Here is a 72,089-nt window from a genome sequence, read left to right on the forward strand (position 1 = left end):
CTTCTCCTATGGGATATGGACTCTCATTTAAGCCTGATTGCAGGATTCATGGACAATGCTCTTCATTCTCCTGAGGTTGAACAGGCATAGAAGAGGTGAGTGGGAAACTGTCCTTATTCTTATGGGTTTCCCATGTACTTTGTTTTTAGTTTATTCTTTAGGATAAGTTTGTGGAATTTTTTTTATTGTGGTTGTTTTAATATAATGAGACAGTGTAACTTATTGTTTTACTTATTTTTCTCATATATTGGAAAAATAGAATTATGGGTTCTTTTTTCTCTTTTTTCCTTCTCTCTTTCTTTTTTATGTTTAGTTTTGTTCTTTATTCTGATACTGGGGCTTTAAACTCAGGGCCTCACACTCTTACTTGGTTGGCTTCTTTTGTTAAAGGCGGGCACTCTACCACTTGAGCCACACCTCGACTTTTAGTTTTTGCTGGTTAATTAGAGATAAGAATCCCTTGGCTTTATCTGCCTGGGCTGGCTTTAAACCACAGTACTCAGATCTCAGCCTCCTGAGTAATTAGGATTTCAGATGTGCGCCATCAGCTCCCAGCTTCTAAGTGTTTTTGTGTATTATTTGGGGTTCTGTTGGGTTTCCCTGACACTCTTTCACAACACTCAGGAAGGGTCAGAAGGACATATCTAGCAATTTCCCTATTCACTTCTAGCCTTCCACCAAATTCCATACTGGGAAGCCTCTTTATGGAATTGAAACGAATGCAAGCATCTTTAAAGTGGTTCTCAGGTTTGATTTCTTGAGAGAGGAAATGGAAAAGTTAACTAAAGACCTCGAGTAATTGAGATTTGTGGTAGTCATAGGAACAAATGCAGGAATGTTTCCCATCTCTTCTGACCAGACATATTCCTTGCCTGTCAGCTCTCCCAATGGCTTCAGTGGTGACATCAGTGTCTACAGAGATAAGCAGAGGACTTCACAGAATTCATGTTCATCCCTTCCCTTGCCTAGACAGATGCTATTGTGGGTACCTACAGTAAACATGAAAAAAAAATGGAGCAGCTCTACCTCAGGTGTTAAGTCATGGCATTCACTCACCTCTTGTTCATCTCAGGCAGCATGGCCCATATCCACACTGAGAAAGATCCTAAAAATTCAAAGTTCACATGTAAAATCGACATACATGCCATCCTGTAAAAGAAACATAGTCTGGAAAGAATCCTTGAAACTTCTGAATGCTTGACGTAATTCTAATAGTTACCAATGCTATATCCCCCCCCCCATTTTTTTCACAAAGAAATGTGTAAGCCATTTTACTTTGACTGAGTTTGAGCAAAGGCATGAGATCTAGAGAATCATTATCACTCACATTAGTTCTCATTTGAACATTATTTTGTCTGTAAGTCGTACTCAGCATAGAGAAGGGAGGGTAATCTATGCTCACCTGGCCCCAGCCCGCTTCAGTTCTTCTTATTAAGAAGAGAGCATTTCTAGGCTGATTAGTTAACACTTTCTTCATAGAGCATTAACAATTTTCCTAATGATATTTATCCATAACTTCCTACTGGAAAACATAATCTGTGTCTGTTTTATGAAAATATCTATTGGTTTAATAATTATTTCCCAACCTAATAACTCATCTTGCATTGGGTACAGACGCCCAGCTATGTATTTACTCCTGGCCAATTACTAGTGTGAAACTGCAGCTTTTCAACTTTAAAACCAGTAAGTGCCCCCCCCCCAAGTAAAATCATTGTATAGCTTACAAAAACTAAGATCAAGGCAGGCACTGGTGGCTCACGCCTGAAATCCTAGCTAGTCAGGAGGCTGAGATCTGAGGATCGTGGTTCAAAGCCAGCCCAGGCAGGAAAGTCCGTAAGGCTCTCACCTCCAATTAACCACCAGAAAACCAGAAGTGGAGCTGTAGCTCAAAGTGATAAGAGTGCTAGCCTTGAGCTGAAGAGCTCAGGGATAGCGCCCAGGAACAGAGTTCAAGCCCCATGACCAATTTAAAAACAAACAAACAAAAACTAAGAGTAACTAATCTCAGTTGAAGTGTCTATTATTTGTTCTGATAGCTCTCTTGAATATGAAGATATTAGACACAGTTTTAATGGAAATTTATGATCTTTACCTCAATAGAAATGAAAATTTTCTGACCCTGTTATGAAGATTATTTTTCTCACCTGTGTGAAATTTGTATGACTCCTAGTATATTTCTTGACTGTTGTATTACATGAAAATATATTTTTAAATAAGTTAAATTTGCATTTATTCACATATGCTCACAGAAATGTGTGTCCATAACTCTACTGATGATGATAACTTCAGTTCAAGTCACACCCATCTAAAAGTGCAGATGAACAGATCAGTGTTGTACGTAAGCTGATCACTTAAGCCTCACCATACAGGTAATTAACTATGAGTAGTACAAGAACTTTCGTGTTTCTTTCCTCATTTTGCCTCAGGTGTTAACCACCCAAAAAGTAACAGGCAGCCTTTAAACATTGCTGGCAAACAGCTGGGTAACATTTCACATGACATGACAAGAACGTTACTAACATGACTTCCAAAAAATTAAAAGCTAGTTTTGATTGCTATTATTGTTGGATGCTTGGGGCCATTTGGAGTAGAAAGAATGTTGCAGCTAATTGGAAATATAAAGGATTAGGAAACTGAGTTTGGCATTGTTTCCCCTCCAGTGCAAAGGTACAGCTAGGTGTAAAGAGGGACTGTGTGGCAGCTTACCAAAGAGTTTGGCTTTGACTATCTTTGTCTCAAAGAGCCTTCTAATTGCCACAGATATTAAACTCAACCCCCTTGAAACAAGATATTCTCCACTTCTCTTTAAAATAATATATGTGTAAAACATAATCCTAATCTCAATCATTAATATGGAAGAGTATTCTAATTAATACAGGAGGCTATGGAAATATTATTAATAATAATAGCTGATTAGCATTACTTAATGGCCCCAGAATAAAGTAACTTGTCATAGAAGTGTTTTCATATTAGTTTCCCTTTTGTGAGTACTCTTGGGATGACAGATGACCTGAAAGGACTGTGCTCTGCAAAAAATGATGGCAGCTATATAGTCAATTAGTTTATATTAGCCATATAAGAAGACACTACAGTCTGACTATTCCTCAAAATTCATTTGTTGAGTTGTACTAAGAAGTTGACCTGCCTGGCAGCTGGGAGCGTACACCTATAATCCTAGCTACTCAGAAGACTGAGATCTGAAGATTGTGGTACAAAGCCAGCCCTGAGAAGGAAAGTCTGTGGGAGGGGGAGGAGGAGGAGAAAGGGGAGGAGGGGGAGGAGAGGGAGGAGGGGGAGGAGGGGGAGGAGGGGGAGGAGGGAGCTGCTGCTTAGAAAGTAATAAAACGGTGAATGTTCTGGATTCATGAATGAATTAGTACTTATAGGACTAACTCAGGCTGTTTATGTTGCTCTTTTCTTTCCTCCAGTGAAGATGCAGCATTCGTTTTTCTCAGAGGGCTCAAAGGGTGACAAAGTGCCATCTTGGAAGAAAACAGGGACTTCACCAAACTCCAAACCTGCTAGAACATTGATTTGGGACTTCCTAGCCTCCAGAAGTATCAGAAATAAATTTCTGTTCTTTGTAAACTGTGCATGTATTGTATTATGGCAACATGAGCAAACAGCCAAGAGAACTAACAAGGAAGTAGTGACAAACTAGCACAGAGATATGACAGAACAAGTGGAAAGAGTAAGAAAGTTGTTTCCTAAAACTGCTTCATTATCTCATATTTAATGAGTTATTTGTATGTGTTAGACCCTGGTTAAACACTTTACCTGCATTATTTTATGTAGTCCTCAAAGTAATGTGAGATTTGTTTTATTATTGCCCTTATTTTTCATATGATAATATCAGGGCTTAGTGATATGAAGTGGCCAGAACCTCACCCCAGGTCTGTCTGTTTGCAATGCAAAGCCGGGACTGTGTTGGCTAGGAGTATGGCCAGGTGGAGCTTCCGGTTACAACCCTGATCATCATTCCCTTCTGGTCAAAAAAAAAAAAAAAATAGAACAGTGATTTCTAAAGAAAGCAAGCCTCCTGTTAATTGGTGTTGATCCTACCTATCTGAGATTTAAGCAGTATACTAGTAAGTGACAATGAAAAATTCTTCCTTAACAGAGCTCATATTTGCTTTCAGAATATTAAAATGGAGCAATGAAGATGAATATTTTGTGGCATTTGTCCAACATCCTGAAAAGTACTAATTATTTATTCCCTCTCTCAAGACTACCATTGCCTAATGAGTGTGATTATGAACACTCAATCATGAGAAGTAGCTTGTATATATTGAAAATAATCAGAATGAAGACAAGATCACCAGAAATTTACATGCCTCATTGCTTTCTGGTCCCTAGAAAACAAGACAATGAGGATTCCCAGAAAGAAGGACTCCTTCAAGAGCCAAGAAATAATATGCTTTTCATCACTCCTGATCTATCTCTTTGGGGTAATTTTGTTCCTTGAGCCTGTCTCAGCATGTAGGAAACTTGAGGTTGATCTCGAACCCTTCCCAGAAGTCTCTCGGGTTTATTTTCTATTTCCTGGAGAGTTACAGATCTACATGTATAAAGAAAAGCTCACTAAAGGAAAGGTATGTATTGGGAATATATGAAGTTTTTTTTTTTTTTTTGGTTCCCTGACCAGGAAACGAACCTGGGCCGCAGATGAAGAATTCTTTAAGACCCCAAGTACTAAGTATGTGTCTGTGTATGCGTTTGGAGGGATGTACACATCTAAATTTGCACACACATACACATACACATATGTATTCTGTGCTTTGTACATATGTACAAATGGAGAACTTCACAAAGCACCCCAGTTTATAGTTCAACTCCCCACTTAGGCTGTTGGGGCTCCAACTGGCATGACAAAGGGATCTTTCTACTTCTTTATATGACAAAAGGAGAATTTGCTTGTATTGGTATCTTTACTTTGAAGTGAAGTGAAACCCCACCGCTTTTATTTTGTTGGTAAAAATCTTTAAGAACCCTCCTATCTTTGACCCCATATGGAGTCCTATAATCTAGTCTCCCTTGGGGCACCAGAACCTTTTAGGCCATCACTGTTGAAATTGGTCCTGGAAAGGAAAATAATATCTCTCTGAAAAGTCAGAGAGAGTAACAGGAAATTGTGTGAGGAGCATATTAGAAAGGAAAAAGCAGACAAGGATTTCTGTGCTCTGTTTTTACTCACATTTTGAAAGTTAACTCTTTGCTGTTAACAATATTATTTGCCTTGCTTTCACTTATTTATTTTTGTGAATTTGCTTGAGTATGGAGGAAATAATGTTTTTAAAAAGATTTTTGGACTTTCTTTCATGTATATCACAGTACCTAAGAGGTTTCACATCACTGTCTATGAAATATAATGTGAGATATGTTGGAATATATGTGAAGAATAGTGCTAAGGATAATGGCAGTTATTAATACAAAATAAGGGAGAAACTGATTCATTTTTTCTTATATACATTTCTCTCATTTTTAGGTTAAATCTGTATCAATGTTTCTTAATTTACACAACCAAATATCAAAACCTACAGGAAAGAAGATGAAAATTATATTCTTTGGGAGATCTACAACTAACTCCTAGTTTGATATTGAACTTCTGATTACCGGAGCAAAAATATGAAAGAGAAATCTGTTCTATTGTCCTTATTATCAAGATTACCAAGATAGAGGCATTTTTCCTAACAATAAATGCAAATAGAAATTAAAGAAAGATCATTTCAATGACTCTTATATAACTTTAAATAAATCCAATTGAAATTATATTGCAAAACTACAGCATAATTGGTGCAGGGGAAAAAAGTCAACATATCTGTCTCATAAATTATCTTTTAATAAGTACTGGAGAACATGTACTCAGGTTTAATTTCCCAGTGGGGATTTGAAATGGCAAATTTGACATTTTTCTCTGTCAACTTTTGGATGAGTATTGTGACCAAAGAGAAAATGGCGGTTTTCAGGGTATCAGTATATAAGGTCAAAACCTTCATCTCTGTCTGGATTTAATGCAGGAAACAAAAAAGCACTCTAGGTATTTCTAGAAGAAAGGTATTTAACACAGGAAACTAGATGATCCCCAAATTAAAGCAAGTCAGAACCCTCTAGTTTAATTAATATTCTAAGGCTAACCTCGTTTAAACACAGCCCTTTTTTATTTAGACAAGATACAAATAAGTCAACTTATTGAATCAGTACTTTTGCAAATTTTCAAAATGACATTCTTTTATTTGTTTGAATTTTATTTTATTTTATTATAGTTAGGTAATGTATTTTGTGCAATTCATTTATTTTAAATTTATTGAGGTCATTTTATTTTGTGGTCATCTCAGAGAATGGTCCATTAGTACTTGATCTTATTTTCATTCTTTTGGTTTGGAGAAAAGTTTTCTTCAGCTGCCTATTAGATCAAGTCATTGAACAGTGTGGTTCAAGCTTTCTAGTACCTGTTTATCTTCCATGTTTTTATATCTGTTAGTGAAAATGAATATTAAAACTACAACTTAGGTCATTACATTATCAATTTCCCTTTTAGTCTAGCAGGTTTTTTGTTTTGTGTGCTTTGTAAATTTTTTTGGTGTCAGAGTTATAGATTTATAAGTTCTAACGTCCAGTGGATTAGACCTTTTATTATTTAGAAATGTGTCTTCTTCCTTGAATAATAATTCTGTCTTAAATACTGTGTCTGGGATTAATATTGCCTAACCAGCTACCTTGTTCCTGACATATAAATCTGTTCATTTTTACCCTACTTATTCATTTAAATCTAAAGGGTATCTTTGAAGCAAGAATATGGTTCTAGGATGATTTTCTGTTCACCCTGCTGATCTCTAGCCTTGATACATTTTATTGGAGAAATTCATTTTGATCTTTAATAGCTTTCTGTTTTTAAATTGTTGGATCATATATATTCTGGATACAAGTATATATCAAATATAGATATTGTAATTTTTTCTTTGAAATCCTGGTTTGCATTTACTTTTTACATTTTTACTGGTATCTTCCATGAGGAGAACTTTCTAACTGTGCTCATTAGATTTTGTTTACATTTATCCTCCTCAAGACATTTTTGTGGAGTGTATTTTCTTAATTCTGTATCTGACTACTCCATCTCATATGTTATGCTTAACTCAGTGTTTTATTCTCAGTAAAAAAAAATAGAGAGTTTGAAAACAAAATAAAAAGAAATAAACAAATAGAACCTCTCATGAGCAACCAGTTCTGCCCTGGGAACACAGTAGGGGAAAGCTTTGAAATGGAATTGAGGACATGCATATGCTTTGCTCATGGGTGAAAAGACTGGAGGGACATGCCAAGTAGAGAGAACAGTAAGCTGAAAGACACAGAAGGCAGAAAAGTTCTTACAATTGCATGTGTGGCAAAGTCCTAGCTCAGAGAATTTGGAAATGATGACAGAAAGTACACTTGGCCTGAAGAGTAAATTAAGTTACCTACATAATTCAGGCTATATATGCCTGAATTTCACAGACAGATAGATCCTTACATTTTATGATTTGTTGGTATCTTAGACTAGCTCTTTGTTCAGCTTTAGTATTAAAGGCACATTCTAAAATGGAACCTTTTTTTTCTTGCCAAGAACTGATTTCACTTTTGCCTCTCTTCCCTTTTGATTGTTTCCATTTATGTTTTATTCAGACACTTAGACACACCCTTTAAGCCAAGGTTTCAATGAAAAGAACTAGCCAATCCAGTTACACTATCATCACTGGTGATATTAATATGGAGACAGTTTCCTTCCTATTGCTCAATAGGGTGAGCCTTTTTCAAAGGCTCGGGCATGTGCATGGAGCCAATGTGTCTGGCTTCACCCACCTCCTTCTCTCACATTGCCCAAGAAGAAGAAGAAAAGAAACCATCTCTTTATTGTTCTCTTGCATAAATGGGCCTGCTGCCATGGTGGGAGGGTGGCATCTAGGCAATTTATATAACTTGGTAGGAAAAAGTAGAGTCTTAAAATTCCCATTCTTGAAAAGTAGGGAAATGCAGCTTTGGCAACTAGAAAGAATGAACCAACCTGGAAGCCTGCTGGCTGCTGTTGGTAGGAAAGAATGCTGGAGCCCCTCATGGCTAACTTCCTCATCATGCTGTCCAGCATCAAAAGGACACCTTAATTTTTCTTTTATCCAGATAGATGCATCCAGTTGAGCTCATTTGAACGTGACATCATAGACATTGAGGTATATTTTTGCAGAGCAGTTTATGATGACATTTATGAGCTATGCCTCACAGAAATCTAAAACTAAAGTACCAGGAGCTCTATAGCAGGCCCCAGCAAGTTAAAGCTCAAGAAATGAAGTGACAAACCAACAACTTATTCAGCCAGTGCATTTAACTCCTGAATGGGGTTGTGTGTTTTTGAGTGGGAGAAGAACAAACTATCAGTAGTTAAGTTAGATGAGTTTTGAGGGTAATTAATGTCAGAGGCAAATCTGAGTCAAACCTAGCTTTCACGTGCAGCCACTTCAAGGCATGAATAAATGCATTCTAGGAATATCCCAGATGGGCACTACCCCATGCTGCTAAGGAGATTGCTTCTAGCAAAACTGAGTGGCAAAAATGTTAAGGATATGCACACAGACCAAATTAAATTTCAGCCTAATTTGCAACATAAGTCAAGGCCAGCCTCCATGATGAAATAGTTCTATGTGTACCTGGGAGCTATAAGGGGTGACTGATGTTTCCAAGGCAGGTTTCAATGACCTAGCATCATGACAACTTCTGAATACTCTTTGCACCAAAAACTCAGATATTCAAAATATGCTCTCTCTTTTTATCTCATCATACTTTCCTGTTCTAGAAAATTCTGGAAAAAAGTTTGTTTCCATCATAATTTTTAAATGATTCTTAAACTTCCCCAGAAAGATGCCTATTTGCAAGTAAGTTACTTTTGGTGGCAGTAAAAGCAAAACTATATGAAACAAAGAGTAAGGTGGATGGTTTTCTCTCACTCAGAAAAGAACTTTAAAAGCAATAAATAAATAACAAATAACTTTAGCTGGGCACTTTTGGCTCACATCTGTAATCCCAGCTACTCAGAAGGCTAAGTTCTGAGGAGCATGGTTTGAAGGGAACTCAAGCACAAAATCCCATGAGGCTCTGATTTCAATTAGCCACCAAAAGTCAGAAGTGGAGCTGTGATACAGTTGAAGAACACTACCTTACCAAAAAAGGTAAGGTACTGCACCAAGACCTTGAATTTAAGGCCCGATGTTGGTACAAAAGCAAAACAAACAACAACAAAAGAAACAGCTTTAATATCAAAAAGAATGTCAAAAATTCTAAAATAGAATACCAGAAAATGGAAACATTTTTGGGAGGGGGGAGAGGCATAAAGGAATGAAGGGAGGAAGGGTGAGCAAATGAAGTTACTGTATTCAATGTGCCCTATGTAAAAAATGAACTATGTAACTTATGGGTAGGGATGGGAGTGATAAATAGGGGAGAACAAAGAAAGGGGGGGTGACACTGGTCAAGAAGATTGTGCTCATAACCTGACTTATGGAATTGTAACCCCTTTGCACAACTACTTAGGTATAACAATTGAAGACTAAAATAGATTCAAGCTCATGGCTATACAGGAGTTGTATTTCACTTTATTAATGAAAACATTCTTCACAGTGACTTTTCCTCTTTAAATATCCTGATTCAATCATGTTTGCCAGTGAAGTACAAAAAGTTTGTAAAGAAAATACAGTCTAAGAAGAAATACCATCTACCTTGTTGAAAAGGAGGTCATATCTCACCATGACGATTGTAGTCAATAATAAATTTCAAGTGCTGGATCCTTCTTTTCAGATTTTAGGTCATGTTGTTTCTTTTGTAGCCTATTCAAAGCCATCTTCTTCTTGAGCCAAGTTAAGTTTTCCATTTGTGGAGTAAGTACCTAGTAGCATAATGTCAGAGGTTGAACAGAATTTGGATCCCAGCTCCCAATCACAGATTTTTCCTGTCTTATTTATTTAAAATTGCATCCAATTTATGAAAAGAAAAACCATGAAAAGAAAAGCAAAGAATATGATCCATCCAGCTCCTCTTCCCTGCAAAACATCTTGACCTTCCTCTCTCTTCTGCCCTAAATAATGGATCACCAAGTCCCACTACTCCTTCTCTGCTCCATAGCCACTGCTTTATTTCAAGCCACAAGGCTCCCATCTCCACCACACAGTAACAGATATATAGCCAATCAATGAGAAGTACTTCAATTTACATTCTTTATCAGATCAAGTCCAGAATCAAAAGATTCCTGAAATAGTAACTGTTCTACAAGAAATCTTGTGAAGTTTTATCTTCCTCTGTATATCCCAGGATATAAGTTATTACTTTTTTTCTTCTCTCTCTCCAAGAGAGAGGAGAGAGAGAGAAAGAGAACATCTCTTACAAGTATCTCTAGAATCTCACTGAAATCCCTTTAGCTTCACTTGCCCTTCCATGGAAGCTCCAGACATATGGCTCAGTGTTATTTGGGGAGCTTGTTAAAATACAGATGTTTGTGTCCTACCCACCTACTACATCTGAAACAGAGTTTAATAATTGTCATTTCCAAAAGCAATCCACAACATTATACAGCTGATATTCTGAGTTTGCTGCCCACAGATAAAACTTGTGGTATTAAAGAATGAAAGGAAATACTATTCAGTCTGTGACTTGAGCTGCTGCTGCTAAGGGAGAAAAACAAGGAAGAGATACATGCATTTTTATTTATGCTTATGTATTCCTTGCATTATTCCAAAACAATTCAGGGTACCCTAGGACAACTCTATTAACATATTAACAAATATGAAATTATAGAACTTTACCAACTTCATATCCATCAGATGGTCAGTCTTTACTAATTTAAAGAATGTATCCCCTGTGACTTTGAAGGAAATCCTTTCCTGAAATTGTTCAAGGTTTTGTGGGATTTAACTCAGGATGCTCCCATGGTAACACAATAGACTTTTTATTGTCATTTGCATTTCTGAGGCAATAATTACACTGATATGATACTAGTCTTATGAAAGAACAGAAATGGTGCCAGAATGGATAAGTATTCGCAGGACTTTTGTAAATATGAGCTAAATTTGGTCCATAGTTCACTTTTTTGAAATTATAGCAACACAAAATAAAATAGTATTTCAGTGTTTCAGAAATAACAAAACAAGCCAGGTACCAGTGGCTCACACCTGTAATTCTAGCTACTAGGAAAGTTGAGAATGGGAGAGGATCACATTGCCAGGCCAGCCCTGCTGAAGAATCCCCAAGATTTCATCTCCACAAGGAAGCTGGATGCATATGCTTGTGATGCCAGCAATGGAACTGTGGCATGTGTACCCTCTAGGACAGGAAAAGTGACCCTAGCCTTACATAACCAGTGATAGCATAAGATTAAAGGCATGCATAAGCAGTATCATGGCAGCCTACCAAGATGGAAGCCCAGAGTTCAAACCTCATGGCCACCAAAAATACATAAATGATTAAATGCTAGTTAGAAATCAACTCTAATTTACAGATTGTTTCTATTTCTACTTGTACTTCACTTTCAGCATTCTTTCTCAAAGGAATTCAACAATGTGTGTTTTAATTCAGTTGTCTGACTTTGAGAAACCTTCCTCATCACCTACTCAATCCACCACGCCCCCCCCAAAATGACTGCTGTCTGAATTCTTTAAGAACTTTTCTCCAGAGGGAAGTAAAATGGCAAGGTCCTACAAAGAAGGTAGTTTTCTGTGGAAAAGAAGATGAAAAATCCAGAGAAATTGGTCTTTTTACCTCTTTTCTATTCCTTTGGCACTGTCTTATTTGCAAATGTGGGCTCTACCACAGCACCTGGAACCCAGAGCAAATGCAACTTACCAGGCAATCTGATAGGCCTCCTATGATAATAGGCGCTTTCCTCTCCCTTCCAACAAACTCCCAAGTGCATTTTGGATTGTTCTTCTTCCTAAGTGCCCAGGGATACGAGCCATCCCTGCAGGGAAGGAGCTCATTTTCTCCACTGCTGCATATCAAACAGAGGAGCAGGGGCTATGGGAAGCAGTCCCTAGAAAGGCCTCCTTGTCTTGAGAATCCTTGGGTCCAGGACTCTTATTTTCTTCCCATGCTGACAGTGACTACCAGCCATAAGCATGACCTAATGTAAGTTTCCACATAGCACACCAGTCTTGATATAGTGAAGAAAAAACCCTAGCAATAGAAATAATATACCAGTTCTTAGAACTTCCCCACCCTAGTTCTATGGCTGGAGAGTGGTTCCTTCTAAATCCTTGCACTTTTAGCAATGCCTTCTGACCTAGCAGTGTGGCACCAGGAAGAATCCTTGCTCAACTGCATAAATCACCTGCAGTCCTTTCTGAGATCTAGCTACCAGGGATATTCTTGGAGTAACTGCTCTGTTATTTTCCTATGAGGCCATTTTTTCCTTAACATGCCTGTAGTTCCCAACTGATGTGGGTGTGTAGGGAAATATCCTCCCCCAACAGATCACACCCTGCTATTAGGCCACAAAACAGAGCTGCCTTGTGACTTAGCTTTTTATTAGCACCACTATTTTTCCAGCCCCATTTCCCAGGACTCTGGCTCTGATTCGAAGAGCAGGTCGAGGACAGAGTGTCAGAGGTGATGAGGGTGCCAGTTTCTTTTGGTGCACTTGTTTTAAAAGCTTCTCCCCACGATGAGGTCCTTCCTAATTTAAAACACTCTATCAGGGCTTGAGGATGATCCTGTGATTCCAGCAAGTTAGGGGGCCAGAGGCCGGGGATGTCTGTCTAGCCATTTTTCCTTTTCATGAGGTGTCTCTATTTCCCCTTGTGGGAATAAACATTGATTTTGTTGTAGGTAAGGAGTTTAGGTCCTCATCTTAAGGTTTTCTTCATGCCATGCCCTGCCTTACCATGTTATGACAAAAATAAGCTTATGTATTCATTCAATAAGTACTAGGTGCTATATATGTGCCAAGTGCTATATTACATGTTTGGATTATGTCAGAGAGAAAATATATTTAAATTAAATTAATTTTTTAAATTTTAAATTAAAAATTTTTGCCTTTGCCTAGGTCTGGTAGCTCACCCCTATAAGCCTAGATACTCAGTAGGCTAAGAACATAGTTTGAAGCTGTATCTGCTTAGGCAGGTAAATCTTCAAGACTCTTATCTCCTATTAATCAGTAAAAAGTCTAGAATTAGAACATGACTTAACTGGAGACAGGTACCAGCTATGGGCAAAAAAAAGGCAAGTGGGAATGTGATACTCTAAGGTGAAGCCCCCACACCAGCACACACATGAAAAATCATTGCCTAATCCTAGTGAGACAAGCAATGAGCAAAGTACAAGTAAATTATACAGTGGTCCTGAATAGCTATAGAATGCACTGCACTAGGTAAAGGGAAATAGGAGTACAAGAGTAGGAGGCAGAATCTGGGTGCAAATTTAAATATGGTGATCAAAGTAGAACTCATTGACCAGGAAATCTGTTCTGTTTGGCATCTCAGAGAATGGGCAAAATATTCTCTCAGGTACAAAATACTTAAGGAGTTATGCCCTAAATGGCAGTGGAACCAATATGAGTGGAGGAAAGGCCGGGAGACAGGACAGTGAGAGAGTGAGAGTGAGACTACATGGGGCTTTGTAGGTCATTCCCAGGTGTAGGACATCTGTTGTTTCCAAATTACATTCTCATCATTTAATAGGCTCAACCTTAAAAAAATTGGTTCTTCAGTAGAAATAATAGACTCATAGATAATCCAAACTCCATTTTTAGCCAAGAATCTCAGTCTCTGCTTCAAGAAAAGTTCTGTCATGGGGGCTGGGAATGTGGCTTAGTGGTAGAGTGCTTGCCTAGTGTGCATGAAGCCCTGAGTTTGATTCCCCAGCACCACATAAACAGAAAAGGCCGGAAGTGGTGCTGTGGCTCATGTGGTAGGGTGCAAGCCTTGAGCAAAAGGAAGCCAGGTCAGGCCCCAGGTTCAAGCCCCAGGACTGGCAAAAAAAAAAGTTATGTCACAATAGAGATAAATAAGCAATGTGGTTTGGGGGGGGGGGGCATAGGGTATTGGGAGTGTTTTGTTGTTGTGTATTGTTTTGTTTTAAGATTATTGAAGCTCCATCTCCATTTCCTTTCCATTCCTTATTTGGAGGCCCTGGAAAATCCACTAGTGGAATATCTACCCCACAGAGCTAGTGTTTTAATACAATTCTGGAGAATTGGCTTCATTTTGACACCATGCTGAGATGAAATTTCATGTGAAAAATCTGATCATTTATAAAATAAAGTTTTTACATCTTTCACCTCTCAATTCATGATGGAAGAATAATGCTTCCAAGAAAACTGAAAACTCAAGCTAGAGGAAACTCTTAGCAACCATTGTCAACTGGCAAGTCAAAGTGCTATAAAATCTGTGCCTACAGCCAATCCATCATAAGATCTGTCAGTACTGTCCTTAAATATATCCCCAAGCAAACCACTTTGACCCATGCCAACATTACCACTGAAGCCTTTAATTCTCTCCTTGATTACTATAGCAGCCCCAAATGGCACCTTTACTATGTTCACCTTACTTCTTCCTGGAGGGAATAACCCACCTGAGCATGGTGGTCAAAAACATAAGCAGGTAACAGGCAAGGATGGCCCTTGAAAACCACATAAGAAATTTGACCTTTTTTTATAAGTTAGATAGGAAATTACCATAGAGTTGTGATCTAGGGAAGAACATGACTTAAGTGTTGACCAAGAGTTTAAGGCTCTTTTGCCCTTGAATCATAGTTTCCCAGATCATCAATTATCTCACTCCCCCATTGAATACAGACTTCTTTTAAATGTTTTATCTATAGAGGCGTTCCATGATCACACAGAGACCACCTCTAGCTCTTTGACTTAATATATTCCCCATCTAACCTCTTTGCCCATGTCAATACTTCAGATCTCCTAGGTTTTCTTCCAGTCATTTATTATTACATGATACTTCACAATATATATTTTTATTGCTTAGTTTCATTGCTTCCATAAAAGTATATACTTTGTGGTAGGAAAGACCTCATCTTGCTTCATTGCTGCTGTGCAACTAGGACATGTATCTGTGACTTAAACAAAGTAAACATTAGGGTAACTCAGTACATATGGAAGGATGGAAGGATGAATACATTTATCTGTTTACAGCATGGTCTGAAACAAATGGAGCCCACTTTGATTATTTTTTTCTTCTTTTTTGCAAGCAGGGTAACAATGGATAGAAACTATCAGTACCTCTAATGCATACTGATGACTTATTTTGTTGGAGATTCACTATATTCTAGATAGTTTTATGAATTTTACCAAGTGTATATGACTTAGTCTTTCAGCAACCCTACGAAATAGATATTTTACCCTGACTTTACAAACAAGAAAATTGAAACTTAGATTCTTACTCATTGTGGACTCTTAAAAACAGTTGTAAGTTCTTTGCCTTCCAACTCCGAGAAGCCCTTGAAAAGATGGGTTTAGCCTTGAAACAGAAAACGTTGCTGCAGATAGACTTGTTTAAAAGCCAAGAAGCGGTTATAGTTTTAAGGCCTAAATTGGACCCCATGTCAGCTGATCTGGTGACCTTCTCTTTTTTATCCCAGGTAATCCGGTAATCTTCCAGTGATGAACAAAGCATGTGCACACTATTAAATAGTGGGTGCAGTTGAAGTGCTCAGCATGAAGCCATAATGGACAGTACAGAGTTGAGTGGGGCAGCCTGGTCACAGCCCTGGTCACCTTTCCCACCCCCCTCTTCATGGAGCTGGAGGCATTGACTTACTGCTCAGCTCTTCTCTGACCAGAAGCTGATGCTCTGGTCTGGAGATTCCAGATCTCAGTCTGTTCTGTTCCTAACCCAGTGACTGTTGCCCCGGAGTCAAAAACACTTCACTGAATCCCACCTGAAATGTCAGACATAATGCCCAGCTTCTGTTAATACCCACAAAGATGTGAATCTCTTGACTTACACACATGAGTTCAAAGTAATGTGAATTTCAAACACAGAATTCTAAAAGACAGTGGTAAAAGTAAATATTTGCAGAGAACCTAACAATATGACACACTTAATTTTCATTTATACATGTTTTATGTTTCTAAGCATAGAAATAGGAAAGATCACCTTCCTAAAAATATTGACTAGGTATAATTTAGTTGTATTTTCAGATTGTTCACAGTTGGAATTTGGTGTTTATATTTAATCCTTTTGAATATTAATGAGAGTGTTTATATTTGTATCTAGTATCATGAGAACATTAGCATGACCTTCTTTGGATGAGTCAGAGGCATCAGGGTATTCACTTCTCATCTTCAAATTTTATTTTCTAAAGATCTCATCATGAAAGTGTTACTTTTCATAGGTATTTGCCATGCCTTTTTTATCTTGCTCTTTTTCATTAGGAAAAAGCAAGGCAGCAGAGGATTCCTTTCTTAGATACACAATGACTTTAGGAACAGTGATCTTTCTTACAATTGGTACAAGAGCAAATACATACACATGTACATACATGTACATATATATATATAGAGAGAGAGAGATTTTCAGGATAAACTATGCAGATTTATTGGTGTATTCTTGCAGCCTGGTGGGTATAAGGCTCTCTTTTTACTTCAAAGCCTGAAGCTGTTTACAAATAAATACAGACCAAAATGACATTCTGCCCAATAGGGCACTGTGAAGTGGAATTTTTGTCTTTTGGTTAATGACCTATATGAAATAATATACTACCCTACTTTTGGAGGCAGAATTTCCACTGATGAAATACCAAGTTGGGTGGGCCAGTACTGAGTACCATGATGAAAGAAAGCTCTTCACAATGATTTCTCAAAGAATGGGAGTCAGAAAGAGTAAAACAAAGTCATACTTTCACAGAGCAGCAAGAAAAAGGACTTCCAGTGATGTGCCTCCATGGGGGAAAAAAAAAAATCTGTCCAGGCCCCCTAGCCCCAAGCCGGGAACCATTAGAGAAGGGCTCTGGCAGATCTCAACTGACACATGAGTGAATGGCAGGAGGCAAGGGAAGGAAGTCGGGGCCCACCCCAAGTCAGACTTCAGAGACCCAAGACTGATTCATGCACACACAAGCATGAGAACACACATGTCAACTGTCTTTAGGAAGGCACATGGTACTGACAAGCAAACATTATAATATTAATTTACCTCCTTTTCACATAGAGATACATTTTTTAAAAGAAAGAACAAAGACCAGAACTGGATTCTCAAATCCAAAAGAATTGTGAATAATCAGGTGATAGTCACACAAAAGCTTGGAGCTTTCACCATATTCGTGGTGCTTCAAGAAGCTCTGAACATGTTACCCCATCTCTGCAGTGAAGGTGGGTCCGTATCTTAAAATCATCATCCCTTCACATACCTCCATCACTCCCACCCTTCTACTAGCAGCAGAAATTCTCAGTTATCTCTCCTACCTCTAAGTCAAGCTCAGTCAACTTTGGTTGTGTCACTTTTGCCCTCTTAAGTGGTTCCCTATCCATCAGTGGACCTCCTCAACTGTCCTTATGGGTGGACCTTTCCTATCTTGCATAAAGACTGTCACTGGCCACAGTATGGCCAGAACAGGGGCTTGAATTCAGGGCCTAGCACTCTCTCTTGACTTTTTGAGTCATGGCTGGTGTTCTACCAGTTGAGCCAGTTGAGCTTCTACTTCTGACTTTTTGCTGTTCAAATGGAGATAAAGGTCTCTTGGATTTGTCTGCCTGGCCAAGCTCCCAACTGTGGTTTTCAGAATCCTATTCTCCTTCAGACTCATGCCTAATACACATAAGTCACTAGAGCTCAGCTTCACACTTTCTTAACTTTCACCTGCGCGTGTGTGTGTGTGTGTGTGTGTGTGTGTGTGTGTGTGTGTGTGTGTGTCTGAAGTTCTACCTTCTTCATTTCAGGCCACAGTGATTATTGCCTTTTCTGGTTTGATAAAGCATGAGGGATAAGTTCTAGAGTAACACTGTGTAGCACTTCACTGTATGGTCTTGATGCTCCTCAAGCCAGGCTATTATACCTCACTTATATATATGACTGGGATTAAAGATCTAATTTTCCACTAACTCCACCATAGATCTGGACCCTCTGGTCTAATGTTATTCTAACAGAATTGTTAGCTTTCAGGAAAGCAGTCAGTTTCCTCCAAGGTGGTACTTTATTGTATAAGCTGTCCACAGAGCAGCAGGCCTATTGCCCAGATGCTCTGCTTCAAACATAACATGATCCCTCAGGTTTTAGGAAGCCAGGAGCAGGCTGTCACCTCCAGGAGCTTGTAGACTTGCTTGTGGAAATCTTGAACTTCATATAAACATCACTCATTTCAGGCATACTGTGAAAAATCTAAACAGTTCTAAATTAAGAGCTGATTGTAAGTTATTGCAGACTTCCTCTTGTTACTGCCGGATTATTTGTTCAAAGGGATCTGGTAAATACCAGATCTTTATGATGATGACTAATGTCCTGCCTAAAGAAGAAGGTGGTAAAAAAAACAAAAAACTTTTCAAAACTATTCTACAGAGAGATGCAGGTGGCTCTGTCCAGCAGTACAGCTTTTTCCCTGCCCCCATTCCTCAGGCAGCCTGTCATATACATAAATATATATATATGTCTTTATATATATATTTTATTATCAAACTGAATTACAGAGAGGTTACAGTTTCATACATTAGGCATTGGGTACATTTCTTGTACTGTTTGTTACCTCGTCCCTCATTCCCCCCCCCCCCCATGAGTTGTTCAGTTCATTTACTGTCATTTCTAAGCCTTGGAAGGAGCTCTTTTAAAATAGAAAGTTACTTTGGCTAAGAAGCCAAAGCGTCACATCTTAGTAACATTTGCTCTGTGTTGTCTGTCTTTGGTGGTCAGCAAAATGACCCTCAAACGCCAGAATCAAATGAATAATTCAAGCATTGAACTTTAGAATAGACACTTGATTCTTCTAGATAGGGACTTCTACCACCTGTCAGATGCTTGGAATGTGAAGAGGCAGAAAGTAGATGGCAATGTTCAAAATGAAAAAAACAAAAAAAATATCTATTTAGCTGAGCACTAACTTCAGATTTCCAATTTAGCTAAAATGGGCGTTCACTCACAGTCCTGAGTCAGTTTTAATTTGAGGGAAAATGGTTACAAGTAGTTTTTTAATGTATAAAAGCCAAAGCCTTAATCTTGCAAAAAGGCCTCAAAATGCCCATTCTAGAAAGCAACTATTTACCAGGTTTATACTACTTCTGTTGGTAGAGTAGTTTTTGGAAAAAAACATCTACCACCTTCACAAATGCATACCACAACTACCATCATATGTCTTTAGAGAACAAGTTAGTATCTCTATTTAAAAAATAACTTCATACAGGGCTAGGATTGTGGCTTAGTGGTAGAGTACTTGCCTAGCATATGAAACCCTGGGTTTGATTCCTCAGTACCACATAAACAGAAAAAGTTGGAAGTGGTGCTATGGCTCAAGTGGTAGAGTGATAGGCATGAGCAAAAGAAGCACAGGGGAGCTGGGAATATGGCCTAGTGGTAAGAGTGCTTGCCTTGTATACATGAAGCCCTGGGTTTGATTCCCCAGCACCATATACATAGAAAATGGCCAGAAATGGTGCTGTGGCTCAAGTGGAAGAGTGCTAGCCTTGAGTAAAAAGAAGCCAGGGACAGTGCTCAGGCCCTGAGTCTAAGGCCCAGGACTGGCAAAAATAAATAAATAAATAATTTATTTTTTTTTTTTAAAAAAGAAGCACAGGGACAAATAACTTCATTCAGCTGGGTGCCAGTGGCTCATGCCTGTAATCGTAATTACTTTGGAGGCTAACATCTGAGGACTGAATTTTGAAGTGATCCCGGGGAAGGAAATCTTGTGAGACTCTAATTTCTAATAAACTACTCAAAAAAGCCAGAAGTGGTGCTGTGGCTCAAGTGGTAGAGCACTAATCTTGAGTACAAAGAGGCTCAGGGACAGTGCCCAAGCCCTGAGTTCAAGTCCTAGGACTGATAAAAATAAATAAATAAATAAATAACTTCATTCAATACCTAAGCTACTTTTGCTCTGAATATTCCCTCAAAGAGTCTAAAATTGATCTTACCTTTGAAAAAGCTGTGTACTGGTTGAGTGCACAGGTAATATAACTGTAATAATTAAAAAACACTGCTGTTTGGGGGCACTTTTAAATACTGAATTGTCTTCTTATAAAACTTACATATTGGAGCCCCAAATCCCAATGTGACTCTATTTTGAGAAAGAAACTCTGAGGAGATAATGAAGATTGAGTGAATCATAAAGGTAAAGACTTAACCCAGTAGGAATGGTGTCATAACAAAAAGAGAGGTGTAAGAGTACACTCTCTATCTCTGTCTCTATCTCTCTCACACACTGGTATGCACACATGCCAGAGGAAGGGAAAGCACATTAATACAAGCACTATTGCTTGGTGATCATCATTAAGCATGAGTGGCTAGTTCTATTATTACTTCATTTTAAGTATGAGTAAACTGTGGCTTAGAAAGTATATGCAACTAGCCTAATGTCGACAGTGCCAGATCTCTCTGACTTAGAGTAAGTGTTAGAGTAACTAAAGGAAAATAAGCTAAAAATATCTTTAAGGCAAATCAAGGCTTATATAGCAACTATGTGATATTTACTTTTCCATTTAAGTTTTCTGACTTTGTGTTGGTGCTACCAAATTAAACTTAACCAGCTTGCAGGCCAATCAAAATTAACCAATGTAATGACATCAATGTGTTCATATTAAATAGACACACAGTAGGGAACAGTTACATTATCATTTTTCTCATACTATTTGCCTCTAAAAATGGTGTCATCTATTCTTGAGTATAAATTTGTAGGTGGATTTAAATTGTTTTTTGTTTTTTTTAAAGCAATTCTATCAAATTCTATAGTTGAAGATGCAACTCTCAGCTTGTCTGAGGAGAAATTTGCTCCCAGCACATAGAATTTAATGGGAGGGACAAATGACCAAGAAAAAAAAGTAGGGCTGGGGATATGGCCTAGTGGCAAGAGTGCCTGCCTCGGATACATGAGGCCCTGGGTTCGATTCCCCAGCACCACATATACAGAAAATGGCCAGAAGCGGTGCTGTGGCTCAAGTGGCAGAGTACTAGCCTTGAGCAAAAAGAAGCCAGGAACAGTGCTCAGGCCCTGAGTTCAAGGCCCAGGACTGGCCAAAAAAAAAAAAAAAAGAAAAAAGAAAAAAAAAGTATCTTGAAATGTCTATTTCTATTTATTGCAATATTGAAACTTGCCAAGAATATTAATGGCATATGTAGATTTTTATATATGGAGGAAATATGGACTTTAGGAGCTTTGGGAAAGTAATCCATTGGCCAGACTATTAAATGGTGGCTAGCACATACCTAGAGGCACATATGTATTATTGGCTCGATTCATGACACTGCTGCATCCAACTGGTACAGCCTAGAGGAGTTACTGACCATCTCGGGTTCATCATGCAGAAGCTGGAATCGTGTATCAAGTGGAATTGTGGTGTCAACTTGATTTGGCCCAAACTCATGTCATTCTCACAAACAAAAAGTCTTATTTGCATGAATTTGGTCTTTAACCTGACCACCCTAGCCCAATGTTAAATGTCTCCTTCTGTTTTCTTTTACATTATTTCTTCTCAGGCCAAAATACTGTAGTGGGAATATAGAAGCAATGAGATATAAATGGTAGTCATTTGGAGAAACTTCTGGGTGAAAAGAAAACATTCTCTACAAGATAGGGCCTTCTTAGGACCACACCTCTATCCACATGGAAATTGTCCTATTATTATGAGCAAGAAAAGAATGTCATCCTACCACTTGGGAGTAATTGTTAGCAGGCAAGTGATCATGTAATACATAGCAATTGTGGGTTTTAAGGGCAAGAATCCAGACCATGATATAAGCCTAGTTGTCTGCCCAAGGTTAATAGGGTAATATCCTTTGCTTACTCCAGCTTAGAGTTAAATTAACTTCATAAACTATGAGTGTGAGTTCTATCTTTTACTCATAGACATCAAGCTTAATGTTCTGAAGGGGACCAAAACACTTAATATTTCATGGAGTATTCAGCCCTCTTTTTACTAGACTGAAAGACATCCCCCTTCCAACATGCCCTTATGATAAAAGACTCTGAGTCGCAAGGTTCTTTGCTGACAATCTTTCTCAAATTATTTAGAGAACATTTTGCTAAGAGACTACTTCACCCAAGACTGCTGCAATGTGGGACTTAAATGTTCAGATTACATGAGGCCAGGGAGTGTTCCACAGAACTTTTTGTGAAGCCTCTCAACAAACTGTCAGAATGACTGTCAATTATTTTGGATACACATACAGTTTGGTCTTGTGGGGTGAAGAAGGAAGAATCCAATGTGTGGCCAAAGTGAACTAGGGAATTACATTGTTCTTTTCAACAATTGCTTTGGCAGCCTGAAGGAGAGGGTTACATGATCATCTCCATGCTACTCACAGAGAACCATAACCATTGTAGCACTGTATTCAACATCTGGCTGCTTGGAAGTGTAATAACCATTGTCTGGGAGGAGTAGTTCAGCTACCTCTTTTCTGTGCTATTTGCATAACATTTATTTCTCTGTGATGATACTAAAACAACAGCAGAGCTCTAGGGTAAGATTTTGAGCAGAGAATCAGCAGAGTACCTCTATCCTGGGTCTCAGAAATGTCCCACTCCCATATTTTCAGGTCACTGTCTTCTTGTTTCTCTGGTTAAAAAAAAAGCACCTGCCACTTAATAATGCTAAGATGGACTGGAGTTGTGACACAATGGGAGAGTACCAACTATGATCCTCAGTGAAAGCATAAGGCTTTTAGATCAAGCCCCAGCACCAGCATAAAAATGCTAAGTCAGCAATGTAAGTTATGGAAAGTCTTTACTTATTAACAAAAGTGATTCTAGCATGGAATATGTTATTAGTGAAGAAATGTAAATTAACAAGAACCAAACAATGGTAAGTCTACCATCCACTGAAGTGGCATTTTCAGCCTTTGACACTACAAGAAAATGTGCTAGTATTTGCTTATGCCAGCTCCCTGCTAATCATGGAGAATAGGTAAATATACATAAATTATTTCATCATTCTATGTTAGTAATAGCAAACTTGTGCTGTTACTTCTATTTTAGCTGAATATCTTAAGGTTCTGCCTAAACAATCTAAAACTCAAGGTCAGTTTTAATTCACTTCATGTCCAATTCAAATTGTCATGAAAAACAAAATCATGCCTTTAATGGGGGCCCTTAAATGCTGCAACTTTACACCCAAAATGATTTGCCAAAGTCTCATTGTTTTCTGTACAATTTACAATGTTTAAATTGACATAGTCATTTGCTTGCTTACATTTTCAATTCAGCACAATTCCTTCCTTCCTTCCTTCCTTCCCTTCCTTCCTTCCTTCCTTCCTTCCTTCCTTCTTCTTTCTTTCTTTCTTTCTTTCTTTCTTTCTTTCTTTCTTTCTTTCTTTCTTTCTTTCTTTCTGGTAAAGGTGATGTTCAAAGGGGTTACAGTTACATGAGTCAGGCAATGAGTACATTTCTTTTTTCAGTGTCCCTTCTTCCCTCATTTTCTCCCAGTGTTTCTCTCTCAACTCTCCCAAGAAGTTGTATAGTTCATTTTCAACATAATGCCTAGTGAGTATCACTGCTGCATTTGTTCATCCTTTGTCCCACAACCTCTGGGCTCCTCCTTATCTTCCCCAAAATAGATAAACTTACAAGGCAAAAGGTATAGACATCAAAAAACAGTGACAAAGGAGAGGGAGAAAAAAAGCAAAAAACCTCTGGTTTCCATTTCTTGGAGTTTATTTTGATAAACATCAAAATGCATCAGCTTTTGAGCCTTTGGGATCCTTTTCTAAGAGTATCCTCGTTTGCTCTCACTGTGCACAATACCTTTTAAATAAAAGCATATTTTAGATGTATAAATAAATATGAATATTTCTCAATCTGTTATTGGAAAGGAATAATTTTATAAATGATCACAGAAAGAATGTTGCAATCATCCCCTTCAGAATAACAGTCTAATTGATTATAAAATTATATACATAAATATTTTCTGATAAGACAATAGCATTAATTTTGAAAAAGAACTAAAATCTCCACATGCAACATGGATATTTCCTTGGGGCTAGATGCCTTACATGGTGAAGTAGTCTTTATCATAACTATTAGGCTTCTCATGGAAAAAAAAAATCCATCTTCTTTTAATGTCACATGCTTGAAACAGTGACCATAAAGCTACAAACAGTGTAAGATTTTTTTTCTTTTTTTTTCAGTTCCTTTCATACCTTTATTCTTTTTTTTAACCAAAAAAGTTTTCTTATAAAATAAATTTTGGGCAAACATCATGCAGCACAGTGGAGGATCTTATAGAAAACATTTATTCAAGCTCTGTGATCCTTGCCAGTTTATCTCAAACATGTTCAATCCCAAAAGTAACTTCCCACAGAAAGTTGCTGCTTGTCTTTTGGTCAAGGAAGTACATCATTTGTCAAATATTGTTTGATTTATAATGTGAAGAACCCACACAATTTCTAGGCAATTCAAAGAGAGCAAATTGCAAAAATGTAGAAACCTCAATTTGCATGTAATTATCCTTTATATTATAATAAAATTTTGAGAAAAATGTTTTCAGAGGCTTGGGATCGTACATTTGTTCCTACTATTTGCTATTACTCATGCATACAGAATTAATTTTATACACAATAATCCTATAGTTATTTTTAAGAGAGGAAGGCTAAGCCACTAATTTTCATAATTTCCAATTATTATTTGAGCATCATAATAATCCTTTAAGCCAGTTAACATGACTATGCCATGTCAATAGATTGAGAAACTATTATTGAGGTTAAAGACCTTGGCTATTTTTATTAGGCTAATAAGTATCAGAAGCAGGATTCGAACCTAGGACATATTCTAGCCAGAGTTACTTGCAAATAGAATAAGAATAGCTAAAAAAAAAAACAAAACAAAACAAGAAAACAGACATGAAAGACTCTAACCTGGAGGAGAGCTTTCAAAATCTCAAAATCAGATCAATGCCAAGTTTGTATTGACTACAATGAACAATTTACCCTTCAGCCTACATGTCAAAGTTATGTCAGAACATATTGGCAGAGGAACAAAGCTGTCCTCAGGAACTGATGTGAACAAGAACTCTCCAGAGAGAAGTGCATTTCTACCCAGAATGAGGATCCAATCCCAGAGAGAACCTAACTCTGGCTAACACTACTTGTGACCTGTCATTATAGAAACTTATGAGATGTCCACACCTTTCAACTATTTCAGCTGATTAACTTTAATAAAATATATCATGTTCTCAGACTATCAGTTGCCTGGCTAATAAACCCCAGTGCAATGGTGTCTCACACTGTTTAAAAGGGGCAAAGACCAACGTGAGAAGTACATTTTCATTGGTAACTCTCAACATTTTCTAGAAGCCTTTTCTACCCGCTAAGCAGAAGAAAACAAGTGACAAATTTGAAATTATAAGATGCTCCTTTTTTACTAAGTGTTACAAAAACATTTATTCTTGTGAGTTAACCAGATATAAACATGATTGTATCTAGCCTTGGTTGACTGGAATTATCTTTACATTCATTGTTGTTTATAATTCTCCATATATCTTGTTGTTTCAATTTACATGACTGAATTATTGTTTCTATTTTTTATTGTTTTTATTGTCAAAGTGAATTACAGAGCGGCTACAGTTATATACTTTAGGTAGTGAGTATATTTCTTGTCCAATTTATTACCCCCTCCCACATTTTTCTCCTATCTTCCCTCCTCCCCAACTCCTACCCTCCCCCAAGTTGTACAGTTAGTTTACAACATTTTGTTTGTAAGTAGTGCTGTTGCATTGGTTTGCCTTTTACTATTTGGCATTTTGGGCAGAGTCTCAGCAGTTGCTTGGGTTATAGCCTCACTCAGGGCACCAACCATTATGTGATTTTGATAGATGTCTTCTTTGCTGAAATGACCATGGTAGCCCACTGCACTTTGATTGTCTCATCTAGATTATTTATTGACTGGCTCATTGTGGAGTAACTGGCTTACCATGTTACCCATGAAGCATGTCAGGTAAAGATGAAACACAGGTTAGCACATGTGAGGACCCATTAAGCTTCAAAAGGCTGCAGTCAGTAGCTCTCCTTGCCTTGGCCTGGTCCTCTAAAGCTTTGCATTTCTCCATGTTGAAACATGGCCAGTCTTGTCAGACTAGTGACAATGAAGAAAAAAATGAAACTCTGTTAATAGGATTATATGATTTGGGGAGTAGAATGTTGTTACAGATGATTTATTTTGAAAGCTGATTTCATTTTAGTGAAAACAAGCTTGACCCATTACACCAGAGACTGTGATGCCAAACACAATCATTTCTAGTTTGAAAGATTTGACTGCTTTTTAATGTGTGAATTTCACAAGGCTACAAAGAGGGGAAAAAATTAAACTCCTTTCATATAACAAAGTCACTTTGGGATATGGGTTGAAATGCCCTGACAGTGTCCAGATGCCCTGACCACATTGCAAGGCAGACAGGTAGATCAGTTTGATTTACACCACTTCTCAATTGTGTTTGTCTTGGCCCTTTGAAATAGCCTAATAGTTATTTTGTTGTTGTTGTTTTGGCTTTTGCCAACATAAGTAGAGCAAGATATTCTAAATACTGGAAACATGCAAGGCCAAGCAAAGACAGGCAAAACAAATTCAGGTAAAGAAATTTACACTGAAGGCTTTTCCTTACTCTGTGGGGTGTGTGTGTGTGTGTGTGTGTGTGTGTGTGTGTGTGTGTGTGTGTGTGTTGAATTGCCCTTCATCAAAACAATGTTCTTTGCTTTCTCCAGTTTGACCAGACCCATGATATTTTTTAACATGATATTTATTCTGTTTCACTTTAATGATCTGACTTACTTTTTCCAAGTTCTAAACCACATTCCTCCTCACCTGCCATAGCTATGAAAGCTTTTAAATAAAGTAAATACTCCATAATAAAACTGTTAAAAACACAATCACAGTATATATCTGAAATTCTCAAAATGATGATGGTTAAATTTTTATTCTGCCACATATTTTGGGGTCATACAACTTTTTGCTAATCTAATGTGAAATTTTTCTAGAATGGTTATTGGAATAAGTAAAAGGTGATACCTTAAAAAATTATTCAAATTGAAAAAGGTCAAAAATGTAAACCACATTGAAGAGAATTGAATGTTGTACATATGGTATGCATTTCTCCATTCTTGAAGTATCAGGAGCTGAGAGCGCAGTGCTGAAGGGGTGAGGCAATCCACATATAACAGCATTTTTTCAGAACCTTGGATAGAAATAACCCATAAAGCATGAAACCTTTCTGTTCTTCCCATAATTGCTTGTTATTTTTTTTTGCCTGTTCATTTTGAATACATACCATCTTGCTCTTTCATGATTGAAAGAAGAAAGCAGTTGAAGAGACTCTATGATTGTAGGGCTTCTTGCAGATGCTTAGCTAATAAAATTATTGCATCAGATGGACTCACCACAAAAAGACATGAGCCCATGTAATACTAAAGGCACGAAGAAGCTGGAAAGGAAATACGTGTTCCTTTTACTGAGGTGAAATTTTGGAGGAATGTGTTGGGAGTCAGAAAAATAAGCCAAGATTTCAGTATGAGCAAACTCTGCTTTACTCCTGGTATTCATGCTTGGACCAGGCACTCAGTGGGCCACCTAGAGTCCTAGAACAGCTCATTCCATATGGTAGGTCTAAGTGTACTTCTTTTGCTCTTTTTTGATTCTTCCTTTTTTGCTCATTATTATTTCATTCTCATATTGAATAGCAATGGCATTGGTTACTTTTCTTATCTCTGTGACAGAAACTTCTCGTTAAAAAAAGTTTTAAAGAAAGAACGATTCATTCTGTTTCTAAGGACTTTGTCTATTATAGTGAGGAGAGTAATAGAAACAGAGCAATTCATGTTGCGGCAGCCAAGAAACAGAGAAAGGAAAATAGGAGCCAAGAGGAGATAACCCAAGGACACTCCCTTAGTGACCCACTTCTTCCAACTAGGGCTTCTATTTTTCACCACCTCCAATAATGTCATTATATTCTAAGTCCATCAGAGATGAAATCATTGATTAGGTCAGAATCCTGCCTGAGGATCCAATCACTTCTCAAAATCCTATCAGCTAGCCACTAAACCTTCAAAAGTGAGGTAATAAGAGACATTTTATAATCAACACATAATTACAAAATAGATTATCTTACTTTTTAAAATTAGTCCATAAAATAAGAAAACTTGAACACTATAAAAAAAATTAGGGTCATTATAGATTGATGTCACTGGTACTTAAATGGCCTGCATTTATTGTCTATTACATTTTAGCGATTTCACATACTTTAAATTTTTTAACAGACACTTAAGATAGGTATTCGGATTTTACTTGCAGGAGAGAGTAGGAAATTGAAATTCAAACATTTCAAGAGCCCATAGGGCTATCTATTCCAAAGACCCCCCCACCATCCCACTAGACCCTGCTATTTCCCAACTTCACTTGAGGTAGTTTTAACCAATTGATGCTCCCTGTTGAGCTCAGGAGTTAGGCAATGATATCAGTTACTTCTCAGTTTAGTACATCAGTGTAGGACAGAGTTTTGGAGAGGGGATTTGAGATTTTCAGATGGAAAACAAATAAAACATTATTTTTATAGCCAATTAGGTGGAGAGATAGATTGAAGGATAACTCCAAATTACTGTTTGTCCACCAAATAAAGCCATGTGACCAATGATTAAATTTATGTATTTATGTGTACAATGTTTTGTGTTTTTTTGTATTTTCACTTTTAAACCTCCAAACACTATGAGCAAGATAGTGTCAGCCTTCTTTGACCAAAGAAGAAACTATGTATTAGAGAGGTTAAGAGCTCTGTCTAAAATGAGCTTTATGAGTGTGTGTGCATGTGTGTGTGTGTGTGTGCGCGCGCATGTGTGTGTGTGCATGTGCCAGTACTGGGGCTTGAACTTGGGGCTTTGAAAAACTCTCACTGTGAGTGCAAATTTTTCACTCATAGTTGGAATTCTACCGCCTTCTTCAAGTCTTCAATGCCAGCTTATTGCTGGTTAATTGGACATAGCAGTCTCACGGCTTTATCTGCTTGAGCAAGCTTTAATCTCTGATATTTAGATCTCACCTTCTTGAGTGACTAGGATTATAGGTATGAGTCACTAGCAGCTATCAAACTTCATGTTGAATCTTAGACAAGTTCTTACTCCTTCCTGCACTTCCATGTTTAGCACTGATTGTGTCGCCCCTGAACATTCACCAATTATGCTACTTATCACAATGTCCTTAAATTACTGGGTCACTCATTTTCATACACCTCAAATTCAATCTCCTTGAAATAAAGGACTGTAAATTTTTTTCTTTCTCATTGAAAAATAAAAACACATCTTCTTTGAGTTTCTAAACTGTACAGAGTACAATCTTTTAAGTCTCACTGCTCAGAAATGATAATAGTCAACACTTTGATGTATTTTTTTCTGTCTTTCCTCCATTTTCTATCTTTCATTCTTGGTATTTAAGGTAACACTTGGTACATACTGAGTATCCAATGACTGTGTGTTTAATGTAATTAGTTACCCAGTCTAGGTAATATTTTTACTTCTTTGCTCCTTAAGCTTTCATATCTGAGCTATTTGTAAATACTTATTCATATTTTTTCATTTTATGGTATTCATACAAAGGCTTTGGAAAAATGACATCTCTTACTATATGTTATATGAAAGGTGAATGATATATGCCTCCATAACACACCACAATGAATGATTCTTGCCAGATACTGATTGGTGGGTTCTTCAGTTTAAAACAAAATGCTTTCTTCTTGAATTTCAGTGGCTTGCTAAGATTGTACAGTCTATCTAAGAACAGAAAGCTACACAAAGTCAGACTCCAAGCTCAGAGGACAAAATGCACATTGCACGAGAGATCATGGAAATCAAATCCAAATGCACTCAATTCCTTGGTAATGTGTAGTCAAGTGAAATTCTAAAGGAATATGCAAAGAGCCTGAAGTGAAAACCATAAATGTCTGCTTCCTTCATTCTCTGTAAAGGAAGGGGGCAGCAAAGCATCTTAACGTTATGTTAGTTCTTCAACCTGTAATGATAGCATCACCCAACACTTTGAAGGAATTATACAAAAAGTCCAAAGTTTAGCTTTGGAACCCAAGGGAAGCAAACTGACTCTGTGGTTTATTGTGAGATCCTGGGAGGAGCTTTGAGTGCTACAAAAAAGTTTTTCCTCTCCAACCCTTCCAGCCTCCTACCTCATGGGTCTCATTCTTTTTTTTCATGGAAGCTAAGCAGACAGGGTAAAGAAAAATCTAATTGGAGAAAAAGACCCTTCAGCTCTGGTCTCCTTTGGCATAACCTGAGACTATGGCCCCAAGAGCAGATTGTGGGACTAGAAGCTTTCTTTCATTGAATCTGTCTTACTAAGAGGAAAAACTGCTTTGTGTGATGACTTTATGGCAAACGCTGGCAAAAGTTTTGCCCTGCATACTGAAAGAGAGACATTTCTGACCGCAGCTCATGAACCACACTTATTTACTCTGGCACATGCCCACTATTTGTTCATAGGCTTTCCGTCTCTACTAAATGTGTTCCAATTTTGGAGACTAAATCATTGCCAGTAGTTTCCAGGACATTCTGCTAGGCTAAGCAAAATTGCTCTAAGCAGTAGTCAGAAACCACTGGAGTAGTATAGTAAATACAGACTATTTGCAGAAAATGAACAATACCAACCATCTTATCTTTTTTTGTTGCAGAAATCAATGTGTCATAACTTGCAGAAAGCCAAGCAAGTCACTACCAAGAAACAAGGTGTGTATAAGAGCTCCCAACCTCGTTAGAGCTTAAATTGTGATCGAAACCACTGTAAAGGTTGGCCATAACTGTAACTTCAAAATATGGCCATATTCGATGAAGGTGTACTAGAGATTAGCTGCAGATGAACCAGTAGTCACCTTTTTCTTGGTATGGATTTTTTTAAATGAATGTAGGTTCTGAAAAGAGCAAATGATGATGATACAAAGAAAATGTTGGTTCTTGTGGGTTTCTCTGTAACCATTTATGGATTGAGTACTAGTCATCTCAGCCCATTGTGAGTCATTAGGTTAGACCTAATGTTAGTTCCATGGGTTATGTAGAACCATGCTGACTTAAAGTCTGGAGTCACTGTAGAGTCCCCCACTTATAACAGTACTCCTAGTACTCTTGGGATGTCATATTTAATATCTTGGCCCAGGGAGAGAATAAGAAAAGAATATGTCCTGTGATACTGGTTCTCTATGCATGGTTCTTTTGAATAGTTCCTATTATATTTGTTTCTCACCAGAGCAGAGGTTTTAAATACACATGTGCATAAATAATGAATTAAGTATGTTCATAATAAAACTAGAAACTTTAATATTAGCTCACCAATATGGCTATGTTTACATTTAGAGAAAGGTTTATAGCCAAAAGCAAATAATTTTTGCTGGACCCAGTAGCTCTTGACTATAAACCTAGCTACTTGGGAAGCCAAGATTGCAGTTCAGAGCCAGCTCAGGTAGAAAAGTCCATGACGATTCTTATTTCCAATCAATAGCCCCATATAGCTGTGACTCGAGTGGTAGAGGGCTAACCTTGAGCAAAACAGTTCAAGGACAGTACCCAGGCCCTAAGTTCAAGCCCCAGCACTGGTACAAAAGACAAAAAAAAGTAATAACTTTATTGTGAGGTAACTAAGCAGATTCTTCCAAGTAGTTACATGTTTTACAATATTTCTTGAGACTCACCGAAACAAGTTTCTTTCATTCTAAGGTTGAAGCAAAATTAAGTTGAAATAAGTCACAATTAAAACTCCATATGCTGGGTTTGTGGGGGAGAGGAAGGGTATTCATATCTCCATTCATGTTTATTCTGTTAACATTTCAGACATTTTAACTTTGGAGAGTGAACAGCATAAAAGGGGACTAGGTAAGAACAAGGCCACCACATCAAACTGATAGTGGGGTAGAGGAAACATTTGACACCTCCCGCTTTCTCTGCCTTCTGTCTGTTTTTAATTTTGCTAAATCATTCCCATATGGAGATTGTATATTTTAAATTGTCTCTCCAAGCAGCACAGAGGTAGAGTGTCAGGGAGCTAGATCTCAAAGCAAAAGAGATGCAAAAATTGTAAAGGCCTCAAGCCACAAGAGAGACAGAAAAGGAGCAGGGTGGGGCTGAAGATAAAATGGCTCTAGCCATTATAGCATCTGAGAAGATAGCCCTGAGACATAACCTTTCTCTCATTTAAGACTTTCCATGAGTTTTTGTCTTAAAATGTCTCTCAAAAGTTCTACAGGTAACTTTCCTAAGAACTATAAAATTCCATGAAATGTTATTGGAAACGAGATTCCAAAGGACTTCAAAGTGAGCAGGTTTGTTTTTTGTAATATGATGGTAATAGAAAATGAAGGTGAAAAAAGGTTGACAAAAAGTTTGACGTGTTACACACGTAAGTGCATACAAAAATTATGATGCTATACAGTGCATCAGTAGTCAGCTTTAAGCCAAATAAATTGTCCTACTTCTATATCCTAACACAGATCCCAAAAAGTCACTGAGGGTCTGTTTGGAAGGAGTGGGCAGTGGTCAGATACATATTTTTTCAAATATATGTATATGTATATGTATAAATAAACATGATAGTTGTTTCTGCCTATAAAGTAATTGTGAGGATCAAATGAAAATAAAGCAAGTAAAGGAAGGATAAAAGTAACTCTGATTAAGATGGGTTCTATCCATAAATGGGCATGTTGAAAGGAAGCACTTTGTACAACTAATTTATACTAAAATATACATAAAAAAGTCTATGAATTTAGCATCACTGTATTGAACATTGCACCACCATCATACTCTCCTGACAGTGCTGATGTCATGCTTTTTCTGCAAGGGAACAGCAATGTTGGTGTGAACTCACACACATGGAGATCTCCATTGAATGGGAAGGACAAATGGCATTTCTGAGTGGCAACTCTTAATGGATTCAGTCAGTATCACCATGTTAGTCAAGATCACCATTTTTAAGAATAATAAAAATGACTTGTTTACTCTTGTACTAATAAAGCTACTAATGCCTATTGGGTGATGATACCATTTTCTCAGAAAAAAAATCTCTGCTTTATTACATGTATCTAGACTCAATGCCATTCTTTCCTAAAGCTGAACAATTATGACTGCAATTTGGTTAACCATTTTTTGTATTTACTATCATTTGATCATTAGAAGAGCAGTGAAAAACTTGCTTCAGATGGAGAAGAAATCAGTAAAGGAAGAATAGACATTTATTAGTATGTGACTGTGTTCCCACTCAAGCCAGCATTGGAAATTCCTCTGCCTTGTGTGCATTTACTTGTATGAAAGACATATTTACACACAGAAATCACATAATTACTAAGAACTAACAATGGTGTCCTTGATTCTCACTGGAAATCACTATAAGTCAAATGGGCAAATTTTCTAAGAGTTTAAAGCTAAACTAGGTCTCTGTCTAGTCAATAACTCAATATTTTTTGGCTGGGCTATGAGGATATTCAGAAAATCTTGGATCAGCCGAGCAAAATGAAACATAAACAGTGTCAAATCAAAACTGCTGTAGGCATTTTTTTTGTCTTCTGACTTTATATCGTTATATAATCAGAAACAAAAAGTGCTGTTTTCGGAGACAGTGGAAAAGAAAGCGAAGGTATGATATACAGCATGTAAGCATTTAAAGGAAATTGGCGATGGACTGTGAGATTACATAGTCTAAGCAGGAATCAGGTTCCTCTGAGTTATTTGTCTTTCTGATCTTTTAAGAATCATCCTGTAGGCAAACCCTGTGGTGAGGCCAGGGCTCCTGGGCGTGTCTGTATGTGCATGTGGGAGGGGTGCTGAGTATCCTTGCTTGGTGCCAACCTCTGAGAGAAGAAATGTATGTTCAGTTCTAGGTCTTCCTGTTGACAGAGCAGTCAGTCACGTTCTCCTGCAGACTGCTCTGTGCCAGCACCTCCTCCCTCCACAGAGATGAGATCAGGCTACACAAAACAGATACTCTTGACTCTCCCAGCCTCCAGGGCTGGTCCTTCCTTACCCTGAGAATGTAATTGTCTGTGTGCTTGATTTTTGAAGAGATTAAAATATGTATCCCCCTTGTCCCAAAAATATTAAATATATTAAATATTATATTCACAGATTTGAAACATAGCTTCTGAAATCTCACTCTGAAAATCTCTCATCTTTCAATCCAAGTGTTGCTCTTGAATCAGTCTTAAAGTATAAGACAACTGCCCCCACCCCAGCAGCTACCCCCTCCTACTGATGCACAATATATTAAACCATCTTTATCCTTTCTACTCGTGTTGGAATTAGATTACCAGGTAACCTCTTATTTCCTTGGAAAGCAGAAGTAAACATTCAGTGAGATTAGGGCATGTTGCAGGTAGGACATTGTAGGAAAATCTGCCTACACAAGATAGTGACAAAGTCCAGAAGAAGTAAAGGCTACAGGGAGACCTTGGATAATTACATTAAATTATACTTGAGGGAAAGGGAAAGGAGGAAAAGCCATTACAAAGCAGGTGAATGTTGACAACGAACCATTCCCAGACTTTCCCAACTTGAGCATTGATAGAGGATAGACCTTCTAGCAGAATAGCCTGTGGGAAAGTCATCCTTCCCCAGCAAACACATACCCCATCCACAATCTGTCCTCTTGTCTATTTCTCTCTTAAAACACTTAGAGTTGCTATGAATGCTTGTAAGCTTTTTTGTGAACCACTCATGAAACAAAAAATATTCAAGAAACCTAAAGTTAATCAAATTATCATGTCCCTGATTTCCCAATTGTAACACCCAAATCCTTTGGCACATTAATAGAACCTTGTCATATTGTTGGCTGGAAGACAGTAAGCAAGTACCTTGAAAACTGCAGTAAACCTACAAAGAGAAAATACAACATATTCCCAACAGTTCTTATCCTCTGTTTAAAAGTAAGTTATAGGTCTGGGGATATAGCCTAGTGGCAAGAGTGCCTGCCTCGGATACACGAGGCCCTAGGTTCGATTCCCCAGCACCACACATACAGAAAATGGCCAGAAGCGGTGCTGTGGCTCAAGTGGCAGAGTGCTAGCCTTGAGCGGGAAGAAGCCAGGGAGAAGCTCAGGCCCTGAGTCCAAGGCCCAGGACTGGCCAAAAAAAAAAAAAAAAAAAAAAAGAAGAAGAAACGTAAAAGTAAGTTATAATTTTTAAAGCAGTAAAAAAGTATATTTCACTATGTTATTAAATCTGTACCTTCTTTGTACAGGTCTTTATTTGTCCAGAGAACTGCAGATGCTTTTAGTCTATCATATATATGACCTGCTTACAATGCTCCCAAAGAAACTAGCTTCCCTGAAGATGACATTCCACCCACTTCAGCCACCTGATGTCACTACTTTCAAGTCTTGGAACTTCCCTATCCACTGAGGTACCCCAGAGCTCTTGGGACAATTGCCCAAGCCCCATTTCATAAACAAGCCCTCCATCAAAAAGTCAAGTTGCTGTCCTCATACATATGCAAAGGGTCTCTCCAGGATTTGTTATGGGTTTTCTCAGATGGGCAAGCCAGATAGGATAAAAGGGATAGCCTTGATGTCTGAAATAGGAAAGGGGCAAAGTTTTCTTTAGCTACTCAGTAAGAGGGTAAACAGGGGTTTAGGTGGCAGAGTGTGATGGCTCCCAGTTACTTGTAAAGAGGAAGTAGACGGGTCATGATCCAAAGGTTGGAGGGGGGAGTGTGAGATCCTATCTAACAGCAAAAGAAAAAAACTAGGTGCAGAGTTTGACTGGTAGAGCACGTGTCTAACAAGCATACGACCCTGAGTTCAAGTGCTAGTACTCCAACCTCATAAAAGGAGGGATTTAGAAATCCAGTTTTGCTCGTCCTTACCTAATTTTGACAAAAGCATTGTTTCAGGATCCATCCTTGTCTTATGATAAAGCTAACTCTGTTGTAAGTAATGTTATTAAATGTGCTTTCATTTTAACTAGAAAAGGAACAAAAAGGACAGATAAAAACACACTTTGCCTTGTTCAATTTAATTTTTTCAAGCAAGCTACATATGATAATGATAAAGTCATTTCACATCTATTATCTCAAAAGCACATGATGTTTCTCTAAGTATGTTATTTGGTTTCAAGGCAACTGTTCCAGGAAGGCAAGAAAACTTGAATTTTTCGTAGTTTACAAATAGGTTAGCAAATAGCAAAACAATTAGATGAAAACTTTTTAAAATCTTCTTATAAATTAGTTTGTTTCCATGACTCTACATTATAGAAAACTTTTTTTACATTGAATTGATTTCTTTTTCCTTCAGTATTATAAGAACACAACCGTAGGTGAAGAAAAATCGCAATCAATATTTCAGAAGTAAGTAGTGGAATCAATGAATTAACAGTGCCACTCCTACTATCAGTCAAGAAACAGGGATGTAATTCAAATAGTGTCATTGTACTCAGCAACTCAACATCTTTCTTATGGATCAAAGAGATTAAATAGCTTTAACAGAAATTACTTCTGATGAGGTTGCCCCAAATCACCTTTCTGCTATTGATTTCCTAGTAGCAATTACATTTCTAAGTCCAGAAATACGTATGTCTCATTGAAACTGAATATACTGTATTGTGTTTTCTATTCTCTGGGCTAAAATCTGCAATCCATCACAGAATTTTTCTACAAGGTCATGTTTCCAAAGAGAAATGTCTCTTCTAGATTCTTGTGGATTAGTCAGAGGAAATTTCCCTGTTCAGAAGCTAAGACTTCTGCACAATTTTGATCCTGATCCAGCAAAAGCAATCTCTACTTTGGTCTTTGGAATGTGAGGAAGAAAACTAAATCAAGTGGTCATTATTGAAAAGAGTTTCAATAATTTAATAGAAGAGAGTGATTTGATGTGGAGGTCTTTGTGACAACTCAGGAAGAAACAATGAAAAGGGAAAGTGTTTTCACTGGTTTTGACAAGGTAATACCAATAAATAGGAATGGTGCCTTGATTATTTATCATCCAAACCAGGATTGTTTTTCTTATTGTCAAACTGATATACAGAGCAGCTACAGTTTCATATGTTAGGCATTATATACATTTCTTGTACTGTTTGTTACCTCCTCCCTCATTCCCCCCTCCCCCCTCCCCCTTTCCCTTTCCTCCCATGAGTTGTTCAGTAGATTTACACTAAACAGTTTTGCAAGTATTGTTTTTGTAATCGTTTGTCTTTTTTACCCTGTGTCTCTCGATTTTGGTATTCCCTTTCAGTTTCCTAGTTCTAATACCTGTATACACGGTTTCCAATGTACTCAGATAAGATACAGAGATAGTGAAGGTACGACCACAGAAAGGGGGTACAAGAGGACCATCAACAATAGAAGCTACATGGGCTGGGGATATAGCCTAGTGGCAAGAGTGCCTGCCTTGGTATACCCGAGGCCCTAGGTTCGATTCCCCAGCACCACATATACAGAAAACGGCCAGAAGCGGCGCTGTGGCTCAAGAGGCAGAGTGCTAGCCTTGAGCGGGAAGAAGCCAGGGACAGTGCTCAGGCCCTGAGTCCAAGGCCCAGGACTGGCCAAAAAAAAAAAAAACAATAGAAGCTACAGTTACACATCGCATGTTGAAAGTAATTACAACAGTCATATAACAGTCGTTTCCATAACATGGAGTTCATTTCACTTAGCATCATCTTATGCGTTCATAGGGGCATAGCTATTAGGCTCTTGTGATCCTCTGCTGTGACTAGCCTAAACCTGTGCTAATTATTCCCTAAGAGGGAGACCATAGAGTCCATGTTTCTTTGGGTCTGCCTTGCTTCACTTAGTATAATTTTTTTCCAAGTCCTTCCATTTCCTTACAAATGGGACAATGTCATTATTTCTGATAGAGGCATAAAATTCCATTGTGTATATGTACCACATTTTCCTGATCCATTCGTCTACTGAGGCTCATCTGGGTTGGTTCCATATTTTATCTATGACAAATTGTGCTGCGATGAACACTGTTGTGCTGGTGGCTTTAGTGTGTTCTTATTTGTGGTCTTTTGGGTAGATGCCCAAAAGTGGGGCTGCTAGGTCATAGGGGAGCTCTATGCTTAGCCTTCTGAGGAATCTCCATACCGCTTTCCAGAGTGGCTGAACCAGTTTACATTCCCAACAACAATGAACTAGGGTTCCCTTTTGGCCACATCCCCTCCAACATTTGTCATTGTTAGTTTTCTTGATATAGGACATTCTTACTGGGGTGAGATGGAATCTCAATGTTGTTTTGATTTGCATTTTTTTTATGACCAGTGATGTAGAGCACTTTTTCATATGTCTCTTGGCAATTCTCATTTCCTCATCAGAGAAGTCTCTTTTTAAGTCTTTAGCCCACTTGTTGAGGGGGCTATTGGTTCTTTGAGGTTTTTTTTTTGGAAGAATGTAATTTTTTTAGTTCTGCGTATATTTTAGATATGAGGCCTTTGTCCGTTTTATGGCTGGTAAAGATCTTTTCCCAATCTGTGGGCTTTCTGTTTATCTTGCGAGCTATGTCCTTTGCCCTGCAGAAGCTCTGCAGTTTGATGCAGTCCCATTTGTCCATCCTTTCTTTGATTTGTCGCATTTCTGGGTCTTTGTTAAGGAAGTTCCATCCTGTGCCAAGGAGCCCAAGTGTCTCTACTACTCCTCCCTTTAGTGTTTTCAGGGTATCTGTTTTAATTTCGAGGTCTTTGATCCATTTGGAATTGATTTTGGTGCAGGGTGATATATAAGGATCTAGTTTTAGTTTTTTGCATGTTTTGAACCAGTTTTGCCAGCACCATTTGTTAAAGAGGCTGTCTTTCTTCCATCCTATTTTTTTTTAGCTCCTTTATCAAACATTAAGTAGGCATAGTTCTGTGGGTTCATTTCTGGGTCTTCAATTCTGTTCCATTGGTCTTCAGGCCTGTTCTGGTGCCAATACCAAGCTGTTTTTATTACTATAGCTTTATAATACAGCTTGAAGTTGGGTATTGTAATTCCTCCAGCACTATTCTTTCTGCTTTGGATTGTTTTTGCTATTCTGGGTCTTTTATTGTTCCATATAAATTTCTGGATTGCTTCCTCTATTTCATTAAAATATTAAAAAATTAAAAAAAATTGTGTTGGGATATTAATGGGTATTTCATTGAATTTGTATATAGCCTTTGGTAATATTGCCATTTTGTTTATATTGATCCTCCCAATTCAGGAGCATGGGAGGTTTATCCATTTCCTTAGTTTATCCCCAGTTAACTTGGAAGATGAGATACTATTTGTTCACATGGAAGCCACACAAAATATTTATTGAGTACATGAGTGGTAGGAACTCAGCATAATAACTAAGCAACCAAAAAGATATATGAAGGATGGTGTGTGGCTCAAGTAACAAAGCACCTACCAAGCAAAACACAAGGTCCTGAGTTCAAACCCCATCGCCACTAAATAAATAAATAAATGTAAAATAAAACTGAATGGTAAAATAAACTGTCTTAAGACTAATTTCATATAACGTAAGTCTTTCTAAAAACTATGATGACCCTCTCAGTAATTCTTATTAAACATTCAGAGAATATTTTCAGCTGTTCCTCTGTAACATTTCTTTTTATCTTTCTTTCTTACTTTCTTTTTCTTTTCATTCTTTCTTCTTCCCTTTCTCTCTCTTCTTTCTCTATTTCTTTCTTTTTGATGCTAGTACTAAGGCTTGAACACAGAAACTCAAGCTGTCTCATTTGGTTTCTTTTGCTCAAAGTTGTCACTCTACCACTGGTGCTGCACCTCCACTTCCAGGCTTTTTGATGGTTAACTGAAGATAAGCATATCATGGACATTTCTCTGGCTGGCTTCAAACCTCAATCCTCACACCTCAGCATCCTAAGTAGCTAGGGTTACAGGCATGAGCCTGTATTATGGATATTATGGTTACATCACTATAATTATGTCACATATTATTTACACTATCTTGCAACTTGCTCTTTGTACATAATGGCTTTTGAATATTTCCATCCCAGTAAAAATAGCTCCACTTCCTTCTTTATAAAAATATATTTCTCCAATTGCCAGGTCTCCCCAGAGACCACCACTATTATCAGTTCTTTAAATGTCTTTACATGCTCAATGTATGTAAACATTGTGTGTGTGTGTGTGTGTGTGTGTGTGTGTGTGTGACTGTGTATATATATTCAAACAACAGGCTTCCTTGCTTTTTAAATTTTATATATCTTTGGACTTATTATATATTGCTATGGTGCATATTTCTATTTTCTACAATTGTCTGAATACAAGCACACTGAATAATTATTTACAATTTGTTCAGCAAAAGAAAGATAAAAAACAATAGAAAGATTTTCTAAAACTGTGAAATTGAAAACACGTTAGGATTAAGTCTAGAATCTTCTGTATAAGATGCTAAAATAATCTTTGAAAGGTGATTTGAGGTTCTAAGTGTTAACATTCTTGTTTTCAAAAAGCAACATAGTTTTTATTACTTTCAAAGGGAGAATCTCCTCTGAACTTTGTATTCCCAAATCTTTTATTGATCGTGATGAAACATTTTTCTGTGACCAATCAATGAATGTATGACACTCATCTTTTGTTCATACCAAGAAACCACACTTCTCCATTTGGCATTTGCAATGGCCGTTGCACTGGTATTTGTCAGAGGGGCAGGTTTTACAGATGTGATAGAGAAATCAGCATCACTGAAATAAGGTATTTGCCAGGAAAACAAAAATCCTCAGGAAACAAATCAAAAGGGACACTTTCTTTCTACATAAAATGCTTTGCTAACTGAATTGGCTAGACCCCAGCATCGTGTGATGGCTGAAGTCTGAAGGTGTTGAGGGATGTCACTCCTGTGGCCACTGGCTAAGTTAGTAAAGTCCTATCATTCAATCCTCTGCTTCAATTCCCCGTTTGGTAGACAAGAGGAATAATTGTGTTCAAAGCCTCTCCTTCAGTACTCTGGAAGAAAAACAGACATGTGAACCTGCACGTGCAGAAAGTTTTTTAACAAGGTATTTTTTTATGTAATCCTGTCATTATGACTCTAGCAACATAATGGCTCAAAGGGAGTAGGTAAGAATCAAAGCAGAGATGAGCAGGAGATTTTTCAACCTTGTTTCACTCTGTCCTTACATCCTACCTGACAACCATTATGACTGAAGACAGCCGTAGAGACTGGTGTCATGGTTTCGAATATAAGCACTAGGTTTGGAACAGTGAGAGATCTACAAAGCACTGATGACAGTCAAGCATTTCTGTTTTAGAGGCATCTGAGTTTTAATGTTGTCTCCATGTTGTACTAAAAACATAATTTGAATTATTTATTTAATCTTTTTTGTGTATGCTACTACTGAGTCTTGAACTCAGGGTCTGGGCACTGTCCCTGAGCTTTGTTTTTTTATTCACTCAAGGCCAGTGCACTCTCACTTGAGCTATGGCTCCACTTCTGGCTTTTGAGTGGCTAATTGGAGATGAGTCTCAGGTATTGTCCTGCTTGAACAGGCTTTGAACCATGCTTCTCAGATCTCAGCCTTCTAAGAAACTAGAATTACAAGTGTGAGCCACCAGTACCCATCTTATTTAATCTTTTGAAAGCATTTCTTCATCTGTGAGGGATGACGTGTGGCTGCCACATAGCTATTTCTCCAAAAATAGCTGTGCGATATTGGTTGACAACTCTGACCTTAACTGTCCACTCTGAGCCAAATGTTTAAGGCAATATTTGTTATGACACAAATTTGCTAGTTCTCTAATGAAGGCTTAATAGTTACAGGATCCATTCAAATCCATATGCACAAATACAGAATTTTAAATCTGGACATGACTTTATACCATAAAGATTGTCCTCAACAGGCCCTCGTCTAGTGAATGGACAATCAGGCCAGAAAGATTAAGGGTTTTGCTCAGGGCTACAGAGCTGGTATAAAGGCTGCACCTACAGCTATGTCTTCTGTTTTCTAGTTCTACACTTCCTACTTGTTAGCTCTCTCCCATCATACACTTAATAAAAATGCGCTAAAGATGCCATATAAAGCTAACAAAAAGCATGTTCTTTTTCTTTAGATTGCTAGGGTCAGTGGCATTATCACATAAGGCATATATACCTAGTGAAATCGACTTTTTCCAGCTAATAAAATTAATAATACAAGGAAGTATGGGAAAATATCCTCTTGACATTGTTTAAATGCTATTGAAAGAATTGATAGGATGTGAGCAGTAGCCTAGACTCCGGGACCCACACAGAGCCCCACATTGTGAAAAGAAATATAGATCACAAAGACATAAGTTTTATATTCTTTACCAGGCCCCTAACCAGCTTTTGCACTTCCAGCTTCTTGAAGAGTCAAAAAATTTCCAAAATTTCTATGTGTTTTCCCATTACTGCTTGCTTATTCTTCTGATTCTCCACTTCTGCTCACCTGACAAGAATGCTTTAGTGTATTTGCAGTAAGTGGATACTGTGTTTCTCCAGTCCTGGGAAAGCAGGAAACCAGAGTGGAGGCAGTGACTAATATTGGAAAAATAAATAAATAAAAATGTTTTCTTTAAATGTTAAGTCAGCTGGTTCTGGGGTTTCTCATATCTGCAACCCTAGCTAATTAGGAAGCTAAGATCTCAGGGTGATGGTTCAAAGCCAGTCCAAGCAGGAAAATTCATGGGACTCTTCTCCAATTAACCAGCAAAAAGCTAGAAGTGGAGATGTGGTCAAGTGGTACAACACCAGTCTTGAGTAAAAGAGCTAAGGAAGCACACCATGACCCTGGCTTCAAGCTCCAGTATTGGGACAATTTTTTTAATTAAAAAAATGTTAAACCCTAAAAGTCAATAGATAGTAGCTAGATCTGCACCTCTAAGGACAGAAACAAAGGATCTGCTAGGTTCCTCACCAAAGCAGGTTGTCAACTCTGATTAAATCCTTACACTCCAAGTCTGATTCACCCAACTCAGAGGAGTAGAGGGGAAGGTCACAGAACTGAAAGCACAAGCAGTCCATGTTGGACACCTGCCCATCTGCCCTTGAATGACCACTGTGGAATTTTAGTCTAGCCGACTGTCTCAAACTCGACCTGGACTCTCTGCTTCCACCTACGGCCTGGCAACCACAAAGCCTCCACTCTCATCCCAGCTACCATAGGGAAGGCCTGTGTTACCTCTTTCCTGGTCTACCGTCTGTGATCATCAATATAGTCCAGTGGGCAAAAATGTCAAAGTCTGTACAATGTTGGCCCACCTCTAACTCTTAACTGACTCAACTTCCCCTTTGGGAACCAGCCATACTCCTGAGTACTCACCACTAAATGAGTGCCAGCTTGTCTCTTTCCTCCACATCATCATTATAATTAATAAGCAACAATATCATCCCTCGTGGTTATGTTCTTATTAGGTGTTAACTGGCCTTAGCATCATTAGCTCTTTAAGTCTTTCAGGCTAAATGATGTTATCAGCTTCCCTCCAAAAGGAGTCTGGTACTGTCTGCTGAAAGGAATCCCTTGCACAAACCTGGGGGGAGGGTGTGAAGGATAATCACAGGCATTCAAACTTGCTCCTAATATCAAAATTTATGAAAATTTTGATGCAGTTTCTGCTATAGAGAATTACTACAAATCCTCTTATCCAAGTGTTCAAAAAGAAATCTAGAAGCTTTTTAAAAAACTGAATCTTGCTCCTCTTGGGGAAGAAAAGTGTTGTGGAAGAAAACAATTTATACTTGGGTGTTAGTGGTTCATGCCAGTAATTCTAGCTACTCAGGAGGCTAGGATCTGAGGAATGAAGTTCAAAACTAGCTTAGGCAGAAAAGTCCATGACACTGTTATCTTCAATTTACCTACTAAGAAAGCTGGAAGTAAAACTGTGCCTCAAGTGGTAGAGTGTTGTCCTTGAGGGAAAAAGGTAAAGTAAAACAACCAGGCCTTGGGCTGGGGCTATGGCCTAGTGGCAAGAGTGCTTGCCTTGTATACATGAGGCCCTGGGTTCGATTCCCCAGCACCACATATACAGAAAGCGGCCAGAAGTGGCGCTGTGGCTCAAGTGGCAGAGTGCTAGCCTTGAGCAAGAAGAAGCCAGGGACAGTGGTCAGGCCCTGAGTCCAAGGCCCAGGACTGGCCAATAAATAAATAAATAAATAAATAAATAAAACAACCAGGCCTTGAGTTCAAGCCCCAGTACCAGCACGCGCACACACACACACACACACACACACACACACACACATATTTTAAGTATTTGCAACAGTTAAAAATTCTCTCATCATTATCCATTTTTCTTCTGTTGTGATATATTATCTTTTATAAGTTGCTGAATTTCAAAACTTTATAGAAAAGGTTGTGAAGAAGTAGCTCACACACTCCCCATTTTAGTTTTTTTGTTTTTTGTTTTTGTTTTTGTTTTTTTTTTTTTTTTGGCCAGTCCTGGGCCTTGGACTCAGGGCCTGAGCACTGTCCCTGGCTTCTTCCCGCTCAAGGCTAGCACTCCGCCACTTGAGCCACAGCGCCGCTTCTGGCCGTTTTCTGTATATGTGGTGCTGGGGAATCGAACCTAGGGCCTCGTGTATCCGAGGCAGGCACTCTTGCCACTAGGCTATATCCCCAGCCCCCCATTTTAGTTTTTTGAGATGCAATCTTTTCTTCAACTTCTCTGATGATGCTCTGCTTTTCTTCCTTTTAATAGCATTCATTTTATAAATCCACCTTTTGTAAAAGCAGATGAAGACTATTCTACTCACAAATGAATGGAGAACATAGACCAATACACTTCTCTAGAAATGCTTTCATTCCTGAAGACTAATGACATTTATTGCTTTTTCTATTGTCCTCAAGATTTCATGTTAACCATGAACTCTTTTCATCTTTTCCTCCTTTATTTTTAGGATGCATGCATTCTCCCAAGGTTGGAGGTATATGCCATCAAGAGTTCAAACCTGCCTTTCAGAGCCATTAGTCACATTTTGTTTCCCAGCCCAATTATCTTCTCCCTTCTGTGGCTTCCTGAATCCCTTAATCATCTCCCATGTAATTTATCATTTCATCCTCACTTTCCCAAGTAATTTCCTATTTTAAAATACATTACTACCTCATATTCCTTATTATACACTTACCCTTCAAACTCTATTATTCATTTAATTTTCTCACAAATTGTGCAGTCTTATTTGCTTTGAAGCAGTTCTTTGGTCAGCTGGTTCACGTGCCTTTCTCCTTTTCAACTTCCTTTTAGTTTCCTATGGTGTAGGTCATGATTTGAGATGGTGCAGATGAATTTCAATCTTTCCATTTACTTAGTCAATTTTTTAAAAAAGTCAATTATCATTGTAATAGAAGAAATTTAGGCTTATAATTCTCAGGCTTTCCACATAATTCACTAAATATATTAGGTCTCCTTTATTATTATTTAATCAGGAATAAAAAAGGAAATGCATTCTCAAATGAAATTTAGCATAGATGGTTAATGTTGACCTGAGATGTGTTCACTATTATTTTCCTCTTTTTGGGAAAAAAAAGCCTGGTTTATGTCCAAAAGACATCTTGGTATCCTATGATTCTGTCATATAAACTTTTTCTCTTAGGGACTGAAAGTAACCCTCTAAACACAAATGTTGATATCATCAAACTTGATCCTCTTTAGTCTCTTTTCCTTGAACAACATTGTTTTACTTTTTAAATTTTTAGCATGTGTTTTGTTTTGTTTTGGAACTTTCATAGGCATCAAGAATCCGTCCCTTTCTCTCCTTTATCTTCTTACCCTCCTCTTGAAATCTCAGAAAAATTAGTTTTAGCAGCAGCAGTATAGGCATTCATCCCTGCTTTAGGTTCCTTCTTCCTTCATCCTATTCCCATGGACTCTTCCCAGTTCTAGGGTAATGGCAGGGAAAAACTCCCATCTTTGCACACTGTAACCTTTATATTTTCCTCCACTTCCCCTCTGCTGCTTTGTTCACTCTACAGACATACTATTTTTAACCCTGATCATGGCTATTGGTGAGGCTGAAGTTCTCCCAGCTTGTGCCCTGGGCAAGAGGACACCTATCTTGCTCTCACAATACCCCTGCATGCTGGTAAGGGAAGCATCATGATCATAGCCTTTATTAGTGACACCAAGGCAATGGACATAAACACACCAACCAAGGAGCAGCCTCATTATGTTATGCTTAAAGGAAGAATTGCAGCAATTTCCCAGACTATCTCTCTATTGAACTTCTCTGAAGACCAGTGCTCATTTTTCAAGGTTATTGATTTTCCCCTTTCTCTCACAGGCATATAAAAGGCTTATTCAGGACTAAGGTTAGTAAATTGTAACCACAGAAACCTACCATGAATTTCCATCTAACTATGACTTTACTTCCATTCTAACCTGGCCAAAAGCACAGATTGCCTGGACAAGGATAAATCTTGCACCATAAAGGATTGTGACTTTATTTCTTTAAAAACAATTGAGTTTACCTCGGTTCACTCTTTAAAATATCCAAAGTACCTATTCCGTTTTTAATAAAATATGACCCCTTTCTCCCTCAGTATGCTACTGCAATTCACACACAATTTCTCTTGAGGGTACAATAAAGTCTAATTTTCTTCATTATTCAATTTGGAGCCTGTTAAGCGAGACAGGCATTCACTGACAAGAAGAACATTTAAATTTTGGCAAATAAGTTCATTAGTATTCAGAAAGCTTTGCACCCCTCATATTTAATAAACCTTTCCATTACAGAGTAAGAAATGCTGCAAAATATTCAAACAAATTAGTCATGGGGCCACCAAGAGAGAACATTCAACCTTAATCCAGAGATGTCTCAGTTTATCAGTTTTCTGTCAATCATTAAAACAAGAAATATGAAACATGTAATTAGATAGAAAAAGACAGAACTCCTAATTCTTTCATCTTAGCTGAAGCAGAAGCGTTTTAATTGCTTGGAAAATTTAGATTTTTGTTTTCCCTCAAGAAAGACTGAGAAAACAAATATAAATTGCTTTAGAGTCAACAGCTAGAGCTATAGACCATTCAGATGAGAAGTAGAAAGACCAGTCTCCCATTGCTATATTTTGTCTTTGAAATGACTAATTATCCAGATATTTGGAACTGTGGGATGAGTGACAAAATTTTTTATTAGTATACTTGTTTATATTGGTTTGTGATTCCACTTTTTTTTGTAATAATAAAAACTCTAATCCATTTAAATACACTATCAATCATTGCAGTTACCTTTTCCATTTATGTGAGTCTCCCAAGCCTTTCTTTTACTTGAAAGTCTTCATAAGCCTTACATTGCTTCTATTGTATTTACTAGATGGAAAATAAGGACAAGGAGAGAAGATGAACAATATCCAATCCATTTAATAGTAATATATAGCTGCATAAAGAATATCAATAAAGGACATACAGTTGCATAAAGGAAAGAAATAGAAAAAATTAAAGTTCTTGATTATTGTCATATATATATATATATATACATATATATGCACATGTTTTGTTTTGGAAATTTCAAGGGCTTTGAGATCCCTTCCCTTTCTTTCACTTTAAGTTCTTTCCCTCCTCCTTAACTGTCAGAAGAATTAGTTTTCAACAGTAGTATAGTATTCATTCTTGCCTTAGGTTCCGTGTGTGTGTGTGTGTGTGTGTGTGTGTGTGTGTGTCCATTCACTTGGAGATATGTCCATTTCTTGATTTCAACTGGGATATAAAATTAAGGTTCAAGAGTAACTAATTCTATCATATAAGCCATAAACTTAAATGCCTGAAATTTCTTCCCAAAACAAAATTCTCAGGTAAAATTGTACCAGCAACTCAGAACCTGAAGAAGTTCCATTGATTTATTTCTCCATAAAATATTTTCTGGCTGGGTGCTGGTGGATCAGGAGACTAAGATCTGATGATTGTGGTTCAAAGCCATCCCGGGCAGGAAAGTCTATGAGACTCATATCCAATTAACCACCAGAAAACTGGATATGGCAGTGTGGCTCAAAGTGGTAGAGTGATAGTCTTGAACAAAAAAAACTCAGGGACAGTACCCAGGCCCTGAGTTCAAGCCCCATGACCAAAAAGAAAAAAGAAATTTCTACACTCAGATTTATATTAAATGTGTTGTGAATGATAGATCGAGCAAAGGTGCTTAGATAGGATTCTGAACGAGGTAGTTCATAACATCTTTTTGGACTACATGTTACCTTTATTTTTTAAAGAAATCACCAGATATAAGATAAAGGGCAATGTGTGTGTGTTTGTGTGTGTGTGTGTGTGTGTGTGTGCGCGTGCGCGTGTGTGTGTTCTACTTATTGAGAAATACTAAGTTTCAACTCTCCCTGCCTAATCAGGGATGAGTTGCAATGTATGGATTAATCACTAGCCCTTGCTGCATGAAAGATTGTCTCTCTATAGATCTACTTGAAAAGGTAAATATGATGTCTTTCGTATATGTGGGAAAATATCTTGGCTTGGTGTCCCTGGATCTAAATGATTATATATGTCCTTAGGTACTACCAAGTTGCTTATGCACAATGAGGCACTTGCCTATAGTTGGCCCTGGGAGTGACACCAGACTACTCTGCAGGTAAATAATTGGTATACCCAAAGAAAATACCAGTAGATAAAGGAGGGACTGTTTTTCTCCTGGCTTTTGAAAGCAAGGGGAGTCTAGGAATGTGTCAGATTTATCTTCTATCAGCAAACCTAGCAAACCTGGCCCATGACACGTAGTATAAGCTCAATGGAAATGTGAGCAAAGAACAAGGAAGGAAGAAAAAAGAAATAATAAAGTCTCTCTGAGCTCTATAGGGTACAGGTACCTTCCTAACTCCAAAAGAGAACAGTAAACTCACTGTGTTCTAAAAGCTAAAGGAGGGGCTGGGAATGTGGCTTAGTGGTAGAGTGCTTGCCTAGCATGCATGAAGCCCTGGCTTTCGATTCATCAGCACCATATAAACAGAAAAAGCCAGAACTGGCATGTGGCTCAAGTGGTAGAATACTAGCCTTGGGGAAAAAAAAGCCAGGGATGGTGCTGAGTTCAAGCTCCAGGACTGATTAAAGGAAAAAGCTAAAGGAAACAAGCACTCCCTCTAAAAACAATATTCAGTTAACTATTGAAGATCCATTTGAGCTAACAACTTAGAACAGGACATTTTGAAACTGAGCAGCTATATAGATAGCCTGGGGCCTGATGTTAACAATTGTAGGGCCAGAAGGGTTTTAGAGTCACTCCAGAAGCATCCAAGTGGAATGCACAGTGGCTTACCTTAAGTAACATAGATTGCAGGTGTTAGAAGACTAAAATCAAGGTATCAAGGTTCTCAGTCAGGTATGTTTCACATCAAACAGAAGCAATACTTGGTTCTGAATCCTATCTCTATTTCCTGATCAAAATCACTTCAAATTTTCCTCCCCAGAAGCACTAGTAACACCAAACACTTCCCCTGGCTCCCAAGGATTTTGCACAATGTGCTGGGGAAAAGGCAACCCATATTCACACACTGTTTATAGACTATAGGCTTAGAAAGCATAGCCACTATACACAATTAAGGCCATAAAAATTATCCTATGGATAATTTTGGGAAACCTATACCCAAGATTATCTTTGTAGGAAGTTACAGTGTAAGCACCATTGGGTAGAAACCATACCTAATTTGTTCTTGGTTTCACAGTGCCCAGATTGTACTTAACTCTTGTTCAGTTACTAAATATTACCATCCTTTCTAAGTTCCCTAAGTCCAACTATGTTTGAGAGCTCTTCTTTAACAAAGAACCAGCAATATCATCCTTCAGTCAAATACTTTAGAAAGTCTTTGCTTTGCCTGATGTCTCCATTGATCTTATTAATTTGATACAAGATCTCACCATCTGGTCTTAGACAAAAATTTCACATTCCATTTGATTTGAACTATTCTTTTGGAATAGGCGGCTGCTGGTGACTCACAACTGTAATTCTAGCTGCTCAAGAGGCTGAGATCTGAGGATCCCAATTCTTAGACCGCACAGGCAAGAACATCTGTGAGACTTATCTCCAGTTAACCACTAGAAAACTGGAAGTGGAGCTGTGGCTCCATGTAGTAGAGTACTAGCCTTGAGCAGAAAAAAACTCAGGGACAACACCTCAGCCCTGAGTTCAAGCCCCATAACTGACAAAAAAAAAAGAAGAAAAAGAAATGAATCTTCATTTTCAAGCAAACAAACATACAATGAGGCCTCATATACTAGAACTAGATGATTGTCAAAACCAACGTCTTTACAGTCAAATACTAGATTGCCAAGAAAGCATATGGAGCCTAATGGAATGCCTAAGTTCAAAGTTTTATGTGTGCAATCTTGACTAGAGTGAAACAGTAAGCAAGAGGACAATTGGAGTACTCAGCTTATGCTCCTTGGTCACAGACAATCTAGCTAAGACACCTAGATCATATACACTAGTACGTACAATAAAAGCCCTGAAGTAATACAGCCTCATGTTTCTCTATATTCTAATCAGTCCCTACTTCCTACCCCTAAGGAATCTATTAAATCATGTTTTTCAATTCCACATAGAACTCTCCCTGAGAGAAGGTTTGGTAAATATATGTCCCTCTCCTTATATTTCCATGGCTATAATAGCACACCACTGACAATTCCATACTCTTAGAAGCTAGTCCTCCAAGCAGTTGTCCAGCTTGTTTCTCTAATCTGATCCTGATGACGGCCATTATTGGGAGAAAGATAGCAATTTAGTGAGAAGCTACAGTTGACATTCCTGTTTTTCTCCAGGAAATTAGGCAGCCATCCACAGTATTCTTCAAGATGATGTCCATGGATCAGGGTTCTAAAAGCACATCATCAGTGGCAAAGTAGTATGAGACATGGTCATGTTCTTCCAAAGGAGTTGGTTTTCCTTTTTCTCAGTACCTGTAAAATAATAAATCAAAGATTTTAAAGTTAAGTCACTAAGCAAGTGAGGATCTTGGTAAACACAAGGCTTAAACAAATCCTGATAATAGATGTGTTGGCTTTTAAATGAAGCCTATTGCTTTCCAGACAATGAAGCATAGACTACAGGAACACATTTAAGCATGCTAATAATTTTCCACTTCTTCATTAATTTTGTAAGGCCAAAAAAAAGGGAGACTTACCATTGCAATTGAGTACAAATGAATATGCACACATAAAGCATGCAGAATTGTTTGGCTAGTGTAGGACCTGTTGTGGACAAAGGAAAGAACCTAAAGTATCCAAAACCAATCACCTCTTCACAGTGCTGCACAAAAGTTAGCCTGAGGGATAGCTGGGTAAATAATATTCTTGAGCGCAAACTAGAATTTTAAATCTCATGGGAAGTCAGAGTAACCCAAACCTTTAACCAACTCCTGGATAAATAATAGGAATGGTGCCTTGTCTTTAACAAAATGAGACAAAATGATAAATTTCCCAGTCTAGAGGAAGAACCCCTAGTGCAGGCATAGGTATAATGAGCACTGCCTTGGCCAGGCATCTGGGCTAAACCACCAGACCAATGGCTTCTTCAGGCACTACTCTCCTCCTTTCTTTTGTCCCATTTCTCAGGCTCCAGAAATCCAAGGTCCATGTGTTATTATCCACATATAACATTTAACATGGCAGCAGTTGAACAGAAAGTCTTCTAGTGGTTAGATGTGTATATTACACTGACTATTAACAGATGCTAATATTAATAGTCCCACAAAGTATTTATTTATTCATGTATTATTTTGCTTCAATTACTTTTCAGATTGGGTCCTGCACTTTTGTTCTCAAAACACTACCCTCCTTATCTCCACTTCCTGAGTATCTGTGGTTTCAGGCATGAGCCACAACCCCTAACAGGTACTGACAATATAAATAGCCACGTATATATGAAACTCTTAATTACTAGAATATTATGAGAAGTGAGAGGGAGAAGACAAGGAGCAAGGAAAAATGGGAAGGTCTTTACTTGACCAAGTAAAGCTACATGAACACCATGCATTGTTTTTACTCAAGACATTAAGAGGAAAGTGATCTTTTTCAAACTCTAGAGTAGTATTTAGGTGGTATTTGGGTAGTAATTTCTCCTAAGTGGGTTTAGGCATAGCATAAGAATTTGCAATCTAACAAACTTCCTAAAGGACCATGATCTTCTCGGTATAGGGACCACCCTGTACCTCATTACTCTAGGATAGCACTGTGCAGAGGGCTTGAAAGTGCCCTTGAAGGGGATACTCTGAAACAATTCCCTTGAACCCAAATACCACAGAGCTGCTGACAGATTCCTATATACCCAGTCTTCCAACATGTACTGAGTCCCTATTGTGTATGACCACAGGGAGTAAGGAGGGAGAGCGCCCTAGTTGTCAATAATATATTAGGAAAATCAGACTAATAAACTTAAAAAGAATGTCAACATTATTGAGCAGTGTTGTTGAGGACAGAACACAGCAAAGTAGATCAATATCATGCAAATATTTCTCAAGAGACTAAATGATTTTTAAACCCATTACCTGACATAATCATCTTTACCAAGTCCTAAAGTTCCTGCACCCCAGGATTTTGATTCAGGAAGTCTGAGGAAACTTCTGAACTATATTGTTACCCTTGGTGAATCCCATTCATGAATGGGTCCTGGATCTTTATAGTGTAGGTTGAAGATTCCAAGGAAACCTAGCTTGGTTTCTTCATTATAGTAAGAACTTGAACTTCCTTTATATTTTTAACCTGGTCAAATTGGCCCCTTCAATTCATGCCTGTTAGGTTTTGCTCCCATAGAGTCTTGACTGTGCTGTCTTCCTACTTAATGCTTCCTATTTAGAGCTTCCTTTATTTTCCCAGTAGAAATGTGTTTTGTGGGAAAGAGTACAGCTTTACTTTTCAGCAAAGCCCATGTCGAGCATACATTGTGTGAGTCCATTTATATGAAATGATGAAAATAGGCAAATCTATGAAGATAGAAAATAGACTGATAGGGTTATAAGGGCTAGGTAGAAGATGGAATAGAAAACAACTACAGTATAGATTTCCTCTTGGAAATGATGAAGATATTCTATAATTTGATGGTGGTGATGATTACACAACTTTGTAACTATAGTAAAACTACTGAACTACTTTAAGAAGGTGAATTTTAAGGTTTGTGACTTAATTTCAATATTTTCAAGTGCCAACAGAAGTGTAGATACCATATATATCATGTGAGTCAGGCCACCTGGCACTCTGGGTTCTTTAAGGTGACATCTTCTGGGCTCATAGGAAAGTGGATGACAGTAATAGCCACCACTTACTGAATAGTTATTATGTGGCAGACACCAATTACAAACAGTTTGCATTTGTCACAATGTTTATCTCTGATAATACATCAAAACCAAAGGTATGGCTAGCATTATATAGTTATTGCTAAGACTTTTTAAGATGATAAAGTGAAGGCCTAATGAGATAAAAATAAATTGATCAAGCCTGTAACTAAGAAGTGGTTTAAGCAGGCCACAAAAGACTCTCTTCTCTAACCTGTGTTTCTAAGGGTCTTGACATTTCTACCAATAGATTTGGAGATAGCAGAATGATAATCAGAGATAAAATGAAGATTTAATGATCACTTTCCCTGTTTGTTCCAATTCCTTCGCTAAATTTTTGACACAGATTATCTCACATAATCTTCATAGAAACAATAAGATATATACTATTGTCATCTCCAATTCATATATGGGAAGAAACTAGATGCAGAGAATGTTTGCATAACTTGCAAATGCCACACAGCTGGTAAGTGATAAAGCCAGAAGTTAAACACAGATGCATAGTGCTAAACTACTTAGTCTGTGAATTAAAGTCAGATGCCTATAGGGCTGTATATATCTCTGAAATATGAATAGGCATTTGCCCATCTTTTACTTACCTATGGTGATGTAACACAATTTTTCTCAATATGGTAAAACAGCACAAGCCAACAATATTAAGTGACATAATGAGAATACAAAACGATATGGTAGGAACTGGCAGATTGGAAAAAGAATCTATTTCACCTCAGAAACTATCACCGTTTAGCTCCAGCCCTGATGGGTATGAGGTGCAACATTATCGTATGTTCTGCTATGAAGCAATTTTTTTTTGCCAATCCTGGGCCTAGAACTCAGAGCTTGAGCACTGTCCCTGGCTTGTTTTTGCTCAAGGCTAGCACTCTGCCACTTAAGCCACAGCGCCACTTCTGACCATTTTCTACATATGTGGTCCTGAGGAATCAAACCCAGGGCTTCATGTATACAAGACAAGCACTCTTGCCACTAGGCCATATTCCCAGCCCTGAAGCAAAATTTTTTACAAGGTCCTGAGTTCAAATGCCTGTAAAAGCACACCAGGAAGAAGAAAAAGAAGCAGAAGCAGGATGAGAAGGAGGAGGAAGAGGAGGAGGAGGAGGAGGAGGAGGAGGAGGAGAAGAAGGAGGAGGAGGAGGAGGAGGAGGAGGAGGAGGAGGAGGAGGAGGAGGAGGAGCAGGAGGAGGAGAAGGAGGAGGAGGAGGAGAAGGAGGAGGAGGAGGAAGAAGAAAGGAAGAAAGGAAGGAAGGAAACAAAGAGAGGGGAGGAGAGGGAGGGAGGGAGGGAGGGAGGGAGGGAGGGAGGGAGGGAGGGAGAGCAAGAAAGAAAAAACAGAAAAGTGTGAGAGACACAGAGAGAAAAAAAAAGGCCAGGCATCAGTGGCTCCTTCTTCCTATAATTGTAATATTCAGAAGGCTAAGATTTGAGGATCCCATGCAGATGAATCCAAGAGATTCTTATCTCTACTTAACTAGCAAAAGCTCAAAGTGGAACTGTGGCTCAGGTGGTAGAACACCAGCCTTAAGGGAAAATGCTAAGCAACAGGCCCTAAGTTCAAGCCTCAGTACTGGTGCACACGCGTGTGCACACACACACAAGCAATATTTTACATGTTTTGTTCAGTTTTAAAAGATGACAAGGAATTCTACAGTGTACATTAAGCCAGTAGCAGTCCATTCTTAACCTCTACACATAGTAAATTTCTTCCTCAAGCAACTGCATTTGTGTGTTCTGGATTTAGGTTTTAGGGTAAAAAAGTGACAGAATCTGTCACCTCTGAGAGGAGCAGCAATATGAAGATTCTTGATACACAACTAAAGAAAGTAAACATTTTTCTGCAGGCCATGGAAAGCCAGAAGTTGTTTTGTTTTGTTGAAGGAAAAGGAACAGAATAAAAAGACATCTCCTAGGACAAGGTATGGGTCAAATAACTTAAAAAACCAGCTGGGACAGTGAGACCAAATGAGAAGTAAGTACAAGTGTCAGCCCAAAACCAATGTTGTAGCAAGTGAAAGAACTGAAGTCAGCTAATGGCAAAGGTATTTCCCAAGAAATGACAGATTTGTGCAGATCAAAAAGACTTACACATGCACTCCATTATACAGCTAGAGCAGCACTTGGTTTTAGAAAATAAAAAAGACTATCATCATGAAGAGGAAGACATTAGCAAACATAAGGAAGAGTGCTAAGAGAGGGGAGGGTCTCAGGACACAACTTATTTGAGGCTGGGTTTGGCATGTAGAAAGGAAAGAAAATGTTCTTGGCGAGGGAGGAGACAGATTTAGGACTGCCTAGAAAAACAAATGTGAATGAGGGAAATAAAAAGAACACATATAAGGAGGTTAGGTTCTAAGAAATTAAGAAGAAATATGGGAAAGCATCCAGGGGTAAAAAATAATAAGGCAATGAACAGTAAAGACTTTTAAAGCCCAGATGTAATACAGATGAGAGAAATGAGTGAAAGCTTTAAAAAAAAAAAAAAAAAAGATACTTTCATGAAGGCACCAAAGAGATTGCTTTAACAGAGGCAGAGTGCTCAGGAACAGAGACCACCGTGGAGGTATTTATAAGGAATAGGAACAAAATAGGGCCAAAACAGAGGAACAGATTCCAGTTATTGGAGACCAAAGGGAAAAGATGAGTCTTAGAGATGTAAGAGAGGAAAATATGACAGGATTTTGGAATCTTCTCAGAGTGAAAATAAGGCCTAGTCTGTAAAAAATACTAGGTCCTCTCTCCACAAGTGCTTAAGAAACAGCCCTGAGGAGAGCCAAAGATAACACCAAAGCTGCATTCCAAAGGCATGAGGAGGCGAATGCAGTTACCAGAAATCCCCAAAAGGGAAGGAAGCAAAGACTTCGGTCTTTACCAAAGCTTGGTTTTCATTGGTTACAACATCACCCAAACCGGAATCAAGTTTCAACAGAACAGCTTTCGCGGAGGTAATCTTGAAATGGCCCAGAGAGCATTCCACCAGAACTGCAGAAGACCGGAAGAGATAAGGAAAAAATGATCCTTTGCCATCCACATGATCCAGGAAGAAAAAAAAAAAAAAAAGACTACCACCTATGTACAGAATATTCTATTTTAAAGCATCAAGTTTACCTTAAAAGGGGTGAAATACAGGATGGTAGGAGGAAGCAGTATGGTTGACATCAATATATGCTATCACTAACAAGCAAGCTGTGTAATACCTAATGTCTAACTAACTGTATTCTACTTAAGTTGTACATTAGATGGGGAAAGTTGATCAAATTCAGAGGGGGGAAAAAACTAAGAAGGCTACAAGAAAGTGGATAGTTGCTCAAAAACATAATAACTTTCAAAGTCAAGTTTTATCAGATTTTCACATTGTGTGTGTGTGTGTGTGTTTCTTTTATAGAGGCTTGTTATCTTGCCTAGGTTGGGCTCAAAGTGATTCCCCCAACTTAGCTTTTTCTGCATTATGCCATGGTGTATTGAACTTTGTTTATGTATTTTTCCATCACTACTACAGCTAGACTATGAACCATCTTCCAAAAGCCTTTCCATCTCATCCTCTCCAATGCCTCACTCAATAGGTAGCCTGAGCCATCTTTCTAAAATGCACATTTCATCATGGTGCTGCACTAGCCCCCTCAATAAATTCCACTAGAAGCCACACTACTTAGCCTTCGCTTTCAAAGTCCTTCAAGAGCTGACCTTCCTCATCTCCCCAGCCTCCTATCAAGTTTTCTCATTGTAGGTGACAAGTCAGTGACTCCAAATATACTTAAATTCCTGGAATGCACCATGTTTATTTTCCCCTCCAGACCTATGCATAGTCATCCCTCAGGCCTGCAGCAGTCTTCCCTCTGACCTCCTAGTCCTCCCCTTAGGCAGCCTCATTCTCCTCCCTCTCACAGAAAACTTATCACCCTTTACTGGAATCCACTCTACCAGTTCACAGGTCCCCGGCTCTCCACTACTATGATTTACATGAGGAAAGATTCTGTTTCCATGTTCTTCACCTTTGAACCTACTGCACCTAGTATACACGTTGATATATCGTGAGTGCCAAACTTGCTTTTGAAATAGACAAACACATTTTATGGGCTGGGTCTGTCACTGGAGGCAAAAGTAAGCTATCAGTATCAGCTAAAGCCATAACTGATACCAAAGCCCCTACAATTCTGCAATTTATTGTCCATGGTCAAAGACTCTCTTCATAGGTAGGTCAAATTTTTCACTAGCATTTTATATAACATTTGCTCTCTATGCTTCCTGTGTTTGCAGCTCTGAATAATTCTAGGAATAAGACCCAGTTCTTGTGCTAAACAAGCTCACAATCTAATTTACAACATTTCACTAACATGTTGCAATTCATATTCTCTTTGCATTTTTTCCAGATGAGATGAAAAGAGATTCTTGATAGATGGTTGAGTATTTGGTAATTACCAGCTAACTGATCACTAGTTCTTACAAGACTACAAAGGATGTAGGAGACTGAGACTGGATTTTATTCATTATCATCTCAGTTCCTAACATAGTACCTAGTACAAAACAATGGGTTTGAATAAAATGAATAAACAAACAAAAAATAAATAAGTAAGCTAAGTCTTGGAATAATGCTTTGGAATTTTGGTCAGAGCCTCAACAGGAATTCTCCATATGATAGTTGGCTCAATGACAAGTCCCCAAGAGGAAATCACACACACACACACACACACACACACACTCATGTACACACACCAAGTTGCGGAACCAGTAAAATATGGAGACAGTGCAAAAGGGGAAAAGGAGAAGGGTAGGATGCAGACGCTTTCTGGCACTAGCCCAGCCCAGGTTATCTCCTGGGTCCTTGGATTCAGGAAATGATGGGGGCAGGTACAATACCTCCAGACTCAGCTGGCTTCACCTGGTATAGATCACTAGATAATAGGTAAACAGTGTTCATCACACATTTTCCAAGCCTATAAAGAGAACTCTCTGATGACACATCACTTAACATGCATGTTAATGATAAAATGAATAAAATCTAGCTGAAACAAAGACTACTTCCTATACTTTTCAAAATTAGAACAAAAAATAAAAAGCAAATTATCTATCTAGTGTCCTTTCACACACACACACACACACACTTCTGAAATTTACCTGCTGCCTACTTGTTATTTGAATAAACATTATTTCTGCTGCATGCTTTAAAACCAAATAGTACCCTGTAGTCAGTATAAAAACCTTTATCAAAGTTAGAGTGTGGTATTATTTTGACACCAGACAGTCTTTTGCTTTTGTGTGGAATCACTGTGTTGCCCGAACAGTGTATGATTTCGCTTTTGTGCAGACAATCAGCAGGTCATTAGTGTACCATACAAATCGCCCTGGACTCAGGATGGAACCCCGGGGGACTGAAGCTGTAATAGACTGTAGAGAAGATATGGTGTTGCTGACAGTTACCTCTGATAGCAGTTAAAAGGTATGATTGCAACCACATGACAGCTTAATACAACAGACACCTGAGCTGTTCACATGGCAAATTCTTATTAATGGTGTCAATAATCGTTATAAATTTTTAAGGTTTCATGGAATACTCTATTACCTCCTACTACTAGAGTATAAAACTAATACCAGTCTTTATCAAATAATCATGTTTTATCATTATTTTGGCTTTACATATTGGCCAGGATGAATGTGTTCAGATATAAGGAAGTCTTAGCATACAGCTAAGTCTTGTGAAGAAATTCTTGCACAAGAGAATGAATGTGAGCTACAGTGAAACTTTCTATATGAGCCTGAATTTCTCCATTTTATGTGGATGTGTGTGTTTGTGTGTGTACATACATATGCACATATAGGGGGTATATTACTCTATCCACATCTGGAAATTATGTAGATATAATGAAAAGATTTCAGATTCCCCTCCAGAAGGCCCTTAGGCTATCAGGGCAGGAATCCTATATTTAATAAATCCACCTTAGATACCTCTCCCATATGGAAAGGCTCTGTTTGGCTTTATTCTAATGTATTGATCCTTGGATTTCTTTCACAGATGTTGCTGCTGTTGTTTATGATGTGCTGAGCCCTGACAATGCTCAAAGCACCATGGACAACAAAGTCAGGAACCCCCATCTCTGGTCTGGACCACCCCCCCATCACAGTCTGGAACCTGTCTCTGATACCACTTACGAGGATTCCTGAGCACCAGGATATTTAAAGCTGGTACATAGGAGTCACTCAACAAATAGGGAATGGGTAGTGTCAAAAACTGTTTAATTACAATAATTTGGACACAGTCTCAGAATAAAAATCAAAATTGGGTTTCTAAACCAGATTACCACCAAGATAATAAGGATATTATAAATAAACAAATAAGTAAAAATAAATTTTCTTACAATTTCCCCTTCACTATTCTCCACCCCAGTTTAGTTTGGAATGAGACACACTGATGCATCTATGAGTCCAACATCGTACCAGTACTGAGGATGCAAAAATGACTTTGTCCATGGGGTATTACCCTCTGCTTGAAGTATGAAACATTTGGAAGTCTTTTCAAAGCAGTCTCTTACCATTGTAATAGCATTTAGAAAATTCATTATACACATCCATATAAATCCTGTCATTCTATGAAAAGAAAACATTTTTAGATAATAATTATGAATTTGGTCAGATGGCTTTTTCCTACGGTCAGAGTCTTAATTTGTAGCTTGCATACATATAATAATCATCTTTTCATTTTGTTAGAACTCACCTAGAATTAGTGGATATTTCAAATATGCTAAAATTAAATAAGTAAGGGTAAATCAAAATAATGATAAATAAAAAATAAAGCCCAGTATGGCCTGATGGCAAATGACTATAATCCTAGCAGCCAAGAGGCTAAGACAAAAGGATTGCAAGTTCCAAACCAGGCTGGGCTATGTAAAGAGACCCTGCCAGAAAGAAGGAAAGAAAGAAAGAAAGAAAGAAAGAAAGAAAGAAAGAAAGAAAGAAAGAAAGAAAGAAAGAAAGAAAGAAAGAGAGAGAGAGAGAGAGAGAGAGAGAGAGGGGGGAGGGAGGGAGGGAGGGAGGGAGGGAGGGAGGGAGGAAGGAAGGAAGGAAGGAAGGAAGGAAGGAAGGAAGGAAGGAAGGAAGGAAGGAAAGGAAAGAAAGAGTCTATGATAATAAGCCTACAGATGCAAGTCTATTTATTTATTTATTTATTTATCTATCTATCTATCTATCTATTTATTTTGCCAGTCCTGGGGCTTGAACTCTGGTCCTGGGCAATGTCCCTGAGCTTCTTTTACACAAGGCTAGTGCTCTTCCACGTGAGCTACAGTGCCACTTCCAGTATTTTCTGAGGTGAGCACTCTACCACTAGGCCGTATTCCCAGCCACCCATTCCAGTATTTTCTGTTTATGTGGTACTGAGGAATTGAACCTAGGGCTTCATGTATGCTAGGCAAGCACTCTACCACTAAGCCACATTCCCAGCCCCTAGATGCAATTCTTACATATTAAATACCTCCTAGCTCTCATCAAAGAATGAATCTAAGATTAAAATGACCAATACAAGGGAAATAACAATACTTATTACCAATGTCAAGAGATAAACTAAACACTTTTGATATATTTTGATGGATGATTTACAAATATGAGGCTAGATTTCCTTAACACTTCATGCTGTTGAATATCATCACCAATTTAGTGGGGGAGGGCAGGGCTTTCTTTCTGTAGGAGATTTACTTCCCTTTTTCTTTCTTTCTCTTTTTAAATAAAATACACATTAGTTATATAATAGGAGGTTTCAACTGTGACATTTTCACATATCAATCCCCTTCATCAGTACCATTCCATTTCCCCTTCTTAAAATAAATTCAACAGGCTTCATTGTTCTGTTTTCATACCTTCAAACAAATTACATCAACCGTATTCATCCTCATTCATTCTCTTAGTTTGCCTTCCCTATTGTGGTCTACCTCCCATCCAAACATGTTTTATTTTCCTATCATATTTTTAAGTGGGTATGAATTGCACCAAAGGGTGTTACTATGGTATTTCAAACATGCATATATTATGTTTTGCTCATAATAACCCTATTACTTTCTTGTCCCCAATCCTTCCAATCTTTATCCATTTCCAACCGAGTTATCAAGTTTAAGTAAGAATAGGAGGCTTTGCCTCTTCTGTATTAATATGGAATTTAGGGTCTAACCTTTCCTCATTCTCTTCTCAATCATTCTTATTTTCTAAGCCACATTTTCCTATTTTATTTTCCTTGAAAGTTATTTTTTCCATGTCTGAGTATTAACTTCAAAGCTCCCATTTCTGGGTTCTAAGGGAAAAAAGCAAAAACAGTTAAAAAAAAAAACATAGAAGATTAGATTGACAAGATGAACAAGAAAGAATTTTGAAGCTCCTAATCTAATAACCTCAGCTCCTCATTCTATAATGGCCAGAAACAGATATACATTCTAGGAAGAAAAAGAAAATGTGCCTAGAAGAGACAATGTTGAAGGCAGGAACCCATCTCAAGTTCTCTCATCTTTCCCCAGTCTTGTCATTCCATAACTTATCTGAAGTGGTGGCCTTTACCCTTCTAGTGAAATTGAATCCATTGACAACTTGGGAATCAACGGTATAAAGTAAAATTCCACCAACTTAAAAAAAAAAAAAGCTACAAATTTCCCCAGCGCCTGCACTTTTATTACTGAAGTGTTTCCCACTGTACTGCACCCATTCTTCCAGGCCACCCAACACCTGAACTTTTAGTTGAGCCAGAAGAGCACTGAAAGCTCAAAGGCAGGGTCAGGAACCCAGTAGAGCCCCAGTACTGGGCCCAACTACCACTTCTGCAGTGCTGAGAATGCACACCCCTTACCCCAAGCCCTCCAAAATAACCTAGGGAAGGCTGGGTAGGAGAAACAGCTGGGAGGGTCAGAAGCAATCTGGGTGGATACCAAGAAGAACTCACTCACCTTCCATCAGGCTATGGTAGATGGTGCCAGAGTGTTCTAACCCTGGTCCTAACTTCTAGTCAAACCAGAAGCTGGACATTCAGGGGAAGGGCTAGGAATGTGGCTAGCCAGGTGCAGGGACATTACTGCCACAGTTCCTATCATAGTTAACAAGTAGGATCCAAACCACATACTTTTGTTAGTTAAAGAAGCATTCTGCAATTCTGTTTTAGAAAACAAATCTTTTTCTCCAGACAGTTAATAATGACTATCCTTTGTTGAACACTAACTACATATGGGATAACCATTCTATGTAAAAGTCTTTTTATCCTAACAGCCACCTTATGCAGTATGTACTATAATTAGCACTTCTTTACATGCTAGAATAGAAAAAGAACTGATCCCAGCTAAAACGACATATCCAGAATTCCACTCCAGATAAAACTGATTGTGAAAACATTTTAAATCATATTATATAGAAAACTAAAATTCTATATATTTGAGAATATTCCTTCTGGATAGGCCTTTAAGGTATTTTGACCTTGTTTTGCTAGAGGAACAGAATTCAGTAGCAAAAGGGCACATAGTTTGTCTGTCTGTCAATATGCTTGAGGCAAGAAATAGATTCCAGAAATCAGATAAACAACAAGCAGAGATAAATTCACTTACCAAAAAGAACTTGAGGAAGCTGGTTGAGCAGTGTGAATTCTGGGTTCTGTGTGACTTGGTGTTGCTTTGTCTCTAGGCTAAAGAATCTCCCCTGTCTTTTAGGGGCAGCCAAAATGTGAAAAGTACTGAGAATACATGACTTCCATCACAGCTCTATGAAGATATATGATATGCTAACAGATAATGATGTGTTCACTTCATCCACCAAGTTTGCAATTTTCCATGTCTCATTTTTCTTGAGAGATACTGGCTGTCCTGGGCCAAGGAGAAGCATAATGAAACACTAGGAAAGTTCTGAGAATTTCCTGAAGAAAAAAAAATAGATGCCATAATGAAGAGTCAACACTGCCTTTAGGTCCAATTGCTCTGGTTCTTAAGACAAGAACCCTCCTGTAATTTTACAGCTTACAGTCACAAATATAATTGATAATTTAGCTTAGTTATCAAATGAATGTTGATATACTTTTCCTGTTCCACAGAGGCCTTAAGAATCCTCATGTTGATGGGTTGGGAGGCATTAAGACTGTTTATAAAAGATTCTAGTTGGCCCAAATTACTAATATTACTTCCATTGCTTCCTCTCTCAGCACCAGCAGATTCCCAGGCATCTCCTAGTCACAGTTATCAAGGGATGTCCTACTTCTGGTGCATAAAAAAAACGATAGCAACATGCTTTGGGAAGGTTAATCTTCTCATTCTCTCAAAACTTTCCAATGCAGTTTCAGTCATTTTTTCCTCTATAGTGAACTATGAGATGACAGCAAGTGTCCCGCTTCATTTCTGTCTATTCTATAAGGTCTTCCAAGGAGGAAGAATTGCTCTTCCAGACAAATGCTACACGAAAAAGCAGGAGGAAAAACTTCAAAGACTGATTACCCCAATCTCCATCAGAAACAAGACTCACAAGTCTGAGATCAGATGAAACAATCTCAGGCTTGGAAATCATGGTACATACCTATAATACCAGCTTACTTAACAAGCTCAAAGCCCTCAATTCAAGCCTCAGTACCACACCCTCAAAAACAAGTTTCAGAACTGGAGTTAACCAGCAGTTCCCTATGTGCTAGATATAATGTAGAGAAATTAACATAATCTAGAATAGATATCCACTACTTCTACTTACTCATGTGTAATGAATATATACTATATACCTCCTGTAGTGAGACTGGAAGTTTAACTAGGAGACTAACATACTGTGGTCATAAAGTGCCATAGTTAGTTAGCAAATAGAAATCAAGTATTTTGGCCAGGCTCTGGTGGCTTATGCCTGTAATCCTAGCGACTCAGGAGGCTTAGACCTAAGGAGCATGGTTCGAAGCCAACACAGGTAGAAAAGTCCCATTGAGACTCTTATCTCCAATCAGAAAACCAGACATGGCACTGTGGCTCAAAATGGTAGAGTGTTAGCCTTGAGCAGAAAAGCTCAGGGACAGTATTGGAGCCCTGAGTTTAAGCCACACAACTGACAAAGGGAAAGAAAGGAAGAAAGAAAGAGAGAGAGAAAAAAAGAAAGAAAGGAAGGAAGGAAGGAAAGAAGGAAGGAAGGAAGGAAGGAAGGAAGGAAGGAAGGAAGGAAGGAAGGAAGGAAGGAAGGAAGGAAGGAAAGAAGGAAGGAAGGAAGGAAGGAAGGAAGGATTTTATCTGAAATTCTCAATTGTTGTAAGAGAGTATGTTTGCTCACAAAATCTTGTGCCCCATGTAAAAGTTCTGAAATTCATTAATACCTTAACAAAAGCTGATCAGTCTTTTTTTTTTTTTTTTTTTTTGGCCAGTCCTGGGCCTTGGACTCAGGGCCTGAGCACTGTCCCTGGCTTCTTCCCGCTCAAGGCTAGCACTCTGCCACTTGAGCCACAGCGCTGCTTCTGGCCGTTTTCTGTATATGTGGTGCTGGGGAATCGAACCTAGGGCCTCGTGTATCCGAGGCAGGCACTCTTGCCACTAGGCTATATCCCCAGCCCCTAAAAGCTGATCAGTCTTAATAGGCTCAAAGTATGTAACCTAATGGAAGAACACATGGCCAGAGGTAAGAAGAAGAGAAAAGAAGGACGAAGGTCTAAGGCAAAGCAAACACCAGTAAAATGTCATGAAAAGAGTAACAAGGATTGACCAAGAACAACAAAATGGTCCTGTGTATTAAGGTAGGTGGTAGGGCAAGGTAGCAATCTCAAAATGAAGGACTATTGCTAAGAACTGAGCCTGTGTTGCCTGCATTTCAACCTAATACCAAGTGCATCAAATAGGTTGTCAAGGTTCATATACACCTCAATTAGACCTGAGTAGAGCATCTAGCAAGACTTCATGCCAAGTTACAGTTTGAGGTGGAAACCATACAAAATGTGGTGGTTTTTCAGGGCTTGAACCTGAAAGAAAGCAAAATGTGGTGGTTTGAGCTTTATTTTTCTTGGAGATATTTAGGTACTCAGGCATAAAAATTCACAGACAGGCTTGGGAGGTCTAATATGAAAGAATCAAAATTTTCACACTATACTTTCAGGAACCACACGGAGTAGGCTGCCAATGAAAGCCATAGACTGTTTTTTGAATATCTTTTCAGTAGAGTTCATAGGTGGACACATTAGTCCATATTTATGTGACAAAAACTGATTTTGATATTTGGAGAGAGGAAAGGAGGTTGTCTTTCTTAACCAGTATTATCTACATAGGAAAAATAAAGTACAGGGGTTTTATTCATGTCGTTGTGTTAATAACAAAACTAGCTAATGAATGGTTCCATTGGCAGAAATTTCTTGGTCAGCCTGCTGAGCACAACTTCATAGCTTGAATCTGAAGTGAGAGTGGGCAGAGTGAAGTATTTGTTTTGTCTTACATGTCAGTTATTAAAGCCACTTCAAATCTTTCATGAAAAGATGTGAAGCATAAATAAATAGGAAGTACCACAAAAGAAGTGGCAGAACTGGAAAGATATGCTGGCATGGCAAACATACTATTTTTCTTACTAGTTATTTCCTAATCGTAGGATCACATATCCACTTTTTTTTTCTTGTTTTGGTGCTACATCTTGAACTCAGGGTCTGGGACATGTCTCAGAGCTTTTTTCTTTTTCTTTCTTGGCTAGTCTTGGGGCTTGAACTCTGGGCCTGAGCTTCTTTTGCTCAAGATGAGTGCTCTACCACTTGAGCCACAGCTCTACTTCTGGTTTGGGGGGGAGGGGTTGTATTTTATTGGAGATAAGAGTCTCATGGGCTTTCCTGCCTCAGCTAGCTTTGAACTGCAGTCCTCAGCTCTCAGCCTCCTGAGTGGCTAGGATTACAGACATTAGTCACTAGCACCTGGCTCCACATTTTTTTTCATGCCCAGTACAAAACAAATCTCTGACTCTCCATCCCCTCCCTTCAATCCCTGTTGTCTCGACAGGAAACTGAAATGCCTCATGGAAGCATGTGAATATAGGGTCAACTCTGTCAGCTTAACAAAGGTCCCAAGCAGTGGTTGATTTTTTTGATGGCTTAGGAGTGTATCAGCTGAGAACAAGAATATAGATGACATGAACTTTCCCAATCTCTATTTGCAGTTTTCAGTGAGATCCATTCTTTGGACCTGCAACCAAATCAAAGTATCTACTTCAGTTTTTAGGCTGAAGACTCTACTAGGTCTTTATTATCAATGGAAATGCTATTGTTCTCATAATGAAATGAAATGAAATTTCTTCTTTTTATTTTTTCAATTTTGTCTTGCTTTATTCTGTTTTTAAAGGGGCTAGGAGAAAGGTGGTAAATATTAATTGTGGTCTACATGGGCAGAACAGCAGGAATTGTCATTATCATCACTTCATGCATATATTTATTAAGTTATTCCAGGAAAATCTAGTTAATTTGGACTTTATGGTTTTGAAACATTTGATAATTCCTTAATAAGGAACTGGTCTAACTTCTTCTTTGGTGGAAGAAAGAGTTTACAATCTAATTAAATTAGCTTTGCAGGGGGTGATTAATCTTCATAAGCAAACAAACTGCTCTCAAACACTCCAGTAGCAACTGTTTCTGATAATTAATGAAATAATTAGAAAGAATTCTGTCCTACTTAATAAGCAAACCCAGTTATGAATCACAGTCAAAGACTACTGGTCCCTGGCTGTGTAAATATTTTTATATGGTAAATTACAATATTCTATGATACTAACATATCAGTTTTATATTTATCTTTCTTCAAATTAGCTTGCCATAGCAAGTATTTCCCTGTTTCTGTTCGTTACTTTTAGAAATTCAAGATTCCAGTTAATATATGCTGTAAACCAACTGTACAACTCATGGGGAGGGGGGAGGAAGTGGAGAGGAGGGAGGCTGAGAGAAAAATGATGGTAACAAGAGGAGGTAACAAGTTGGATAAGAAATGTACTCACTGGGACATTGTCCTTTAGCTTTTTCTCAAGGCTGGTAGCTCTATCAATTGAGCCACAGTTCCACTTCTGGTCTTTTGCTAGTTGTTTGGGGATAACAGTGCCATAGAATTCCTTGACCAACCTTGGATTCAAACCCCAATTCTCATATCTCAGCCTCCTGAGTAGCTAGGATTACAACCTTGAGCCACTGGTGGCACCCAGATAGCATAATAATTATTTTATGAGAAAATGACTTTCATTCTTAGACTATTTTTTCAGTCCTTTAATTCAATATCTTGATTATCTCCTAGACAAATTTGCTGTCAAACTTGTTAAGAAAGGAACAGTGAGACTTTTTCAAATATGAATTACAACCTTTAGAATAAAAAGAGATTTAGCCAGGTACCAGTTCTCATCTATAATCCTGGCTACTCAGGAGGGTGAGATCTGAGCCTAGGCAGAAAAGTCCTTGAGAGTCTTAACTCCAATCAACCACCAGAATACCAGAAGTGCCACTGTGGTTTGGTAGAGTGCTATAGCCCTGAGCAGAGTGCTCAGGGACAGTGCCAATGTCCCAAGTTCAAGGTCCATGACAATCAAATAATAATAAATAATAATAGATTTTTTTAAATGATGCTGCTTCCAACAAGCAGGAATAGGAATTGCCATGTGTACTCCGATAAACCATATAGAAGTCAGTGTGGGTTGTCACACCATGTATACATAGTAGAATCCATCATTTGTACCTACTCACATAGAAGCAAATTAGGTTTCTAAATCTCCATTCTTTAAGCCCAGAATTCTTCTCCAAGCAGTCTTTGCTTTATAAAAATGGTTTTTAAAGGGCAAGGTTTGCTTAGAACCATGTTACAGGCAGACAATTGGAACTATAATGACCTAAAATGATTTAATTTTCTAGAAAATTACTACTTTCGATAAACTGTATAAACTTTAATTAAAAAGACAAGGAGGTCTATTCTCTTCCCTTACACACATGCAACACACTGGGCTCTTGGGATACTAGTAAAAGAAAGAGAGCAGACAGAAAAGAATGTAATTTTTTAAACAAAACTCCAAATATACTTAAGATGGAATCTTTATTGCTATCTTTAAGAACCTAGAAGTAACCAATGTTGTGCTTTTCCAAAGAAAATGCAGTTCTGACTTGAAGATATCTACAAAGTGAGATCATAAAGTGAACTGTAGAAATAGGTTATATCACAACAATGCACAATCAGTTCAAACAATATATTGTCATCTAGCTATCACCAAAAATGATCATTCCTGTTATACTTGAAATAATACATTTTTATCCATATCAATAAAATGTCCCCAGTATTCTATAAAGGAATATCTCAGTAACTTCCACTACAAATTCAAGTGCTCCTGAACCAATAGGCCAAATGCATTTTAAAAGGATGTATGTGATACAAAGCAGTTTTCTATATTTTGTCCTCTTTGTAAAGAGCATTTGGGTACTCTTGGTGTCACCATAATTTGAGCTGGGATCAAAAAATTGAAGTTAGATGAAAACCAACACTAATAAAGATGATTTGAAGGAGAAAACTATATTTTACAAGTTCAAGTATCTGCATATATTCCTTCCATTCTACAATGTCTAAAAGAAGCTCATGGCAGATACAGCCTCATAAGTGACCTCTTCATAAGACATCACAGAAAATTGGGAAATGAGGGTAATAATGCATACATATATACATGTATGTATATATTTAACATGAGTGTTTTTGTGTATTCATCACTTGAGTATGTAGCTTACCTACACTAGCTGTAACAACTGATTAACATATACACACAAATACAGTAATTGAAAAACACTTTTAATGTATCTATATCTGTATGTGTATATGGAAATAGAGTGAAATACTGTATTATATGTATAAATATCAGGTAGTATAAAATAAATTATCCCTGTAGGTATTTGTTTAGGGACACATTTAGATTGCAACAATTATTTTTTTCAAAGCCACAAAAACATCACACTTTTTAGTTGTAATAAAGTCTATGTTTTTTCTGGCAGTTCTTTTATCACATCTGTCATCTCCTAAGCTTTGCTTAGCCAAAGCACTGAGACCCAAATTTTGAAATCGTCAATATAGGCTTTCTAATCTTTAAGTCCTAAATTATCTAAGCAGATTAGCTACCATTATTGCATGCTTACAGGACAGACCCAGGAGTTGAAAAAACAAAAAAGCAAGGAAATACAACTCTTTATTTTCAAGCAATTAATGTCCTGTGGAGGTTGTGTTTGGGGCTTGCATTTGGAGCACAGTCCAATCTATTTATGTAAATAACCAGGTAGAACTGGCAAGTACATTAACTCTAGCATCTAGATCTGGAAGACAAAAAAAAAAAAAAAGGATTCATCCAAAAAGCTTAATTGTCCTTCTTTTACATCACAATTTATTCATAGTTCCTATGACCCTTTCTCCTTTGTCACCTGGCAGTAGATGTCCTGAATTCTAGGAAGATATCTTCAAGGAAAATAAAGGAGGAAAAGGAGGAGGGGGAGGGAGAAAGAAGGTTTATTTTAAGAAAGGAAGGAAGGAAGGAAGGAAGGAAGGAAGGAAGGAAGGAAGGAAGGAAGGAAGGAAGGAAGGAAGGGAGGGAGGGAGGGAGGGAGGGAGGGAGGGAGGGAGGGAGGGAGGGAGGGAGGGAGGGAAAAGAAGGAAGGAGAAAGAAAGAAGAAGAGATTATTTTCACAGTAGTGTCTATTTGTGTGGTGACCTGATTTCTGCTATGATCTCCCTTCAGAGATCAAAGCAGGGTTAATATGACTCTTTACTGGTTGCACTGCACATCTCAAAGCTCTGGAGGTTTAAGAAACAGGTGTAAATGCAGTCTTGGAACACAGGAGAAACGTATCTTGAGTGGGGTCAGTTTATACTACAAGGGCTAGCTATGAAAAGTTATTTGGGATTTTGGAAGCAATACAGAATTTACAGTACTTTGTATTTGTAAGCACACTTTCTCTTTTCTCATTTTCTGGAGCAAAGTTTTTGGCTAGTTGATGAGGCCAGAACTGAATGTCATCTTATTAATAGCCACCATAATGACCTTCCAGCTCATTTGGAATGTTTTGCAGCTGCCAGTACACATGAAAAGGAAAAGGAACCCTGCTGCATATTTTCACACGAAAGCACTTTCACATTGCTACAACAAGGCATTTACAAGGAGGATTTAAAAGAGGAGAAAATCTTTTAAAATATCAAAATGTTGAGCTTTTGTGTTTCCACCGCATGTGACATTCCTGGATACTGGGAACCCCTAAAGGGTGAGTGTTTCCAGCTTTTCAGAATTGCTCCTTTCTTTGTTGAGGGGAAAAAAAGGTAAGTCCATGTTTCTGGGATCTCAGAAGGTGAAGGAGGAAAAAAGAATCCCTTTTATTTGTAATGTTTAGGGTACACACCTCTTGGGGTGGGGGTGGGGAGCTTCCCTCCTCCAAACTTGCCCGATTTTAACCTGGAAGAAGGGACGCCACAGTACAGCTCAATAAAAGCAGTTTTATATGGACCCAGAACTCACTGAGAGAACAGAATGGGGCAGAGGGGATGGGGGGTTGGGGGTTTCTCTCAGCCTGGGAGGTGACCCTATAGTCTCTGGCACGAGCAATTCCAACTTTTCTGCAATTCTGCATACTTAGCCCATACAAGGAGTCCATACACTCATACAAGACACCCAAACAAGAAATCCCAATACCTACAGAGCATATGACCAGCTGACTCCTGATGTTTGTTTGTTTTGTTTTGTTTAACAGAGTACAGAACTCCTGTGGACAACTTCATCCCAGTCCTCCTCCCAAGTTCCTTCAGGTTTAAACTGTATCATCCTTTCCTCTGGATGCCCATTCATGCCCTGACTCCCAGCCTCAGCTGAAGCCACACTACAAAAACATCAACCCCACCTGGCAAAAGCCCAGAACTTGACCTATGACCACAACAGCACAGAAGAGACCAGAAAGAGAGGACTCAAGGCCCTTTCCAAGAACCCTTTGCCCCCTCCAGTAACCCAATAAGCTTCTCATTAATTTTGTATCAAGTCCCTACTGCCTGCTAGTACAGGGGCAGGGGAGAGAGCCAGGACTCAAGCTTTTGGTTTTTGTTTTTCTCCCCATGGTAAGGGGAACAGGGGTTGGAAAAGGAAGGATTCAGGTACTGGGGCTCTGGAGCAAGGCCATACTGCCCACACCTTGCCTGTGGGTATAGGAAGCCTAGGGCTGTTACCTATTCCAAATTTCTACCTGGAGAAGAAATTTATTCAAAGACCCCTGTGAATTGCCTCAACTAGGAAAGCAGCCTGCTAAATGAAGCTGTTTGGTCAGGACACAATTCCCAGGGCCAGGAATAAGGGAGTTAGAATCTCAATGCCTTAACACTTTAAGATCTCCTCTAATTGATCTCACCACAAGATTTGCTAGTGCGTTGGGCTGTCTGGGCTAGTTTATTTAGTTGGCCTTATCTCATGATGAATTTTTCTCTTTTTCATTAATCTGCTGATATTTTAACAGAGAATTCCTTATTTATTTATGTGTTATCTATTTTTAGCTAAACAAGAATTGTCCCAAATCAGAAATTAGGTATCAGATAGCTGCCTGGAAAGAATCAGCTGAAAAAGAATCTATTGGGAAAGTTCAGAACATCAGTATCAACTCTCTATCCCATTTTCTTTCTCCCTGATTTTCTCCTTTTATTCTTCCTGCGGCCCTGGTTTGCTCAGCATTGGTCTGTTGGCCCAGTTCTTTGAAATAGCCATGTAGTGAAACACAGTAGTCAGAGAGAACCAGGACTCCTGGTGAAAGTGTGAGGTTTTACAATGTTTCCATAGGTTTTGGTTTTTCCCCAGTGTATAGTACTG

Source organism: Perognathus longimembris, chromosome 2 (assembly GCF_023159225.1).
Source record: "Perognathus longimembris pacificus isolate PPM17 chromosome 2, ASM2315922v1, whole genome shotgun sequence".
Taxonomy (NCBI): Eukaryota; Metazoa; Chordata; class Mammalia; order Rodentia; family Heteromyidae; genus Perognathus; species Perognathus longimembris.